Source organism: Homo sapiens, chromosome 20, assembly GCF_000001405.40.
Source record: "Homo sapiens chromosome 20, GRCh38.p14 Primary Assembly".
NCBI classification, from domain to species: Eukaryota; Metazoa; Chordata; class Mammalia; order Primates; family Hominidae; genus Homo; species Homo sapiens.
Window position 1 is genome coordinate 22713206 of NC_000020.11, and position 72089 is coordinate 22785294.

The following is a 72089-nucleotide window of genomic DNA, read 5'->3' on the forward strand; positions in this document are numbered from 1 at the left end:
ATTGACTGAGTATTTGGGTTGATTCCAGTCTATCATTGACTTTATTCAGTCTATAATTGACTGGGCATTTGGGTTGATTCCATGTTTTATTATTGTGAATAGTGCTGCAATGAACATACGTGTGCATGTATCTTTGTAACAGAATGATTTATATTCCTTTGGGTATATATTCGGAAATAGAATTCTTGGAGCAATTGGTGTTTCTGGTTCTAGATCTTTGAGGAATCACCAGACCGTTTTTTCACAATGGTTGAACTAATTTACATGCCCACCAACAGTGTAAAATTGTTCCTATTTCTACACAACTTTGCTGCCATCTGTTGTTTCTTGACTTTTTAATAATTGCCATTCTGACTGGCATGAGATGGTATCTTACTGTGGCTTTGATTTGCATTTCTTTAATGAGCAATGATATTGAGTTTTTTTTTTTTTAATACGTTTGTTGGTTGCATGAATGTCTTCTTTTGAGAAGTGTCTGTTCATAACCTTTGCCCACTTTTTGATGGACTGGTCTGTTTTTTTCTTGTAAACTTGTTTAAGCTCCTTGTAGATTCTGAATATTAGACCTTTGTCAGATGGATAGATTGCAAAACTTTCTCCCACTCTGTAGATTGCCTGTTCACTCTGATGATAGTTTCTTTTGCTTGCAGAGGCTCTTTAGCTTGATTAGTTCCCATTTGTCAATTTTTGCTTTTGTTGCAATTGTGTTTGGCAATTTTGTCATGAAATCTTTGCCCATGCCTATGTTCTTAATGGTATTGCCTAAGTTTTCTTCTAGGGTTTTTACAGTTTTGGGTTTTACATTTAGGTTGTTATTTCATCTTGAGTTAATTTTTGTATAAGGTGTAATGAAAAGGTCCAGGTTCAATTTTCTGCATATGTTTAGCCAGTTTTCCCAGCACCATTTATTAAATAGGGAATTCTTTCTCCATTGCCTATTTTTGTCAGGTCTGTCAAAGATCAGATTGTTGTAAATGTGTAGTTTTATTTATGAGTTTTCTATTCTGCTCCATTGGTTTATGTGTCAGTTTTTGTACCAGTACAATGTTGTTTTGGTTACTGTAGCTTTGTAGTATAGTTTGAAATCTGGTAGTGTGATGCCTCCAGCTTTGTTCTTTTTGCTTAGGATTGTCTTGTCTATACAAGCTCTTCTTTGTTTCCACAGGAATTTTAAAATAGTTTCTTCTAATTCTGTGAAGAATGTTAATGGTAGTTTGATGGGAATAGCATTGAATTTATACATTTCCTTGGGGAGTATGGCCATTTTTATGATATTGATTCTTCCTATCCATGAGCATGGAATGTTTTTCTATTCTTTTATATTTTCTCTGATTTCTGTGAGCAATGGTTTGGTTCTCCTTGAAGAAGTCTTTCACTTCCCTTGTTAGCTGTATTCCTAGGCATTTTATTCTCTTGGTAGCAATTGTGAATGGGAGTTCATTCATGATTTGGCTGTCTGCTTGCGTGTTGTTGGTGTATAGGCATGCTTGTGACTTTTGCACATTGATTTTGTATCCTTAGAGTTTGCTGACATTGCTTATCAACTTAAGAAGCTTTTGGGCTGAGACAATGGGGTTTTCTAGATATTGGATCACGTCATTTGCAAACAAACACAATTTGGCTTCATCTCTTCCTATTTGAATACCCTTTATTTCTTTCTGTTGCCTGATTGGCCTACCCAGAACTTCCAATACTATGTTGAATAGGAGTGTTGAGAGAGGGCATCCTTGTCTTGTGCCAGTTTTCAAGAGGAATGAAAGCCACAGTCTTTTTACAACCTACACTAGAAAGTGATGCCCTATCACTTCTGCCATATTCTGTTCATTAGAAGGAAGTGACTAGATCCAACACCCACTCACGGGAAGGAAATTACCTAGGGATGAGAATATCAGGAGGCAGGCATCAGCAAGTGCCATTTTAGAGGCTACCTGCCACAATGACCATTTGTTTATTTTCCCAACACAGTCTCAATCTATGCCTTTAAATATTTGTCCCGGTTAGGTTTCTTCTTTCCCTGTTTCTCTTTTCTTCCTTTCCCTCTAATTTCTATACAAATAAAACTATAAGCTATAAGGTGGGGCCAAACACGCTTGAAAAAATAAAGAATATTTACATAGTCAAAAAATACTCCCCTTAGTATACATATTTATTACAAAGGGGAAAAAGGTAGCTTTACAGTGGAGAAGTATGGCAGACATCACCTGAATTTGACGACAAAACCTAACTCATCAGCCACAGGACAAGTCGAAAGCATGTACAACTTGATAGGATGGAATAAGAAGAACACAGCATCGTGTATGTGATATTCCTGCTGGAGATGCATATCCTGCATTTAATCATGAGAGAACATTAGACTAATAAAATTAAGGGACATGCTATAGTCTGTACTCTTCAAAATGTTGGAGTCATGAAAGTCAAGGGGAGACCAAGGGACTCTTCCAGATTGTAGGCAATTAAAAACACATGTTGAATAAATGCAACCTGTGATTCTGAGCTGCATCATTCTTCTACAAAAAAATTACTGAAGTAATTGATAAAACCTGAATGAAATCTCAGGACTAGATGGGGTAATGCATCAGTGTTAATTTCCTGATTATGATGGTTCTATTTTGGTTATGTAGGAGAATGACCTTGTTTGTAGGAAATATATATTATCATAATCAGAAGTGATGGGACATTGCCTTAGCAACTTACTCTTAAATGGCTTCAAGGAAAAAAAAAGTTCTGTACTTGTAAATTTTTATAACTTGTAGAAGTACTTACAGCTTTTCTGTAAGTTTAAAGTTGCTTCAAAATATAATTTTAAAATGCCACAATTAGAGTAATAAGTTATATGATTACCTCACTTGTGGATATAGATGCTCCCCTAAAAATTCTCTCTCCATACTTATTGCTGCCCAAAATACTAATTCATTCTCATAGTTATGTCCTTTTCTCTAGAGAAAAATCTTGTGCAAAGCAATGTGGAGGACAAAGCAAAGTTCTGTGGCAGAACTTTGGAATGTCAAATCTTATTAAACTCTCCTATGCAAAGGAATTAGAAGAACAAAAATAAATCCCAGGTTTGGAAGCTAAATTTATATGAAGGAGAAGTTGAAAGATATTTCATTACCCAGCAAATTCTTAAAATGTCATTTCAGTCCAAAAGTGAAACTCTTGATCCACTATGAGGCCTTTACAAATTAAATTAGCCTCACTTATTTCCATATTTAGTCTATAAAATAGAAACAAAAAGGCATTTGTACATTCTACCAAACTATATGCCAATGATCGTAGCCCAAACTCTTTCTTTACATAGGTTGTCAAGGTTGTTACCACAAAAGCAGGTATCGTACACTCCCCAAGGTTCACAGGACCTGGGTAAGAGAAGAGGAAAGGCAATGAAAGTGTGAAGATCCTTGAAATAAAGATGATCTCCAATGGTAGTAACACCAGAATCCAGATACACAGAAACAGACTGAAGAAATGAGAGGAATAAAAGGGAATAAGTAGAAGTTGGAGTTTATAAGAAACTCCTGTAGAAACTATTCAATACCTGAATAACTGCAAATACTTTAGGCAAATGATTATGAGGAACTTAGAAGATATAAGTAGCTTTTGTAGTTTTTGCTTTGCGGAAGGAAGGAAGGCTGTGACTACTCCACTTGCCTTGGCTGGAGGCCATGTGCAGGTGGGTCCTTCAGCGGGCACTGTGTGGTTCCTGGCTTCCACCCCACCACATCATCACTGTGGCCTCTGACTGCTTGCTTCTCTTCCTCGTTCTGCACTCTCCTCCAGCTGAGTTTCACTTAGCAAAACAGACGATGTTCAGTCTTCACAGGTGGGAGTCATGAAGGTCAAACATTACATTCCCCAATTTGATCTAATCGAAGACATACCCTCCCCAAATCTAAAATATGTAACACACTCAACGGCCTCTGCTTTGTTGATTCTGGGAACTACACCAAACACAGTTTTGAGACACTTGCTATTTCCTTTCCATCTAGAGCCACTCCTCACTCTCCTCATATTTTCCCCTGAAGCTGTTGGATTTATTTCTAAGCTCTGGAACCTTGAGTGGGATGATTCATATTCCAAGTATTTTTTCCTTTTTTATACATTTCTTAAGTTATATTTTTCAAGGAATTTGTCCATATCATCTAAGCTGTGCAATTTATTGACATCAAGCTGACCATAATGTACTCTGACCATTCTTTTGATGTCTCCAAAATCTACACTGTTGCTTCCTTTTCCATTCCTGATATTAGAAATTAGAGTTGTCTCCTTTTTCCTTGATCAGTTCAGCTAAAGTTTCATTATCTACATTTGAAATCCAGACTCTGTCCCTTTTCCTTGTCCTCAAATGCAATTTGGTCAGAAGCTGGAGGATTTACAGGACTGGGTGAAGTCAGCGTTGGTTGAGGAGGGGAGGGTGCAGATGGGGTCAGGAGCAGAACTCTGAAGGTCAGGAGGCTGATAAGGAGGGAATTCAGTGACTCAGAACTGGGTGGATGCAGCGCTGAAGTGTAGAATAGCCATGGTTACACACCCTTCCGCAGTTGTTATAGGGATATTTCCTGGTAATGTATTGTAAAAGGACAATTTCCCAGTATATTTTGCTCAAGTCTGGAGAACTGAACATTTACGCTCTACAGCTATGTATTAAACTCACAGGCACTTCAGACAAGTTGAGATGTATAGTGTAGATCTCTCTCTAATATGGGGAAGAAGCGACACAGGACTTGAGACTCCAGAAAGGGCAGAAGAGCTGCTTCTTCAAAGCTCTGTCTGTGTAAACCATAGTTACCTCTGAGATGTCGGAATGATGGTGATTCTTAGTTTCCAGTGTTTTACCATGGCATGCGTTATTATTTAATAAGAAAACCAAATATTTTATTATTATGCATGCTACAATTTTGTGTACTAGGAAGTGTGCTAAACAGAAAGAAAAATACCAATAAAATGAGTTGTAAATGAGCTGTAAATAATATAAATGAATAAAATCAAATATATAAAATAAAATAATACAAATGTGAGGCCACGATGAAAAACAATGTATGTATATAAAGCCTAAGCTTCTTTTTATAAGATACCAAGGCCTTCCCTTTGGTCTCAGATCAGACCAGAATAGAGCCCTCAGTCTGAACCTCGGGGCATTAATTTTTAAGACTTGGTTCTTCGTTTCAATGATGACATGCTTGCTTGGGTTACGCAGTAGACACTGCACCCGTGTAATCTGGAGTTGCTAGCTGACCTTCCCCTGAGATGCACAGTGGAACAAGGACAGTTCATTCAACCTTCTGCAGAATCCTGAGTAGATGAGAGAGCCAAGTGGAAAGATCTGCTGAATGTGAATCTTTAAAATTGCAAGCTCCTCCAGGTTGGCCACATGCGCGTGAAGGGTAGACCACCCTCTCTCTCTCTATGTGTTCTTGATTTAGCCACTTGCTTTTCAAGATTCCTTTGTGCCTGGATTTAAAATGGGAATTTGGTCTGTCTTATAATTTGTGAGGTAAGATCTTTAAAGTGAGAGACAACACTGAAAGATAAATGTATGAAGAGATGATGTTATGCATTCAAATTTAACACTCATCAAGAACACATTAGACTGTCCCTTAGAAAAACCCACCAAGTGCAGTTGTTTTGGCTTCTTTCAGGGTCTGGGATCCCTTTGTGAGCCTCATGACGCAAGGACCTTTGCTTCATAAAGAAGGCACGAAATGTGACTTTAGAAAGCTCATGATTTCCAGAACCCAGAGTGGATCCTGGTTCAGAACGACTGCTCCAAGGGCCACACTTCTGCGCAGGTTTCCCCAAGAGTGCATTTGGAGGAGGACTTGAGGGATGCTCCCTGGTGCTCCTCTGTCAATGCTTTCTTTGTTTTATTCTGCTTTACTCTAGGTCTTCTCAGAGCTCTCAATATGGTTACATGCATGGGGAATCTTGTTTCTCAAACTTGCTCTTGGAGCAGAGTTGCAGTGGGGGAAGTGTGGTCTATGGGCACAGCTCCCACTAGGGCCTGCAGCTTCCTGGTTCAAGCAGAAGCCTTGCAAACATATTCATCTGGAAAAAGCATAGCACAGAGGCCCCAGTTGCAGAGATGCTCCGGAAGCCTGAGGTATGCACAGGGCTAGTGAGCTAAGAATATTCCTCTGTCGCCTTTTCAAGGACAAGGGAAGCCAGGGTGGAGACTGTGCTGAGCTAAGGTAAATATAAAACAATCCCAGGGCGGTCCCTCAGAGGAAGGCTTAGCTCCCCGGAGCCTTGGGTAGAGACGCTTCCTGCCTGCCTCGGGGAGTCCTCCTGCCAGGAAGAGGCCTCAGACTCTGCTATGTCTGGCCCTGTGGGGTGATCCCACGTGCTGGGAAGGAGGGAAAAGCAGGGTGGGGTGGGGCACCCTGACATTGTTTCAGATCTCCTGCAGTACGCCTCACTACATGATAAAGCAAAACCAGACTTTGTTTTAAAATAAAATTTTTATTTTAGATTTTTTTTTCTCTTATGGCCTTCCCCAAAGACAGATTTAAAAGAAATTATTTTATTATGGAAAATTTCCTGCAAATGCATGCATCAACTTCCATGCACTCGTCGCTAAGGTACTCCTGACCCGTGTCCTCTGTAACATCCAGCCCTCCTGCAAGGCCCCACTGGACTATTTTGAGGCAAAGCCAAGTATCATATAATTGCATCCTTCAGCATGTATTCTAACAGATCAGGGAATATAAATCCATACTGTGATACCATGAGCATACAAAAATATCATCACTTCATGTTATGTAGTAAGTTTCAATTGAGACTTGCCATTTCCTCATTGTTTCATGAATGCTTTTTAACAGGATTTTGTACAAACAGAATCCAAACAAGTTCTGCATGTTATATTTAACTGATATGCCCTAAGTTTCTCTCTCTTTTTTTTTTTAAAAAAAAAAAAAACAACAACTGAGGCTTAAAATGCCTGGCATACTGTCCAATGATTTAATTGTGTAGCTTCGTGAATGTTTAATAACGCCTATCTAGAGTCACATTGCACTGCTCAGATCAAGATGTGGACATTCCCAACTCCCCACACCTCTGGCTCCTTCCGGTCATCACCCACCCACCAGAGGGAATCTGTGTTCTGGCTTCCCTCAACACAAGCCCTTTAGCCTGTTCTTTCTGAAAAAAAAAAAAAAAAAAAAAAAAAAACCACCAAAAAAAAACTTTAATGTTAGTTTCAGGGGTACATGTGCAGGTTTGTCGTATAGGTAAATTACATGTCTATGTCTTGGGGTTTTGGTGTACAGCTTATGTTGTCACCTGGCAGATAAGCATGGTACTCAGCAGGTAGTTTTTCAATCCTCACTCTCCTCCCACCCTCCACCCTCAAGGGGTCCCAGGTGTCTATTGTTTCCTTCTTTGTGTCCATGTGTACTCAATGTTTAGCTCCCACTTATAAGTGAGAACATGTGGTATTTGGTTTTCTCTTCCTGTGTTAGTTCACTTAGGATAATGACCTCCAGCTCCATTCTTGTTGCTGCAAAGATCATGATCTCGTTCTTTTTTTCTGGCTGTGAAGTAGTCCACCTCTAGCCTGTTCTTAAAATTCATAGAATCTTACATACAGTGTGTGCTCTTTCCTGTCTGATTTCTTTTGCTCAGATTCCTGCCTGTAGACTCTGCCATGATTTTGCAAATGTTGCAGTTGTCATTTTTTTTTGTAGTACTTCATTGGTGAATGTGGTTTTATTTTGCTGTCTGTATTGATATGGATTGCTTCTATGCTTTGGCTAGTACTAATAATGCTGTTATGAACATTTCTGCCCACGTTTTCTGGTAACATAGCACTCCCCTATGAAATGTTTCGACCTCAGGGTAGGTACACTTTAGCTTTCGGAAATGTCCCCAAGTAATTTTCCAAAGTGTATGAATTCCACTTGTCACACATCCTTATGAACACTATGTTATCTTTTTGTTAAAGCCCATTTTGATATAGAGTAAAAAGATTATCCCCTTGATTAAATTTAAGGTAGGCTCCTCTGAGTTCTCCTTTCTTTAAATTTTTTAATTATACTTTAAGTTCTAGGGTACATGTGCACAACGTGCAGGTTTGTTACATATGTATACATGTGCCATGCTGGTGTGCTGCACACATTAACTTGTCATTTACATTAGGTATATCTCCCAATGCTATTGGGAAAACTGGCTAGCCATATGTAGAAAGCTGAAACTGGATCCCTTCCTTATGCCTTATACAAAAGTTAATTCAAAGGATTAAAGACTTAAATGTTAAACCTAAAACCATAAAAACCCTAGAAGAAAACCTAGGCAATACAATTCAGGACATAGGCATGGGCAAGGACTTCATGTCTAAAACACCAAAAGCAATGGCAACAAAAGCCAAAATTGACAAATGGGATCTAATTAAACTAAAGAGCTTCTGCACAGCAAAAGAAACTACCATCAGAGTGAACAGGCAACCTACAGAATGGGAGTTCTCCTTTTAATAGACCTCAATTTTGGTCAATAAATCCTTGAACAAGCACAAACAGTTTCTAACAGCACAAGACCACATCCCCAAGAGGATGCTAGCCCTCATTTAAATTGCCTTCCTGGGAAAACTTAAGGCTGTTAAAATAATTTACAGTTTGTTTCAGCCAATACCTGAGGATAGGGCTTCTGTCTTCCAGCCCCAGTCTCAGGAGGATGAGACCCTAACACTGAGGATTGTCAGCCTGGTCTCGTTTACACGGGCTGATATTTCATGAATTTTAACTTTTCTGTATGGCCTGCCCACTTCCTACTTCTTCATTCTCCTTTTAAAATGCCAGTTTACCTGCGTACAAATGGAAGTTGAGTTCCCTTCATGGAGGACTCTTTTCCCTATTTCACTAGTTATTACTAAAATCGGTCCTTACCCCTTTACCTAGTGTCGGGCTGTTTATCTTTGACAGTAACAATAGCTCATCATGGCTTTACTTTCCATTTTCCTGATGGCTGATGAGGTGGAACATCTTTTCACATGTATTTGGGTTTCTTCTTCTCTGAGGTATCTATTCAGGTTCCTTTGCTCATTTTTTTTAAGCTGTCTGTTTCTTAAGTGTTTTTATATAAGTTTTTTTTTCCCTCCTAAAATGGCATGTGAAGAACAAATTATCCACAGAGGTTTAGAATAGAATAGATTAGACATGGACAGTTTAAAGGTGAAAGAATAGAGCCTAAGAACAATGAAAATGATAAAAGTGTTGGTCTCTTTCGAGGATTTAGAAAGAATGGGATTATGCAATGGATCTTTTGTTATCTTCCAAAAGAAATCCATTTCTTGGGAACAAGATGAGCATAAAAGTAATGAAACACAAATGACTTCGTGACTTATATGAATGATGGAAAAAGATGATTATTGGAAAGACATTATACTAATGTATAATAATAGAAAGCAAATAAAAAGAGTAAAAGTTTGGAGAAGGTTATGAGTTCTATGTAAAACTCTTCATAAAATATTCTACTCTTTCTACACTATGATAAGGCTCACAAAAATACATAACATAAAAATAGTCATATTTTATCCAGTGGGTTTTAAATATTTATGGAAGTCCTCATGATTCTCTTTAATAATGACATTTTTGTATATAAAATGTCAAGTGATCACTTCCTTAAGCTTATGTTTTCTTGGGCTGACATGGCCCATTACCACATGTTCCTGCTGCAATCCATCCCTGTCTCCTTTTGAGGCTGACAGCAGGGTCAAGGGCTCCCTGAAGGGCTTGTTCCATTGGGTGTGGGACTTCCTGCCCAAGGGCCTTGCCTTTCCTGAAGGAAAAGTGAGGCTGTCCCAAGGGGAAGGAAGAGGAGCTCAGAGCTAGTAGAGAGGCCCACTCCCAGGGACATCCATGCAGGGGGTGAGGCACTGCTGGGATGCTTCTGATGGGGACAGTCCAGCCAGCATGCCATTGCAGCCACAGCCATCCCAGGGCAGTGCCAGTTGCAACTCAGTCCCCCCAGCAGCTGAGTACAGACGTCACCAATTGGTGGCCCACCAGCAGAGAAGGGCTGCCAGGGGCTTGGCCGTGGAGCCTACAGGGCACCTGCTCAGCCAGCCTGCTCCAGTCCCCCATGCTGGGGTGGGTGCTTCAGAGCTTTCAGAGCAGATTGAAGGGTGTGGAAAGAACAGAAGTGAGATAAGAAAGGAGAAAGTGTTAAGGACCCGAAAGAAAAGTCATGTGAACACAAAGAGAGTCCACAGCAATGTGTCCCATCCAACAATCCTTTGACCATGGGGAAGCAGCCTTTCCTTTGGGGTCATGGCTGGTGTGCTGGGTCCAGGGCTGCCTTGCTGAGATCTGCTGAAGCAGAACACAGGTGCCAGCAGAGCACGGGGTTTGGGATCAGATAGGCTCTTTACTGGGCCATGGGACCCTAGGCAAGATTTTTTTGTTTAAATCTTTCTTTATTTCAATAGCTTTGGGGGTACAAGTGGTTTTTGCTTACATGGATGAATTGTATAGTGAGGAAGTCTGAGGGTGATGAGGCACCCATCACCTGAGTAGTATATATTGTACCCAATATATAGTATTTATCCCTCACTCCCTCCCACCTTTTCTCTTCTGAGTCTTCAAAGTCCGTTACACCACTGTATACTTCTGTGTACTCAAAGCTTAGCTCCCACTTGTGGTGAGAACATGTGGTATTTGATTTTCCATTCCAGAGTTACTTCACTTAGAGTAATGAAGGCAAGATGTTTAATGTGTCTGCAGATCAGCTTCTGTTTGTGCTGTGCTCATGAGCTGAATCACTGCAGGCTGAATCCCAGCTGCCCAGCTATAAATGTTTGCCTCAAAGAAGGTGCTCAGACCAGGTGCGGTGGCTCAAGCCTGTAATCCCAGCACTTTGGGAGGCTGAGGTGGGTGGATCATGAGGTCAGGAGATTGAGACCATCCTGGCCAACATGGTGAAACACCGTCTCTACTAAAAATACAAAAATTAGCTGGGGGTGGTGGTGAATGCCTGTAATCCCAGCTACTTGGGAGGCTGAGGCAGGAAAATCACTTGAACCTGGGAGGCGGAGGTTGCAATAAGGCAAGATCATGCCACTGCACTCCAGCCTGGGCAACAGAGAGACTCTGTCTCAAAAAAAAAATGAAATAAAATAAAAAAAGATGCTCGGTGAATAGGAGACTCCTTTGAGCGCTCAGTATGTAGGTTGGGCAGCAGCTAAAGAATGATGCAGATGCCTTCTTTATGGAGGATTTTGTTTTGGAGAAGCCCCTCTCACCTGCCTGACTTCCCTGTGGCAGAGGTCAAGTCCAGTTCTCAGAGCTCACACCTCTGTCCAGTCAGCCTGGCAGCCCCTCCCAGAGGCACATCAGGGCAGGAGGTGAGGGTCAGTCCTGGTAGATCTGGAACCAGTACTGGCCTCTCGAAAGCACCAGTAGACAGTGATACCTGCCTGGGGCTTCACATCAACAAAGATAAGTGGGTAAACAATACTGGATAAAATGGATGAGCCACTATCTTTTTTAAAATATGATTTTTTTTTTTGAGATAGAGTTTCACTGTTTGTTGCCCAAGCTGGAGTGCAGTGGCTCGATCTCTGCTAACTGCAAACTCTGCCTCCTGGGTTCAAGCAATTCTCCTGTCTCAGCCTCCATAGTAGCTGGGATTACAGGTGCCAACCACCACACCCAGCTAATTTTTGTATTTTTAGTAGAGATGGGGTTTCACCATGTTGGCCAGGCTGGTCTTGAATTCCTGACCTCAGGTGATCCGCCCGCCTCAGACTTCCAAAATGCTGGGATTACAGGCATGAGTCATTGCACCGGGTCATTTTAAATTTGATTTTTAAAACATCTGTGTCATCACTAAATTCATTTGGCAATCCAGCTGGTGGGGCTATTTGGTAATTTTTCCTCCATGATGTGTTAGAGCTATACTCATAAGTTTACCATCTTTTCTTGTATCTTTTATCTTACTCTTTTTCCTGTTCCAGGGACTATGTAAATAAGAAAACAGCATTCACACCTTTTTATTGCTTACCTGAATTAGTTTAATGACCATTCCTTTATTTCATTGCTCATCATTGTTTTATCCCACAATCCTTACTGAATACTCCCATGGCCCATGTGCTGGGCTTAGAACTGTGGACTCACAACATGCAGGTCCCTAAAATCAAGGAGCTTGTGTTCATGTGAAGGAGATCATCAAACCAAGCATCATATTAGGATTGGGGTGTGCTCTAGGGCATTCCCTGCAGCAGTTACAGTGAAGCTAGGAACACTCAATGCTCAGCAATAGAAGAGCTGAATCAGTTGTGGGCTAGTTATACTCTACCCTACTAAGAAGCAGTTAAAATGAGTGGAGAGGATTTAGATATAGTGACAGAGGAAGACTGAGACACACAGCATAATATACTCTTCAGTAAGAATATATCCTGTTCATGTGTGTGTATGTGCATTTCACATGTATGTCTTAGTCTGTTTGTGCTGCTATAACAGAATACCACCAACTAGGTAACTTATACCCAGAAATTTATTGGCTCACAGTTCTGGAGGCTGGGCAGTCCAACATAAAGGTGCTGGTTGGTTTGGCCATTTGGATTCCAAGATGGCACCTTGAACGCTGAGTTCTGCAGTGGGGAGGAAGTCTTTGTCTTCACTTGGCAAATGGCAAAAGGAGCCAAAACTTGCCCTTTAATAATAGCATTAATCCCATCGATAAGGGCAGTGCCTTCATGACCTAATCATCTCTTAAAGGTCACATCTCTAATATTATGATAACAGCAATTTACTTTCAACATATGAGTTTTGGAGAAGGCAAACATTCAAACATAGCAATGTATATAAGCATCTTGCAAAAATGTTTATTTTTAATGCTGTATATATTGTTTGGAAACACTTTTTATGTAAAAATAGATACAGATGCAGGTATAGGTGTAGGTAAGCACAGATAAAAGTTCTGGAAGGGAAGGCTTGTTTGGGTTAAAGGAAGAGGATTGGGATTAGGTTTGTTTTCAGTGGGGAATTTAGCTGTGGCAAATGTTTAAATATTTGCAGGGAGAATGCATGCTTGTATTATTATTATTATTATTATTATTATTATTATTATTATTATTATTTTGGGATGGTATTTCGCTCTTGTCCCCCAGACTGGAGTGCATTGGCACAATCTCGGCTCACTGCAACCTCCGTCTCTTGGGTTCAAGCAGTTCTCCTGCCTCAGACTCCTGAGTAGCCAGGATTACAGCCATGTGCCACCACGGCCGACTAATTTTTGTTTTTTTAGTAGAGATGGGGTTTCACCATATTGGCCAGGCTGGTCACAACGTTTTGACCTTAGGTGATCCACCCGCCTCGGCCTCCCAAAGCACTGGGATTATAGGCGTGAGCCACTGTGCCCGGCCTCATGCTTGTATTATTTATGTAACTAAAAATAAATTTTAATTATATATTTCCATTTTGGGAAAACAAAAAAGAATTAAAGAGACAGACTATTTTAAGAACATCAGCGTCACTAACTGAATAAGGAAATTGTACAGATTTTGAAGATTTTATGTGATTTCTTGGTTGTTGTGTAACTTCCCATTCACATACTCATTCATTCATTCATTCATTCAGTTTTATCAATCTCCCTTCTGCAAAATATTTGAAGTTGCTTACAAAATCATATACATATAGAACTTCATAATGTACCATCAAAATAAAACTATATTAAAATTATATCTATGTTATACCTGTATGTGTGTGTGTATGTGTGTGTGTGTATATGTATATACGTTATACACATACATAGAAGGCAGATGTCATTGGGCGCTGACTGAATCCTGAGTCTGGGTTTCCTGATAGTTAGAAGACAACCTTCTTACTGATACTACCAGAATGAACACATACACAATATGGTGTGCTTTTTCCAAAACACTGAAAACCTGTTGTTCATTCCCTGAAAGGAAACAATACCTTCTCCTCTCACTGCACAAAACTGGATATCCTAGAAAATTCAGTGCCAATCAAAACCATGACAAACACTTTGTTTTTCTTAGGGAGTCAGATTTAGATTCTTAGGTGAAATAATTATCATTAATTTTTTACCTACAAAAACATGCAGTGGGCACCTCAAAAGTGTGTGGAGCAGGCGGGCATGTTTGTTGACATGGGAGCACCTTGTGCATTGAAGTGCATGTGACATTCCATGTGATTCACTCTCTAAAGCCAGTATCACCCCAATCACTTTACAACCAAAAACACATCTAGAAATTTCCAAAACACCCCCTGGAGAGGAGTTTTCACCCCCTGATTTCACCAAGAACCATTGATTAGGGCATGCAGTAGCATTAACTCAGTGCCTTAGATTGAAGTTTCCCAGAAGCTGATGGGAGCATGGAGCTGTGTGCAGAGGTTTATATAGAGCGTGATTCCAGGAAGCAGGGGTGGAGGGAGAATGTCTTTTCATGGTCACCACTGTGAGCCACTGGGGCTTGATTTCACTGGGATCTCCCAAGAGTAATGCAGAAAGTCGCCAGAATCTGATGGGAGGCAGGAGCATTTACCTACTAACTCCTGGCCCCAAGCGATTGAGAGTTACCTTAGGATAAGTTTGTCACAATTTTGAGCTCACCTGTGCACAGAGCCTGGCTCATTGAGACACTGTCAGCATGAAGTGAGTCCAAGTCCAAACATAATTGTGCACTCTGGCAGCAGGGGGCGGAGAGTATGTGGCTCCAGGAACAAGGCTCAGTGGCACCACTTCTAGGGAGAGGCATGATGATTATCTAAGAAGGCCTCAGATGTACTGGCCAACCAGCTTAAAACCAGCTCAGGGAGTCTTTGGAGAGGCCATGTAGTTGGGCAAATGTGAAAACCCAGAACATTTTAGATCTGAATCAATACAAGGCCAAGACTGTAGCCACTGGGGTAAATCCTAGCCATGCCAGTCCATTTAATGAATCACCTTTCTACTCTCCACCTTCACGGTAAGCAGGCCTTTGTTTCCTGTCCCCTTGTCCATCCTTTGTTCCTGGAGAGAAATTCATTCCCCAAAATATTCCCAGGGCAACATCAACACTTGTACCAGAATACTACTTCTAACCTCCCAGTTCTGGGAGGATTCAGCTGGTCTGTGGTTGTAAAGGTCAAGGTGTGGCTTGATCTTTTCTCTCAACTCAACTGAAGTCTGAGATGCAGAAGCCAGGCTGTTCACATTTACAGTAGAAACTGTTCTTGTACCCACAGCACAGCCTCAAGCCCTGGCCGTCACAGCAAGTTCCTGATTCTCCTGCTGTGAAGCTGCTGTGAGAGTGAAAAGGCTGTGGGGCATCTCCAGGCTGAGTGTGAGACGATGCTCCCACAGACTTACTTCCTGCCAGCCACACCTTGGGGAGAAACAAAAGGATGCAATGCCAAGGCAAGGGAGGCTTTGTGGGTGGCGATCTCTTAGTTTGCTCAGGGTTTGTGCTCAGTGCTCAGCAGATGAGGAAGTTGATGGCTGTCTCCAGGCCCCATCTGTCCAAATTGTGCGCATCCTCAGAGTAGGGAGCTGGCACTCACTTACCTCCAGACTCCCAAATCTCCCAGTTAAACTCAGTACACTTCTCATGGGCACCATCTTAGCTCCAGTCCCCTTGAAGCAGACCCTGGGAGTATTCTGGAAAGTGATGCTAGGGCTCTGGAGAGATGGAGGACTGGAAAGAGGAGGGGAAGAGGCCAGGAGCCCATGTAAGGAAGCCTTATGATCTCACACACTGTAGGAAGCTGGGCTCAGATCCCCAGGGACCCACCAAAAACTGGAGAGAACCTCCCACTGGAGACATGCAGGAGGAGACTATTCATCCACTGGTCCCTTGGCCATGGGCCAAGGGTTGCCTGGTGGTGGTGAGGTGGGTATTAGTTCCCTCACAGGGCAGCCACCGGGATGGCAGGTGGCTCCACAGTCATGCAGTTGGTTCTTAGCAGAGCCGATGTGCACCGGAATTCTCCTGCATGGCCACAAAGTTGTAGCTGTGCATTTGCTCTTTAATGAGTGCATGGCTCATGCTAGGTTTATAGGACATGTGATTCTCATCACATCAATTTCTACAGAAAAGAAGATGCAGGTGGCCTGCCTTTTCAGCTGTATCCTCTGTAATGCAACAAGGAGGGTGACAGGGAGGTGCTGGAGACACTCTGAAGTTCCCTATAGTCTCCTGCTGCCAGAAGCCACAGCAGCCTTAGTCACAGGAAGAGTCAAAGGTCAGGGTGTGTGGTCCATGGGCACTTCCTGCTGCTCAGTCCTCTGCTCCTCTCAGGGCTGTCCCATGCCTGGGAAGTCCCCTCACATTAACCCTGAGGCAAGCAGGAACTTCCTTGATTCTCAGCATCCTTTCAACCAGAAAAGGGGCTCAGGTTCTTCTTCCACCCCCATCTCCCATATGCCAAAATTTAACTTGTCCTGAGACCCATTCCACCTTTTCTTTGCGAGAAACACAGCCAGAGTAGATCATAATTAAAGAGCGTGGCCTGGTGTGGCAGTATTAGCCATAATTTCTGGCCTAGAAACAGACACTACAGGGAAGCAAGTCATGAAGGAGGGTTTAATGAAGGGGTATGGAGAGCTGTGGGTGGGGTGTGGGGAGTCATGGAGAAGTGTGTAATGAAGAGGTATAGAGAGCTGTGGGCAGGGTGTAGGAAGTCATAGAGAAGAGTGTAATGAGGAGGTGTAGAGAGCTGTGGGCGGGGTGTGGGGATTCATGGAGGAGAGTGTAATTAAGAGGCATAGAGAGCTGTGCGCAGGGTGTGGAAAGTCATGGAGGAGGGTCTACTGAAGAGATATAGAGAGTTGTGGGCGGGGTGTGGGGAGTCATGGAGGAGACTCTAATGAAGAGGTATTGAGATGGGCGGGGTGTGGGGAAGTCACTGAGGTGCAGTACCCTAGCGGCCAGCAGCAGTGGGGAGCTGCTACTGCCCCCAGCAGAACAGGGGGACTCCCAATCTCTGAGAGAGAAACCAGTATTAGGAAGAGGGACTTTCTGATGGGAGCTGCAGCCTTCAGTGGAGGAACAGATACATGGGCAAAGGGACGGAGCCTGGGGAATCCCTCCAGTCGTATAACTTTTATTTCTGTTTGTCTGCCCCTTCCTGGGCTTCCTTAAGGTCTGCCTTACCCTTTACCGAACCCCCATCTGTTTTCAGTAGCTAGAGTGGATTTTTGTTGTCTGCTTCTGGAAATTCTGATGGAGATACTGTGTTTACATGTTTACATACATTATTCAATTTATTTCATGCAACAAACCCAGTGAAGTGAAAACCCCCTAAACGCTCACATGCACTCTGCCAATGAAGATGTGGGAGCTCAGAAAGGGTAAGTGCAGCAGACACTGTCAGTGGCCGGGCTAAATCCCCTCCATTATCAGTTCCACAGGCTAATCAATAGCTGCCTAGGGAGAACACCTCTGCCTGAGGGCATTACTGTTCTGGCTGCAGGATGATGGTGGACCTGAGTTCAGGGCAGGCCAGAGGTGCTGGAAACGCAGTGTCCAGGAAGCAGCCTTCAACCAATGGCAGCTGGGAGTTGGTAGATAAATGTCCTAGTTTCCTAGCTGCTGTGAAGAGAATCTCTCTGGGGTGTAGTCTGCAGTTGTTTCCAGAATTTCCCTGTGAGCTGAGTCCTGATTGCTCCCAGTGGTAAAGAGCTCAATGATACCTCCCATCTTAACTTTCTACCCTTTCGCGTCTCTCCTCAACTCCCCACTCCACTGAGTTTTCTTAGGATCACTTCTCAAAGAACGACTTGTACTTAATCCTTACCTAGGGGAGGTGGGAAACCAAATCTGAGACATCAAGTTTCTTACCCAAGATTGCCTATCAAGTGTTGGGGAGTTTCAAGCTCTCCAACACTTGATAAAATACAACTAAATGATACTGAGTACATGTGTGTAATGCATGGTACAAGGGCAGAAATTCATAGTTCTAGAGTGTTGGATTTCACGTGGAAATATGGTTTGTGGAATTTTGTATCTCAGAGTGCCAGTGGGAGACTTGTGCTTGTGGATTCCCTAAGCAGGCAAAGGCAGAGAGGAATTAACGAGAGAGATGATGGATGAGAGGGGAGTGATCATGAGGGCAAGCCTCATGGTGGAAGAGGAAGATGGCATCACACTGGGAAAACTGTGGTAGAGTAGGGTATCTAGACAACAAATGGCCAGTCCTCTGGGCACTGGGTTAAGCGTTTGAAAAAAGAAAAAGAAACAGGGAAACACACAAAAAAGCCTATACACCTTCTGTTAATATTATGCGTGACTATTTATACACATGTTATGGGTTCCTCTGAAAGTAGGAAAACATCACGTATGGGTGGCAACTTCACAACAGCAGTTACCCAACAGGAAGAAAGAAAGGAAAAGAGAACAGATAGTTTGGAGCGACTCTGCATGGATGGGATCTGGGTTAATCGTCAATTTGTGTTGCTGCTGTTTTGTATCATTAAACTTTATATCTTTTAGTAGCTGAATCTTTATTAGAAACCATTGGGATTTTTGAGTGAATGCTGAACATGTTGAGAACAGGTGAATTCTATAGGGAAAAAACAAACAAACACAAAATACCAGCAACACAATCCTGCAATCTTGTTTTGTCTGTAGGGTGGAGCAAGGGCTTTAAATCCTGCCAGCAACAAAATCAATTACCAATCTTTTTTTAAAAATTATTGCAAAATAGAAATAATGTAAAATTTGCCATTTAACTATTTTTAAGTGTACAGTTCAGTGACATTAGGTACATTTACAATGTTGTGTAACCATCACCACGATCCATCTCCAGAACTTTCTCATCTTCTAAGACAGAGTACAGAGTACTCTGTACCTATTAAACAACTCCCCATTCTCCCTTCCTTCAGTTCCTGGAATCCACCGTTCTACTTTCTGTCTCTATGAAGTTGACTACCCTCAGTATCATATATATGGAATCATACAATATTTGTCTTCACCTATTATTTTTGACTTATGTAAAATTTCAGTATTTTACAGACTTTTTTGGTTTTATTTGTGAACTACAAATAATCCTTTATTAGGATGTATTCATAACACGTTGGTGTTGTAATAAACCTTAAAAAATAGCAGTTTGGAAATAAAAGGTATATAGATTAGGATGGAAGAAATAAAACTGTCTTTTTCTGCAGATGATATGATTGCCTATATAGAAAATCTGAAAGAATCAACAGAATAACTGAAACTTTATAATAATTTTATAGCAAGCATGCAGGATACAAGGTTAGTATACAAAAGTCAATCACTTTCATATATGCCAGCAACCTATGAATGAGTGGAATTTAAAACGAAAACACATTACCATTTGCATTAGCAGCCCCAAATTGAAATATTTAGATACAGATCTAACAAAGTATGTAGAAGGTTTATATGAGGAAAATGACAAAACTTTGATAAAAAGGAATCAAAAGACTAGACAAATAAAAAGTTATTCGATGTTTATAGACAGGACAACTCAATATTTTCAAAATGTCAGTTCTTTACCACTTGACTGGTAGATTCAGTGCAATCCCAATCAAAATCCCAGCAAGTTATTTTTGTTACATAAACTGATTCTAAGTTAGTTTTTTTTTGACCTCTGAACTTTTTATTGGCCTCCTTCTCCCCAAAAGTCCCCTGCTTCTGCTGGCTTTATGTCTCAGAACTTTGGTGTCATTGGTCTCAGACACCACTTTGCCATCCACTATTTGGTGGGTGGTGGTCTTTTGGATGGTTTACATGGAGCTGCTGCTGTCCAGGGCATCACCAATATTGAAGTCCTCGCCATCTTCCAGCAGGCGGCAGTAGGTGGAGATCTCAGCCTCCAGCTTGACCTTGATGTTCAGCAGGGCCTCCTACTCCTGGGCCTGGCGCTGTCCCTCTGCCCGGGTCTGTACCAGCTCTGACTTCAGGTGCAGCAGGATCCCATTGAGCTGCTCCATCTAAAGGGTGTAGGGGGCCTCCACCTCCCTCAGGCTGTTCTCCAAGCTAGCCTTCAGATTTCTTATGGAATCCAGGTTGATCTCCAATGACTGGACTGTATGTCTCAGCTCTGTGAGCATCATCTCAGCAGCTCCAACCTCGGTGGACTGTGTGGTGACCACTGTGGTGCTCTCCTTAATCTGCTGAGACCAGTACTTGTCCAGCTCATCTCAGTTCTTCTGAGCCAGCTCGTCATATTGGGCCTGGATGTCTGCCATGATCTAGTTGAGGTCCTGAGATTTGGGGGCATCTACCTCCATGGTCAACCCAGAGTTGGTAATCTGGGCTTGTAGGCCTTTTATTTCCTCTTTGTGGTTCTTCTTCATGAAGAGCAGCTCCTCCTTGAGAGCCTTGATCTGTCTCCAGCTGCAGCCGAGTGACATTCGTGTCATCAATGACCTTGCAGAGCCCATGGAGGTAGCTCTCTACAGATTGGAGCATGGCCAGCTCTGTCTCATACTTGACTCTAAAGTCATCAGCAGCAAGATGGGCATTGTCAATCTGCAGAACGATGTGGGCATTGTCCACAGTATTTGCAAAGATCTGAGCCCTCAGGTCCTCTATGGTCTTGAAGTAATGCCCCCAGTCTCTGACCTGGGGTCCCTTCTTCTCCAATTGCTCACAGATTTTGCTCTCCAGCCTCTGGTTCTTGGTCTCCAGGCTCCTCACTCTGTCCAGGTAGGAGATCAGGTGGTCATTCAGGCTTTGCCTGGTCTCCTTCTTGTTCTGGATGCCTTCCATTCCTGCCAGACTCTCAGCCATCCCCACAGCCAGAGCTCTGGACACCATGCCGCCCCCGAAGCTGGTGGAGTGGGACATGGAGATCAGGGAACCAGAGGCCCCAGCACCTTCATAGACGCTGGCCTTGCTGCTGACCAGCCGGGCACCATAGCTTGGCATCTGGACAGAGCCCAGGGACCAGTAGTTGGTGGAGAAGGTGGAGCGAGTGGTGAAGCTCATGCTGTCCGAGGAGGAGAGCGAGAGGACAGGACTCAGGCTTTGCTGACCATCTTGATTTTACGTTTATATGGAAAAGCAAAAGACCGAGAATAGCCAACTCAACATTGAAAGAGAAGAAAGTCAGAATACTTACACTAACCAACTTCAGGGCTTACTGAAAGCTACAGTAATCAAGATGGTGAGGTATTGATGAAAGAATAAACAAATAGTTCAAAGTAATAGAACAGAGAGCTAAGGTATAGACCCACATTAATATAGTCAATTACTCTTTGATATAGGATCAAAGGGGATGCAATGGAGAAATGTTGTCTTTTCCATAAATGGTGCTGAAACAACTGGACATTTCTGTGTAAAAAAAATGAATCTAGATCAAATCTTACATCCTTCACAAAAATTAATCCAATAGAGCATAGACCTAAATATAAAATGCAGAACTATTAACCTCCCAGCAAATAACAGGAGAAAATCAATGACTTGGATATGGCAATATAACGCCAGAGGCAAAACCCATAAAAAATAATAAGCTTGATTAATTAAAATTAAAAGTTTCTGCTTGGTAAAACACACAGTTAAGAAAATCGGGGGGCAGTTCCAAGATGGCCGAATAGGAACAGCTCCAGTCTACATCTCCCAGCATGAGTGATGCAGAAGATGGGTGATTTCTGCATTTTCAACTGAGGTACTGGGTTCATCTCACTGGGGTTCGTCGGACAGTGGGGGCAGGAGAGTGGGTGCAGCCCACTGAATGTGAGCTGAAGCAGGATGAGGCATCACCTCACCCCGGAAGCACAAGGGGTCAGGGAATTCCTTTTCCTAACAAAGGGAAGGGGTGACAGATGGCACCTGGAAAATAGGGTCACTCCCACCCTAATACTGTGCTTTTCCAATGGTCTTAGCAAATGGCACACCAGGAAATTATATCCCATGCCTGGCTCAGAGGGTCCCATGCCCACAGAGCCTCGCTTATTGCTAGTACAGCAGTCTGAGATTGAACTGCAAGGTGGCAGCGAGGCTGGGGGAGGGGCACCTGCCATTGCTGAGGCTTGAGTAGGTAAACAAAGCTCGAACTGGGTGGAGCCTACCACTGCTCAAGGAGGCCTGCCTGCCTCTGTAGACTCACCACTAGGGGCAGGGCAGAGCCAAACAAAAGGCAACAGAAACCTCTGCAGACTTAAACGTCCCTGTCTGACAGCTTTGAAGAGAGTAGTGGTTCTCCCAGCACAGAGTTTGAGATCTGAGAATGAACAGACTGCCGCAAGTGGGTCCCTGACCTCCGAGTAGCCTAACTGGGAGGGACCCCCCAGTAGGGGCAGACTGATACCTCACATGGCTGGGTACCCCTCTGAGACGAAGCTTCCAGAGGAACAATCAGGCAGGAACATTTGCTGCTCAGCAATATTCGCTGTTGTGCAACCTCCGCTGCTGATACCCAGGCAAACAAGGTCTGGAGTGGACCTCCAGCAAACTCCAACAGACCTGCAGCTGAGGATTCTGACTGTTAGAAGGAAAACTAACAAACAGAAAGGACATCCACACCAAAACCCCATCTGTATGTCACCATCATCAAAGACCAAAGGTAGATAAAACCACAAAGATGGGGAAAAAACAGAGCAGAAAAGCTGAAAATTCTAAAAATCAGAGCATCTCTCCCCTTCAAAAGGAATACAGCTCCTCGCCAGCAATGGGACAAAGCTGGATGGAGAATGACTTTGACGACTTGAGAGAAGAAGGCTTCAGACGATCAAACTCCTCTGAGCTAAAGGAGGAAGTTTGAACCCAATGCAAAGAAGCTAAAAACCTTGAAAAAAGATTAGGCGAATGGCTAACTAGAATAACTAGTGTAGAGAAGTCCTTAAATGACCTGATGGAGCTGAAAACCATGGCATGAGACTACATGAAGAATGCACAAGCTTCAGTAGCCAATTCCATCAACTGGAAGAAAGGGTATCAGAGATGGAAGAACAAATGAATGAAATGAAGTGAGAAGAGAAGTTTAGAGAAAAAGGGTAAAAAGAAATGAACAAAGCCTCCAAGAAATATGGGACTATGTGAAAAGACCAAATCTATGTCTGATTGGTGTACCTGAAAGTGATGGGGAGAATGGAACCAAGTTGGAAAACACTCTGCAGGATATTATCCAGGAGAACTTCTCCAACCTAGCAAGGCAGGCCAACATTCAAATTCCAGAAATACAGAGAACACCACAAAGATACTCCTCGAGAAGAGCACCTCCAAGACACATAATTCTCAGATTCACCAAAGTTGAAATGAAGGAAAAAATGTTAAGGGCAGCCAGAGAGAAAGGTCGGGTTACTCACAAAGGGAAACCCATCAGACTAACAGCGAATCTCTCTGCAGAAACTCTGCAAGCCAGAAGGAAGTGGGGGACAATATTCAACATTCTTAAAGAAAAGAATTTTCAACCCAGAATTTCATGTCCAGCCAAACTAAGCTTCATAAGTGAAGGAGAAATAAAATCCTTTACAGACAAGCAAATGCTGAGAGATTTTGTCATCACCAGGCCTGCCCTAAAAGAGCCCCCGAAGGAAGCACTAAACATGGAAAGGAACAACCAGTACCAGTCACTGCAAAAACATGCCAAATTGTAAAGAACATCGATGCTCAGAAGAAACTGCATCAACTATCGAGCAAAATAAACAGCTAACATCATAAAAACAAGCTCAAATTCACACATAACAATATTAACCTTAAATGTAAATGGGATAAATGCTCCAATTGAAAGACACAGACTGGCAAATTGGGTAAAGAGTCAAGACCCATCAGTGTGATGTATTCAGGAGACCCATCTCATGTGCAGAGACACACATAGACTCAAAATAAAGCGATGGAGGAATATCTACCAAGCAAATAAAAAAAAAGCAGGGGTTTCAATCCTAGTCTCTGATAAAACTGACTTTAAACCAACAAAGATCAAAAGAGACAAAGAAGGCCATTACATAATGGTAAAGGGATCAATTCAACAAGAAGAGCTAACTGTCTTAAATATATATGCACCCAATACAGGTGCACTCAGATTCATAAAGCAAGTCCTTAGAGATCTACAAAGAGACTTAGACTCCCACACAATAATAATGGGAGACTTTAACACCCCACTGTCAACATTAGACAGATCAATGAGACAGAAAGTTAACAAGGATATCCAGGAATTGAACTCAGCTCTGCACCCAGTGGACGTAACAGACATCTATAGAACTCTCCACCCCAAATCAACAGCATATACATTCTTCTCAGCACCACATCACACTTATTCCAAAATTGACCACATAGTTGGAAGTAAAGCACTCCTCAGCAAAAGTAAAAGAATACAAATTACAACAAACTGTCTCTCAGACCACAATGCAATTAAACTAGAACTCAGGATTAAGAAACTCACTCAAAACTGCTCAACTACATGGCAACTGAACAACCTGCTCCTGAATGACTACTGGGTACATAACGAAATGAAGGCAGAAATAAAGATGTTCTTTGAAACCCATGAGAACAAAGACACCACATACCAGAATCTCTGGGACACATTTAAGGCAGTGTGTAGAGGGAAACTTATAGCACTAAATGCCCACACGAGAAAGCAGGAAAGATCTAAAATTGACACCCTAACATCAAAATTAAAAGAACTACAGAAGCAAGAGCAAACAAATTCAAAAGCTAGCAGAAGGCAAGAAATAACTAAGATCAGAGCAGAAATGAAGGAGATAGAGACACAAAAAACCCTTCAAAAAATAAATGAATTCAGGAGCTGGTTTTTTGAAAAGATCAACAAAACTGATAGACCACTAGCAAGACTAATAAAGAATAAAAGAGAGAAGAATCAAATAGACACAATAAAAAATGATAAAGGGGATATCATCACCAATCCCACAGAAATACAAACTACCATCAGAGAATACTATAAACACCTCCACGCAAATAAACTAGAAAATCTAGAAGAAATGGATAAATTCCTGGACACATACACTCTCCCAAGACTAAATCAGGAAGAAGTTGAGTCTCTGAATAGACCAGTAACAGGCTCTGAAATTGAGACAATAATTAATAGCTTACCAACCAAAAAAAGTCCAGGACCAGATGGATTCACAGCCGAATTCTACCAGAGGTACAAGGAGGAGCTGGTACCATTCCTTCTGAAACTATTCCAATCAATAGAAAAAGAGGGAATCCTCCTAACTCATTTTATGAGGCCAGCATCATCCTGATACCAAAGCCTGGCAGAGACACAACCAAAAAAGAGAATTTTAGACCAATATCCTTGATGAACATTGATGCAAAAATCCTCAATAAAATACTGGCAAACAGAATCCAGCAGCACATCAAAAAGCTTATCCACCATGATCAAGTGGGCTTCATCCCTGGGATGCAAGGTTGGCTCAACATATGCAAATCAATAATCGTAATTCAGCATATAAACAGAACCACAGACAAAAATCACATGATTATCTCAATAGACACAGAAAAGGCCTTTGACAAAATTCAACAGCCCTTCATGTTAAAAACTCTCAATAAATTAGGTATTGATGGGACATATCTCAAAATAATAAGAGCTATTTATGCTAAACCCACAGCCAATATCTTACTGAATGGGCAAAAACTAGAAGCATTCCCTTTGAAAACTGGCACAAGACTCACCACTCCTATTCAACATAGTGTTGGAAATTCTCTCCAGGGCAATCAGGCAGGAGAAGGAAATAAAGCGTATTCCACTAGGAAAAGAGGAAGTCAAATTGTCCCTGTTTGCAGATGACATGATTGTATATTTAGAAAACCCCATCATCTCAGCCCCAAATCTCCTTAAGCTGATAAGCTACTTCAGCAAAGTCTCAGGATACACAATCAATGTGCAAAAATCACAAGCATTCTTATACACAAATAACAGACAAACAGAGAGCCAAATCATGAGTGAACTCCCATTCACAATTGCTTCAAAGAGAATAAAATACCTAGGAATCCAACTTCCAAGGGATGTGAAGGTCCTCTTCAAGGAGAACTACAAACCACTGCTCAACGAAATAAAAGAGGACACAAACAAATGGAAGAACATTCCATGCTCATGGATAGGAAGAATCAGTGTTGTGAAAATGGCCATACTGCCCAAGGTAATTTATAGATTCAATGCCATCACTATCAAGCTATCAATGACTTTCTTCACAGAATTGGAAAAAACTACTTTAAAGTTCATATGGAACCAAAAAAGAGCCCACATAGCCAAGACAATCCTAAGCAAAAAGAACAAAGCTGGAGGCATCACGCTACCTGACTTCAAACTATACTACAAGGCTACAGTAACCGAAACAGCATGGTACTGGTACCAAAATAGAGATATAGACCAATGGAACAGAACAGAGCCCTCAGAAATAATACCGCACATCTACAACCATCTGATCTTTGACAAACCTGACAAAAACAAGAAATGGGGAAAGGATTCCCTATTTAAAAAATGGTGCTGGGAAAACTGGCTAGCCATACGTAGAAAGCTGAAACTAGATTCCTTCCTTACACCTTATACAAAAATTAATTCAAGGTGGATTAAAGACTTAAATGTTAGACCTAAAACCATAAAAACCCTAGAAGAAAACCTAGGCATTACCATTCAGGACATAGGCATGGGCAAAGACTTCATGACTAAAACACCAAAAGCAATGGCAACAAAAGCCAAAATTGACAAATGGGATCTAATTAAACTAAAGAGCTTCTGCACAGCAGAAGAAACTACCATCAGAGTGAACAAGCAACCTATAGAATGGGAGAAAATTTTTGCAATCTACTCATCTGACAAAGGGGTAATATCCAGCATCTACAATGAACTCAAGCAAATTTACAAGAAAAGAACAAACAACCCCATCACAAAGTGGGCCAAGGATATGAACAGACACTTCTCAAAAGAAGACATTTATGTAGCCAAGAGACCCGTGAAAAAATGCTCATCATCACTGGCCATCAGAGATATGCAATTCAAAACCACAATGAGATACCATCTCACACCAGTTAGAATGGCAATCATTAAAAGTCAGGAAACAACAGGTGCTGGAGAGGATGTGGAGAAATAGGAACAGTTTTACACTGTTGTTGGGACTGTAAACTAGTTCAACCATTGTGGAAGACAGTGTGGCGATTCCTCAAGGATCTAGAACTAGAAATACCACTTGACCCAGCCATCCCATTACTGGGTATATACCCAAAGGATTATAAATCATGCTGCTATAAAGGCACATGCCCACGTATGTTTATTGCGGCACTATTCACAATAGCAAAGACTTGGAACCAACCCAAATGACCATCAATGATAGACTAGATTAAGAAAATGTGGCACATATACACCACGGAATACTATGAAGCCATAACAAAAGGATGAGTTCATGTGCTTTGTAGGGACATGGATGAAGCTGGAAACCAACATTCTCAGCAATCTATCACAAGAACAAAAAACCAAACACCGCATGTTCTCACTCATAGGTGGGAATTGAACAATGAGAACACTTGGACACAGGAAGGGGAACATCATACACCAGGGCCTGCCATGGGGTGGGGGGAGGGGGGAGGGAAAGCATTAGAAGATATACCCAATGTAAATGAAGAGTTAATGGGTGCAGCACACCAATGTGGCACATGTATACATATGTAACAAACCTGTACGTCGTGCACATGTACCCCAGAACTTAAGGTATAATAATAAAAAAAAAAAAAGAAAATGAAGACAAGCTGCAGATTGAGAGAGAATATATGCAAAGGATACATGTGATAAAGGATTGTTATCCAAAACATACAAAGAACTCTTAAACTTAACACTAAGGAAACAAACAACTCATTTAAAAAATATGCCAAAGACTGAAACAGACACTTTGACAAAGATATGCAGATGACAAACAAGGATATGAAAAGATACTGCACATCATACGTCATTAGGGAACTGTAAATAAGACAATAATGAGACATCACTATTCATTAGAATAAAAATCCAAAACACTGACACCACCAAATATGGCGAGGATGTTGAGCAACAGAAACTCTCATTCATTGCTGCTGAGAATGCAGAATGGTACAACTACTTTGCAAGATGGTTTGGTGATTACTTACAAAACTAAACATACTCAACATGGAATTCAGCAGTTGTGATCCTAGGTATTTGCCCAAATGAGTTGAAAACTTATGTCTACACTAAAACCTTCACACAGATGTTTATGGAAGCTTTATTCATAATGGCCAAAACTTTGAAGGAACCAAGATGTCCTTCAGCAAGTGAATGGATAAATAGATTGTGAAACATTCAGACAATGGAATAATATTTAGCACTTAAAAAATGAGCTATTGAGCTGTGAAAAGACATGAAGGAACCTTAAGTGTATATAGCTAAGTGAAAGAAGCCAATCTGAAAGGGCTACATAGTGAATGATTCCAACTACATGACATTCTGAAAAAGGTAAAACTATGTGGATAATGAAAAGATCAATGATTGCCAGGGGTTGAGGAGAGGGAGGGATGAATAGATGGAGCACAGATAATTTTTAGGGCAGTGAAAACTGATCTGTAGAATACTACAGTGTTGGATATATGTCTATTGAATACAAATCTATTGAATATACAGCACCAAGAGTGAACCCCAATGTAAACTATGGACTTTGGGTGATAATGATGTATCAGTGTAGGTTCCTGGATTGTAACAAATGTACTGCTTTGGTGGGGGATGTTGATAGTGGAAGAGACTGCGCAGATGTGGGAGTGAGGGGTGTATAGGAACTCTGTACTTGTCTATTCATTTTTCAGTGAATCTTAAACTTCTCTAAAAATAAAGTTTGTTAAAAAAATAATGTCTCAGCCCTCTCATTTTAAGTATAGGGCAACTGCTGGCTAATAACTCAGCCTCATACTGTACTGAGAAACTGAAAGCAACTCCTCAGTTGGTAATAGCCTCAAGGTACCACCCATATATCGGCTGGCATCTGGGCCAAGCCTTTTTTTCTTCTTCCGCTCCTGGGATAGTTTCATGGAAGCCAGCCCCTTCTGACATGGCCTGAACCACATCTATTCTCATAGCCTCAGGACCTCCCTCCTTTAGTTGTTCCCTTTCTCCTGAAACAATGCCCTCTTTTCTTTACTAGACCATTCCCATCAGCAGGTAAACATATTCTAGTATCTTCCATGCAGAAAAGATTTTTCCTGGTCTCATATTTCTCCCGAGCCAGCGCTGGTTCTTCACTCCCTATGTTATAGCTTCTCAAGGGTTCCATCTGTTCATACTCACCTCTCATTCTCTTGTCAGCTCACTCCATCACTCCATTAAGACTCTACATGGAGGCCGGGTGCAGTGGCTCACACCTGTAATCCTGGCACTTTGGGAGGCTGAGGCAGTTGGACCACCTAAGGCCAGGAGTTCAAGACCAGCCTGATCAACATGGTGAAACCATGTCTCTACTAAAAAAATACAAATAAAATAAAAAAAAAATTAGTCGGACAAAGCAGTGGCACTTGCCTGTAATCCCAGCTACTCAGGAGGCTGAGGCAGGAGAATTGGTTGAACCCGGGAGGCAGAGGTTGTGGTGAGCCAAGATCGCACCACTGCACTACAGCATGGGCAACAGAGCCAGATTCCATCTCGAAAAAAAAAAAAAAGACTCTTCATAGACACCAAGATCTTTGTGTTTCTAAATTCAACAGCCACTTTCTATTATTCCACATAATCTTAGCAACAGTTGAGCAACCACTCAGCAACTACTGCCCTCTTCCTGTAATACTTTCTTTCCTTGGTAGATCCCCTACCTCCTTGAGTACTTTTTCCTTATACTCTCCTCTACTCATCCTCCAAATGCTGAAGTGCTCTTTCCTGGGCACCCTTTCCTTCTTTATCTGCAAACTCTCTGAGTGACAATATTTAGGCCTCAGACTTCAAATCCTCTACATGAAAAGACTCCAAAATTTCCACCCGCTCCTCTCACCTAAACCCATAAACCCAAATCTTCATGGATGTCTATAGGGAACATGTCTGTAATGGCCCAAACAGAACTCCAGGTGTATTCCCCCAATCTACCTAGAATATTTATCATTTCATTTCTGCAAACAATATCCAAAATTGATTCATTTTTTGCTAAAGCCAAAAGTCTATGCAACCTCTCTGAATTCTCTTCTTCTTTCACACCAGTAAGTCTTCCTTTCCTTACATATATAGATATCCTGAATCCTTCACTTCTGTGAATTCTCACTACCTTAGTCCAAGCTTCTAGAACACTGGAAGAGTCTGTAGTCTCCTAAGGCATATACTGATTCAGTCATTGCTCTGTATGTTTTAATCCCACAGAGACACAAGGAGATTTTTTAAAAGCATGGATCACATTGCTTTCCTACTTCAGACTTTCCAACAACCATGTCCCATTGCTTAGAATGCAGTCCAAGCACTTATCTGGGTTCACTTACTCTACTTGGTCTCACCCTTGTCCTCCCTTCTGATCTTGTCTCCAAGTTGCAGCTTCAGCAGCCTACACCACCACAAGCCCGTGCTTGTTTCTAGGCTTAGCACTAGTTATTTCCTCACCAAGGAATGCCATTGAACTTGATCTTTGCAGAGTAGGCTTCTTCTTGTTGCTCAGATCTTAGATTAAATGTAAAGTCACCCAAGAGGAAATCTGTTCAGAGTGGCTGCCCAAGCATGGCCATTTTGCTCCATCTAAAGTTTCTGGATAGTCTTTTTCATCCCCTCATTCTCTCTCTCTCTCTCTCACACACACACACACACACACACACACACACACACACTTTTTCCATTACTGTTGGCCTTCTTCACTGCTGTATTTTTGATGCTGAGAAACCTGTCTGGCACACAGTGTGTGCTCAATAAATGTTTCTGACTGAATAGATAGAAGATACAGTGGAATGACTTGCCCCAAATTGCTCAGCGAGTGGCAGGAAAAATGAAAGAGTCTACAACCCTTGACTCTTTGCACATTATGCCATCCCCAAAACAGGAAGATTGTTAGTACTATTGCTTTTTCTGAAATATTATTTGGCCTTTAAAAAGAGGGAAATTCAGTCATTTGTGACAATGTAGATGAAGCTGGAGGACATTGTGCTAAGTGAAATAAGCCAGGCACAGAAAGACAAAGTCTACGTGATCTCACTTACATGCAGAATCTAAAAATGTCGAACTCAAAGCAATAGAGAGTAGAATGGTGGCTACCAGAGGTTGGGGGAAGGAATGAGGAGATATTGATCAAAGGGTGCAAAGTTTCCATTAGAAGGAAAATATGATTTTGGAGTCTATTGCACAGCATGGTAACAATAGTTAATAATAAAGTATATTTTTAAATAATGAAAAGAATACATTTCCAGTGCCATAACTCTTAAAACTCACTGACAAACTCAATTTCAAGTGGTAACTTAGATTTTGATGTTAAAAGAAGTGCAAGACCATATCACAAACCTAGCAAGTCTAGACTTGCATTTGCAGGTGACTAAGATTTCAGATGATTCCCCCACGTTAGAGATCAAATAAATCTTGATAACATGCCTGTTTGTCCATAAAAACTTAGTTTTACATACTAACACTGCCTTTTGTGTATATTTAAACAGAACAAATGGTAATTTATTATGTTCTCCAGAAACTGATTTTGCAACATTGCTAAACTAGCAGACTGGAGAGATGCTCACAATTCTCAGATGATATGAGTGTTTCTCTGCATGGGCATCAGAGCTGCCACTGCTTGACATTCCAAGAACTTCCCAGCTACAGGTTCATCACCTTCTCCTCCCAGGAAAGACATGTGAGATTCTGCACAGAGACAGGAATGTCGTAAGTATAACTTGCTCTGTGCTTTTCCTTTATTTGAGGCAGGAATTCATTCCCTGGCTGAATGCCATGGGTTACTTATTCTGGGTATTACATTGCACTTTATTAGATACAAATAAAACTTTTATGAAAGTGTTTATAGGAGTGAATGCTGGAAGACCCACTTATATCTCACAGGTGCCAAAGAGCCTGAAGTCATGCCAGTGGTGGAGTGCTGATTGGAACAGACTGGGTTTGGATGACATCTCTACTCATCTGTAATGGAAGCTGTGTCAAAGTAAACCTTCCTCAGGCACCTGTAGTCTGCCTTGGTTGCTTAGATTTGTTTGTAATTGTTTTTATCCTTTCACAAATTGTGCAATACTGCTTATCAAGCAATGATTAGTAAATGAACCTGTCATTATTTTATCTCACTGAGTAATATCAGGAGTTATAAAAAGAAAATATTTCCCAAGCCTTACCCCCACGACTCTAGTATCTACAATTCACTGGCCTTAACACCAGCCTACAGTCCTAAAATGGTATCTGATACTTGTTCATCAGCTTCTTCTTTTATTTTTTTTTTCAGATAGGAAAAATTTTGAAAAACTCTGGTGGCCTTTGGGTGATGAAGTTAATGATAATTGCCACCTTTTTTCATGAAGTTTCTTGAACTTTGACAACTTTAGGAACAATAATACTGATATTGATAATATGTCATCTTGTTCTCATGTTCTGTGATTCTGAAGGTGAATATATATATTATTTTCATTTGACCAGTGAGGAAAATAAGGATGAGGACATAATTTAAACCTGGTCAATTCACAGGCAGGGACAAGGTGGGACTCACAGTCAATTCTCTGACTTCCAGTCAGAAATCTTGACCCTAAGCGTTTTTCGTACATGAATAGGTTAGATCTATTAATGAGTAGGTAAGGTGAGATGTGGGGTCTATCCTGGCCTTTTAGGTGCAGGTTGAGTTATCAAATCTATGAGAAAAACCACATCCACTAGAAGTCAGAGAATCTGAATGTGAGTTCCACCCCTGTCCATCTTATTTACCAGGTATAAATCATGTTCTCATTCTTATTTTCCCTCAGAAGCAAGAACTGACCACCATGTACATCAGCTGGAACCTTTCTGGAATCCACACAGTGTAATAATCCTTAGGAAAAGCTACCTGGGATTCAGCTGTTACAATCAGAAGGCCACGAACACTCAACTGGAACCTTTCATAATCCCAGTAAAAGGAAAGATTCAGCTCTTGTCCTGATTGCAGACTTTGTGTTGGTATTTTAAAATCTGTATCGGTGAATAATTTCAAATTTTAAATCTACCTACATAGTTGACAAAGACTTTGGACTGTGATGATTTTAATGTGTATCTATGAATTATTTAATACTCTTTCCTTCGAAGGGTAGAATACATTTTCACTTTTCTTAAGTGTGGGGTAAACTTAATGACTCATTTGTAAAAAATAAATTGAAGTATGCATAGAGGTGTCACTTCTAATGCTAGGTCATAAAAGACGTTTTGTTTTCTGCCCTGTTCTGTCTTTCTCTTTGATCATTCAGGCTGGGGGATGCCAGCTGCCATATTGTGAAGACCCTCAAGCATCCCTGTGGAGAGGTCCCCATGGCACAGAAATGGACTCTCAGCCCAAAAGCCAACAAAGAACCAAGGCCTCAAGCCAGCAGCCATGGGAATGGGAATGTGCCATCTTGGAAGCCAATCCTGCAGCCCCAGTCAAGCCTTCAGATGACAGTAGCCCCAGCCAATATCTTCACTGGATCTTACTGAGAGACTATGTGCCAGCATGACCCTACTAAACAACTCTCAAATTTCTGACCCTCAGAAATTGTGTGAGATAATAATTGTTTTTTGTTTTAATATGCTAAGCTTTAGGTTTGTTTGTTACTCCAAATTAGACAACTAATTCAGAATGCAATATATACACTCAGCCAGGTCAACTCCTCTGCTTCTTGATGCCTGGGGAGAGTGGAGAGAGTGATGGATCCCCATTATTATTGCACCCAGGGTACACTGGTCTGGGTTTAGAATGTCTTGTGCTTTTTCAACCTTCTGTTCCCACATTTCTCAGTAGTATGTATATTAAACTCTCTTCAGTAACCCACTTTGAGTCTGCCATTTTTTCCTGTTAGGTTCCCACCTGAAGTGGCTGCCATGTAACATCTACACAAACTCCAGCAAGTGGTGGTGGTATCACCTGTGCTGTGAATACCTCCCAGTGCAACCATGCCTATCACATTGGATGATGCCATTCAGAGCTGCTAGTGTCAGCAAAGCCAGGCTCCAGTGTCACCAGGGTGGTTTGCCTGCATCACAGGTTCTTCGCCGACATCACCAATGGCTGTGCTGCCCAGGCTTTGCTCTCTCCAGTGCTCCTTTGATATTTGCGCGCCCCCCACCTCCTCCTAGGACTCAGAAGTAAGTCATGTGAGATGTGCGGGAAAGGAGCCAAGAGAAGGGCAATTAGAATCACCCTGAAGCAAATTTGTCTTTCCAGGATGTCCTGCCCAGGGCTTTACTGGGGTCTCACATGAATAGCTCTTGGCAGTGCCCCAGTGCACTAGAAATGCTTATAAATTCCTGAATCCCAATGTGAACAGAGTTTGGGTCAGTCTGGACCCTTGCTTCATACACTTAGAAGTCAACTGAAGTGAAAGATTTAATTTGACTATATTTTGTGATTCATAAGTCATTGCTTCTGTAAAGATTTTGAATCTGATACTCAGAGGCTAAAATACAAAGAATTTGACACCATCCTGGGATCTTGAGTAGGATGTACATAGAAGACATGATAACAGGCTGGGCACTGTGGCTCACGCCTGTAATCCCAGCACTTTGGGAGGCCGAGGCAGGTGGATCAGGAGGTCAGGAGATCCAGACCATCCTGGCTAACACGGTGAAACCCTGTTTCTACTAAAAATACAAAAAGTTAGCCGGGCGTGGTGGTGGGCACCTGTAGTCCCAGTTACTGAGACTACAGTCTCAGGCTGAGGCAGGAGAATGGTATGAACCCGGGAGGCGGAGTTTGCAGTGAGCCGAGATTGTGCCACTGCACTCCAGCCTGGGGGACAGAGCAAGACTACGTCTCAAAAAAATAAAAAATAGACATGATAACCAGAAATGTCATTTGATTCTGGAATCCAAGACCCCACCAGGAGCTGTGATGCGGCCCGGGAGGCTGCTGAGAGTGCCCCTTCTGAAGTCAGGTGCCACCATAGCCTGTCTCGCCCTGAGCGTCCCTCAACTCCACTTGTCTCCTCCAGCCCTCCACCTCTTGAAGCAAGTGGAAAACCCTTTTCTATTTTTGGAAATGCTTACACAAATGTGTGAAAGAGTAAAGGATTTTGTCTCAATCCTGGCAAGTCTTCGTCTTTCCGATGCCTATGAGGATGATAAAAAAGTTTCGGGAATAGATGAATTTGTTTACAGAGAAAGCCCTAAAGACCGGGGTGGTTTTAGATAACATTTCCTAGGGCTATTCAAAGACCCCAGGAGCTTCTCTCCCTTTATTTTTCTTGGTTTCATTTCTGAAAAATGAAGGCTGTCTTTAAATCCCCCAATACTGTCAGAGACACTAAATCCAAAGAACATTGCTGCATTCTTTGCTTTGCTGTAAGGCTGAGAGATTTTTTGTCTCAAGATCTTTTGTTGCTTCTTTATTAAACTGGTTAAAGTATAAAACGAGAGAGAGGGGAGAGATTCCTTGAACTTCAGTAGCTGTGGCTTCAATTGTAGCTCATGTTGCTTGTTTTTAGTTATTGACAGAAAGCCTTAGTTAGAATATACCAAATCTATTCTTTGAATGTATTATGCTGATGTAGGTCACTGATTATCTCCATGCCAGGCACCATGAGAATTTTTCCTTCTCATCTGGCTCCTCGACCTTCCTGAGCCTTCAGCTGGTTGCCCGCCTGCACCTCCAGACCTGAGCTTCACCACCTTGTCCCCTCTCCTTTTTTGGGGGTTGAGGTGTCTGCTGAGCATTCCTTCTTGGTTCTATTGACTGAATCTCACGCATCTTGCATGTCAGGGCCTTTCAAGCTCTATGGATGCTGTACTTCCTATTGCATTGCCTTTCTCTTCTTGACCATAGCCCACATCATCATTGCTACACCTGCATTCCTAATGGGTAACCCACAAAACAGCTTCCCAATGCACTATGGGATACTCTAGGCCCATGGGATAGCTCCTAGAGCCCCCTGGTTGGTCAGAGCTGACCTCATTATCCTGCTCAATAAACTGATTGTGTGGAGGTGAGTTTTAGGACTCAAGGGCCTCAGCTACACCTTCCATCCTAGTCCTTGACCACTTGCTCAGTGGAGACCACTCCTTTACCCCAACCAACCACACCTGCTATTGTCTTATCTCCTAAAGCTGACTGCTCTCTTGGGCTCCCCTGGACTGGGTTTTTGTATAGATTCTGTTGCATGCACCATGAAGAATTACAGTTCCCCTGTCACCCAAGCTCAATCCACTCAGATACCCTGCAGTTCTACTCCAACCCCGGGACTCAGATGGAGCCCAGGGGCTCAGACTGCACCACGTGATGCAGTGTTTGACTTCCCAGTGGCTTCCTGAAGGAACCAGGTAGCATAACTTGGAGGAGTGAGACAGTTAATACCCGTGGAAAGGAACTAGAACAGTGAGAGAAAGGTGGAAGGAAGGAGTCATGAAATGAACTTCTCCCACTTTCTGCCCTCAAAGGCCATCTTGAGATGCCCCATACAATAGCTGGAATATAATGAATACCAGAAATGATTTATTGTGTATCTGACATTTAAATTTAACTGGGCACTCTGTATTTTTATTTGCTAAATCTGGCAGCTCTGACTAGGGATCAATATCTGCGAAGGGTAGAGGGAGGAAGCAGAATTTGGCCAAGGAAGAACCTGGTCATAATGCAGGGCTGGCAAAGTCCTGGCCACCCCATAGGGAGCTCTGGATCCACAGTCCCCCATCAGGGTTGTCAGAATTAGGTCAAAAAAGTCTGCCCTTATGCCCCTGCCTTGCTCCATCACCCTGGGTATGGTGTGCAAAGCACACCAGGGATGGTGTACAAACCACACTAGGAATGGCCTGACTGGGCCAGGCAGCTCTCAGCAGCTCATGCCAACTTAGAAGAGCCAGTGGCATCCGATGGCCACACTCTGCAGCTGGGAGCAAGTCCTAACTTGAAGGGGGGTCTTGGCAGCAGATCTATGCACCCACCATGGCTAGTCTCTACTTTGTTTTCTCCTCAAATTTCTTTCCTATTCAGTCATTTAAATAAAGGAGAGCCCTTGCTCTGATTCTGTGCCTTGCACACCATGAGTCCCCCGCTTCTGTGCTCCCTATGGACATGCTTCGAGTGCTCCCCTTCTTTCTCCAAGTTATTCGTTTGCCTGTGATGTCTTCCCTGCCAGAGGCTTAAGCTCTTCCACAGGCTGTACTGTGTCTTTTTCATTTAGAAAAAAAATATGTTGAACACTAATCATGAATCAGGCACTGGGGCACTACTGTGAACAACAGCAACTCATTCAGGCCCACCTTGAGCTTAGAATTAGCGGCAAGGTGCACTCAGTTTAGACAGGTAGATGTGGTATTATGATGGGTGTCTTAGCCTGGTTTCCTCCAGAAGCAGACCCTGAAACAAGAATTTGTTGCATTAAGTTTGTTTAGAAGATGATTAAGGAAACCCTGGTAAGTGAATGAGGAGGTGAAAGGAAAGGGAAGGCAGCCAGCACAGGTGTGTTATCCAGCAGTGACCACTGAGGGAGGGCACCTGGAGCCCCAGATACCATAAGTCATGAGAGTAATCACACCAAGGAACAACGGAGCTGAGAAACTTGTCCACCATGCCTGCCAGCTATTGAGGAGATCTGCTGTGTGTGTGTATGCGGGGCAGTTACTAATTTTCTAGCACTTCCAGTTTGGAGTACATGGGCTCTGGCCACAAGAAAGTCTTCAGATTTATTAGCCATCAGGCTGCTGTGAACGGCACTCAGAAGCCCTGGAGAACTATGAGTGGACCATTAACCACTAACGCTACAACTGAGAAGACCAGGACAGGGTGGAGGAGTGCCCAGGCATAACCCAACCTAACGCAGATTAACAGGAGGAGTAGAAGGAAAGGGAGTAGGTTCCAAGAGAAGATGCAACATGTGAGAAGGCTCAGAGGCAAGACATTGCTGGCCTGTCTAAGGGAAGGGAAGGAGTTCAAGCAACGGCAACATCGATTGCTGGGCAGCACTGTGGGTGGGGCCAGGGAGTTGAGGGAAACAGATTCTGGGAGGCTTTGAGAGCCGCTTCATGTGTCTCTGAGGCCAGGCTCTCACAGCCATCTGGAGTCCTTGGCCGACTCAGCTTAAGAGAAGTCTGTTTGCTAAAGGGCCTCAGACAGTGTTGCTGTGTCATGGGATCTATAGCACTACTACCTCAAATTGAACATTCTAAATAGGGCTTACAAAAATAAAGCATTTCTCCCTTAATATGAGCAACACCACTGTCATTATCACAGAGAAGCCCACTTTGCCCCAAACCCCTGCACTTAATTCGAAGGTAAAATTCAGGCCCAGGAGCACCCCTCCAAACTCCTCTGGGCATGTTGAAATGCGCCCTCCAGCATGCAGTTTCTCCCCTACAACGAGGCTCATGAGGTCAAATGAGTATCAGCACTGCATTGATCCTACACACCAAAGGCAAATATTTTAACATAAAGAAAAGGACATACGGAGTGAGAAAAACAGTCTGCAACAGTGCTGGGTTCTGGAGGGCAATGGGAACTGGGCCAGCTCTGACCCCAAAATCCTTACCACCCTAACTAGAATTCCAAAATCATTCCCAAGTAGCAATCAAAGTCACCGTCAACCTTAAAGAATTTAGACTGTAGCTCGGGGTCAATGGTAAAGAATCTACAGTGCTGAGAAAAATGTTCTGCTTGTTTATACTCAAGAAGTTTATTGAAGTCATTGGGCATGGTGATGATGATTTTTTAACGAAAACTACAGAAATTTCTCTCTGTCATATGCAGCTATGTAAGGAGGGACTTGGATTCTTTTTTTGCTCAAGGGTCCATCTTGAAGTCCATGGATTGTCCTGCCTCTGCATTGTGTAGGTTTGTCTCAGCTCCCTGGTTTGTAAGCTTGCATGTTCTCTCCACCAAGGGAGCCTCTGTCCAGGCAGTTTGGTGTGGGTAGAAATACCTGCCCCAGAGCGAAAGTCAGAGGACCTGGGTTCGGGGTCTTCCTTGGTTGGTTTCTTAGGCCTCAGACATTTATTTCACCCTGGGAAAGTCACTTGGCCTTTCTAAGGCCCAGTTTTCACATCTTTAAAAAAGGGCATGAAATAAGTCTTCTTTTGCTTTGCTGTTACATATTTGCTCTTGTATAGGTATGTATGTGGTATAGTGCTTGTAACAAGGCAGTGTGGGATGGGAAATAGCATGGACTTTGAAACCTGAGAGATTTCCTTCAAATCCTACTGCTGAGCTGTGGGTAAGTCACTGAGACTCTTTCAGGTTCAGTTTGTCCCCCTGTCATGGAGAACTGTTGTGAAGATCAAATAAGATAATAGATGCAAAGTCATCAGGTCAAGTGCTCATAAACAGCCACATGAATCTATTTTGGGGTAAATGGTGATGCATGCTGTGGTTGCTCAGCAAGTGTGCATGCATTTATTTGCCTAGACACTCATGGATGAACACCAGACACCTTCTCAGTCAGATTCTTAGTTGCAGACAGCAGTGTACCCTCTAGTAAATCTGAGTGGAAAGGGATTCAGTAAAAGGTATTGGGATGCTCAAAGACCTCTGGAAAGTCATGTATTTAGGTGCGGATGCAACTCAGCTGTGAACAGAGCAGCCAGAGATGCAAGGAAACCTCCGAACAACCTCAGCAGAAATGCCATCTCCTGCCACTCAGCACACATGATGTTAGGGCCTGGACAACTGAAGCTCCAGCACAGCTACCCCATCCCAGTGTACAGGGCCTCCACCTTCTGTTGCTGTAGGCTGTAGCAGGTCACACAGGGAGACTTAGTGTCAGGGAATGCTGAGAAGTGAGGTGTTCATATTTTGAGCCTCCATGGCACTGGAAGGTGCTAGAATGGGGTTGGAATGGGAGCCGCATGAGCTCATCTGCAGTGTAAGCCAGCAGTTCTGTCATCCTTCCACCCTGAATGAGTCCTGGAGAAGGGCAAACATCTAGGTTCACACACTTATGGTAGAATGTTCTACTTAGAATTGCCTGCAACATGGATCTTTATTAGTTTTTAAAAATAATGATACGCCTATAATCCCAGCACTTTGGGAGGCTGAGGCAGGCAGATCACTTGAGTTCAGGAGTTCAAAACCAGCCTGGCCAACATGGTGAAAACCCCTCTCTACTAAAAATGCAAAAATTAACCAGGCATGGTGGTGTACGCCGGTAGTACCAGCTACTCAGAAGGCTGAGGCAGGAGAATCACTTGAACCCGGAAAATGGAGGTTGCAGTGAGCACTCCAGCCTGGGCAACAGAGCAGGATTCCATCTCAACAACAACAACAACAAATAACATAAATAGTGATAATGATTTCAGGTCTGAATGTGGACATAGAATAATTTTGCTTGAAATTACTTTTCCTCCTAGATACTCCTCCTAGATTCCTCTATTTATTTTCAAAATAGTAGGGAATTTTGTTTTGAGTATTAACCTAATTCTCTTGGGGAAAGTTGTGTACCTAGAGAAAGGAAAGGATTTCCAAATCACTGCCAGTTTGGGGAAATACCTAAAAAGGACAAGTGCCTTTGGTTCAGGCCAGTACTTTGGCCACAGAGCCAGCGGTCATTTTGAGAAAGATATTCTCCCCTCTCTGCCCCAGAAGGTCCCTCAGAAGCAGAGCTTCAGGAGGATTTCTGGAAATGTGTTTGGCTAGATGGCGTTGCCAGGAAAAGTCAGCAGGACAAAAGCAAGTGGGACTGCAGAGGGAAGGAGGATAAGCAGGGGAAAATCCCTGCAGGGAAGCAGCAGCTCCAACAGCAGGGAGCTTGCAAGTCGCACCTTAGAACTGCTCTCCAGCAGCCTGAGGATGGCCTCTGACCGGGATACACAAGTGCTGGCCACTGCATGTGCGAACACCCGAGAGCCGATGTGTATGAAGGTGACTAGGTATCCATGAGCATCTGACAGCATCAAAATAACCTGCATCCACATGTAATGGGTGTGTCTGTGTGCATGGAGGAAAGGAGTAACCTTGGGAATAACTTCCACTCTAAAGGACCCACCATGTGCCAGGCACCATGGAAACAAGACAAATACACATGCTTCCTCTAATGGTTTCAATAGCCCCATGAACCAAGGGCCAGTTTTACACATGGGGAAACTGAGGATGGGGAGGCAAAACAATTTGTCCACCACCAGCAGGAAACACTCCAACACTAGTAAGTGCTGGAGTTTGGATTTGAACAGGAGTCTATCTGAAAATATATATTCTCTCTTAACTATTAAAATCTCCTAATAGATGATAGACAGGTAGACAGACAGACAGACACATATAATACTTCCTTTGTATATGTGTTGATATCTATATCTACATGTGCATAAACAGATGAACATTGATTTTGAGCCTTAGCACCTGTGTTGACATTGATTAAGTAAAAACCATAGGGAAATAAACACCATCCCTTCTTGCCTTCAAGTTTATTTTATTTTATTTTTATATTTATTTATTTATTTATTTATTTATTTTTGAGATGGAGTCCTGCTCTGTGGCCCAGGCTGGAGTGCAGTGGCATGATCTCGGCTCACTGCAAGCTGCGCCTCCCAGGTTCACGCCATTCTCCTGCCTCAGCCTCCCGAGTAGCTGGGACTACAGGCACCCGCCACGATGCCTGGCTAATTTTGTGTATTTTTAGTAGAGATGGGGTTTCACCATGTTAGCCAGGATGGTCTCGATCTCCTGACCTCGTGATCCGCCTGCCTCGGCCTCCCAAAGTGCTGGGATTACAGGCGTGAGCCACCACGCCCGGCCGCCTTCAAATTTATTGAGATCCTTTTCTCCTCGTTCCACATTAGCAAGCGTTGCAAAGGCTTTTAGTCACACAAAGGCAGATAAAGCAAGCCCCAGAATCCTGCTCCACACTCTGAGCCCCACGGTGGTGGGAAATCCTGCAGGCTCCTGGAATGTGCCTGGAGGAGTGGGCTGAGGTCCAATCAGGCAGCGCTCAGCCTCCACACCCATGACAGAGTAGAGGTCCTGCGGTCACGGGCCAAGGCCATCAGGGTGCTGGGGTGGTGGTCCACTCTGACTGCCCATCTGAGCGCCTCACCCTTCATGGTGCCACATAGGGGAGTCACAGCACAGCAAGGCTTGGAGCACAATGAAAAAGCTTTGCACCTGTGGGCCCCCTTGGGAAGACCATCTCAAAAGTCAGTGGTGGATTCCCTCTGCAGCCCCTTGCCCAGCCACAGAACAGAAGCAAGGTGGCTCTCGACAAGTGGGAAAATTGAGTAATGCCCCTTTCCCTGGCTTCAGGGGTTTGCTTGTGTACATGCGTGTGCATGTACATGTATATTAGGGCGTCTGTGTGTGCCTGTGTGCATATGTTGTGTGGTGGATTGACATGTACTTAGCTGCAGGTGTTCAGGCATGCCCTCACATATAAATAGGATGCCTAAGCAAGTGCCACAGCCCAGCCTGGTATTTCCCTGTACCTGGTGCACTGGCACTTAGAATATTTCTTGACTGATAGATTGAGCTTGCCAATAATCCACTTGGGGTGATTTATGCTGGCATTTCCCTGTGATCTCAAGGTGAGTAGACATAAAATCTGAGTGGCTTATACAAGTAAACATGGCCTTCAGAGGAGATGGGCTGACAGGTAGCTGGAGGGCCTGAAAAATCACACCAGCTCAGGCCAGATGAAGGAGAGGTCCAATTTCCCCAGGTCCTTTATGTTTTTGTCAAATGGGGATCCATCTTCAAGTGATGTTGGGGCAGGGTTCTCCAAAGAAGGGCAGCGAGGGAAGGAAGAGGGACAGGAAGGAGCTGAACAGGAGCAGGTTCGAGCTGCAGTCTGGCTTTACCCTGATCCCTGGGGGAGCTTTGGAACAAACTGCACCACAGTCTCACCTTGCGAGGGGCTGGCCTTTGTACCCTGAGCCAGTCACTGTTTATTGGGGGTGGGTGGATGGGCTGTAATCTCCTAAGATGCTTCCATGATCCAATGACAATTTTCCAAAATGGGGGTAGCTCGAAGCTGAGACAGCTGACTTCCCTGGCAGCTGAAGGCTGTGCACACTGGCCAATAAGGGATCTGAGTGGGGTCTGACCAGTATCAGAGTGATTTGCAGGTAAGGATTAAGCCAAGGGTAGTCATTAAAACTAATGACAATTGTTTTGGTGTAACTAACTTTATGTCATCTCCAAATAACCTAGTAATTTTTATTAATTGCAAAAGCTAAGAACTTCCTGAGTAAATTATCTCCTGCTCCATCCACTGTCACCAACAATATAGAAGTAGTTTTGACAGTATTTGTCTATCAACTTCCAATTTACTGACAGGAGAAGCATGATTAATTAAGACATCTGAATTCCATCATTAAAAAAATGAGGTTTCTTATTTTAAGAAGGCATTCAGGGCAAGAGGTGAGTTAAGACTATGTGTAGCATTAGCATTCTAAATTCTCCTTTTACATTATAAGTTTTGCACTTCTTTTGTGAAATTTATTCCAAAATATTTTATTCATTTTTATACTAGTATAAATGCAATTATTTTTTAAATTTGATTTTTGGATTGTCTATTGCAAGTTTCTAGAAATACAACTGAGTTTTATGTATTGATGGTGAAGCCTGTGCCCTTGCTGAATAGAATTGAATCTTGAAGCTAGTCATCTGAGTTCTTCTGGGCCTCTCTATCTGATGCCATAATGAGAGGCATAGGGAAAAGGTGTTGGAAGGCAGGGCAGTGGGAGGGGCAGGGGCTGCCTAATGACAATGTCCAAATGCTAAAAGAAAGTACGTACTCAGCTAGACATCACACTGGAGGTTACTTTTCTCATTGAAAGACCATCAGCATTAACTATGCCGCAAGGCATGCAGACAATGAGAAAAAACTCAGAGCCTGCTGGCCAGGGAAAGCAATGCTTTCAGAAAACAGAAAGCCAGATGATGGATACCAAAGTGCCCTGGAAGTGGAGATACCAGTGTCAGGGGTGGGGGTGGTGGAGAAATCCTCTCTGAGCTTATGGGAGGAAAGGAAAATCTCCCTAGAAATCACTAGTTGAGGACTCTGTCATTCGAGTAACTAACAGACAGAAAACTCACAGATAGTAACAAAAAGTGTTCAGAACTAGGGAAGTTAGTATTCAATTCACATCATTCTGGGCCACAAAAGTTTATGCCCATAGAGTAGAATAAGACTGGGTTTGAATGGAGGCAGTTCCACGGCTGCACTCGGATGGTGTTGGTTCCTTACTTGTTCCCCAGGAGTCCAGACATGATGAGAAGGACCCACAGTATTGTACTTGGTATTTTGTTGTTGTTTCAGGGAAGACAAGTGAGGCCATGCTGTGAAGACCACCTCAAGATTTCAGGGCTTCAAACAACAAAGGCTGTTTCTTGCTCACAATGTATGTCCACCACAGGTCAGCATGAGGTGGGGGGTTTCTGCCCATCATAAGGTACTCAAGGACCTAAGCTGATAGAGGTTTCATCTCTTAGAAGGACAGAGGCTTCATCTCAACAGATGTTTCTGCGGAGATAGGGAAGAGGCACAGTTAGTCATGTGCTAGTCCTTAAAGCTGCCAACCAGGAGAGACATGTGATGTTCTGCTCACATTTCAATCAGTAAAGGAAGCACGTGGTCTTCTCTAATGCAAAAAGGGCGTTCAAATTCTACCTCCCTATGTGCCCAGAAGGAAATCCAGAGTATTTGTGACTAGCTCCAATGACTATCAGTATCCACTCTCCTGCTCACTAAATATTTGATTCCATTTCTTTCTATATTTGTTTTCCAAACGAAACAACTTAGACATTCCATGGATATATTGAAGGTGACACAAGAGAACCAAGAATTCCAAAGGGGAGCAGTGGCCAGGGCAGACCTATTTTTTCTATGTCCTGGTTTTCACTTTGCTGCCATTCACAGGGACGATCAGGAACTCGGGTACCATTCACAGCCAGAGGAGCCACAGCCCGCAGCTGTCAATCACTTGTGGTTAAGGCCCTGCAGGGGTTTGGTCTCTAGAAATTCCCTGTAGTCGAGTTTTCAGTTTGAAAAATTGTGCAGAACATCTTCCAACTCTTCTTAAAGCCGCTAAACAAAATTAGCCCGGTCTCACGGTGCAAAGAGAGATGGGAAGCCCTGGAAGAAGAGCAATCCCGCCCATCTGTAAACCTCTGGAGTATATGGGTTTAAAGGGTTGAGCCCAGGGATCTGGGACCCACCCAGGCAACAGAGCCAGGTTGGCTCTGGGTGTGAACTGAGCTTCGCAGAGGGGGCTGGCTGCTCCTGCTTCTCGGTTCCCTCCACCTCTCTCTCTGCCCCTTGGGGGTCAGGATGGGTGGAGAAGGCCATGCCAAAGATTGAGAGCTCTGCCTTTCCCATCTCAAGTGGTCCTGGGCTCACTGCTCACATGCCAACGGACACCCGCCTCAGGCGAGAAGCTCTGATGACTCTGATATTGTTTTCCAGCTTTTCCAACTCACCTTTCTGCTGAAGGACACAAGGCTGCTCCTCCAAAGCCCTCTGGCAGAACAGTCTTCTGGGTTAGGTCTCAGGTTTGCTGGATGGCTTTGGTTGGTATAACCAGATTCATGAATGGACAGGCCCAGATGCCTGCCCTGTGTGACCAGGTTATGATCCACAAGCAGAAAAAACAAAGATCCTTTTAGCCTCCTGAAATCCCTTGAATGTGAAAACACAGTCATCACTCTGGGCAATCAGAGAGGCCAGAGCCCTGTTTTTTGTGTGGCTGCTACATGGGATTTCAGAGGGGTGCGAAGCCTTTATTTCCAGGCTCAATTTGATCTGCTGCTTGAAGAGCTCAACAAAATGAGTCCAAGTGTTAGAAAAATTCAAACCCAGTTGAAGGATGAGGGTGGTTTCTCATAAAGCAGTGAGTTGTCCTGGCTCCTTAAATTGGCTGAGAACAAGGAAGGGCTGTTCAGCCAAATTTTTCTTTCGCAGTTCATAAAAACTTGACCATGCATAATAAAAGCTTACATTTACATAGCACGCTTGAGTTTCCACAGTGCTCATGGGTTTATTCTTTAAATGTTGTGGTTCCTAAAGACAGTTTTACAAATGAGGAAACTCAAGGTTAAGAAGGGTAAGTGATTTTCCCAAAGTTACAAAGCCAATGAGGGTCAGGCTGGGGTCCAGAGCCTCTGAGAATCCTCTCGTCACACCACCATGGGGCTGGGTCATTTCCCTGGGGAAGGATTTAAAATATATATATATATACACATATTTTAACTTTAAGTTCTGAGATACATGTGCAGAATGTACAGGTTTGTTACATAGGTATACATGTGCCATGGTAGTTTGCTGAACCTATCAACCTGTCTTCTAGGCTTTAAGCCCTGCATGCATTAGGTATTTGTCCTAATGCTCTCCCTCCCCTTGCCCCCCACCCCCCAACAGGCCCCCGTGTATGATGTTCCCCTCCCTGTGTTCATGTGTTGTAATTGCTCAACTCCCACTTATGAGTAAGAATATGTGGTGTTTGGTTTTTTGTTCCTGTGTTAATTTGATAAGAATGATGGCTTCCAGCTTCATCTATGTCCCTGCAAAGGACATGAGCTCATTTTTTTTTTTTTTTTAATTCGAAGATGCTTGAAGCTTGTTTTCATCCATACCTGCTTGGCATTTTGAGTTTACAGAGCTTTTCTGCAGACACTTGAGGGTTTCTGTTTTTGTTTTTAGATTCAGGGGGTGCATGTGCAGGTGTGTTACATGGGTGTATTGTATAATGCTGGAATTTGGGCTTCCATTGAACCCATCACCCAAATAGTGAACATGGTGCCCAATAGGCAGTTGTGGTAGGATATTAGGTGGAGACCCATGAGCGTCCAAATATGGGAAGAGCTGACCCCCATCCTCCATGCTATAAGGAAAGTGGTAAACTTTCCATGAAGGACAAGTTAGGAAGGTCCACACACTTTCTCTGCAACTGACGGCTACCTTCAACCTTTACATATAGGAAACATGGTGAGAGGGGATGGGACAAGGGGATTCAGCTCATCAGTGTCAGCTCCACTACATGGTTCCGTTGTAAGGATTAAATGAGGTGATGCTATGTAAAAGCTGAAGAAATACTGGTATCTTCCACATACCTCTTGGGGTCAAAGAGGAGAGATGGACACCAAGCGACCACCAGGGCTGTTGGCTCCATTCATAGGACTGATTTTGCTTTAGCCACTCCTCTTAAATCCCTACCAATGGCTTTCCTATGTACCCCTGTCACTGCTAGGCCTGCAGCTCTGCAGTGAACTTCTGCTGCAAGAATGAGGTCTCGGATGGGTCTTTCCTGAGAAACCCTTTCCTGAGAAATATTTTCTCTGGGAATAGGACTCCCAGAGGGACTGGGTTGGCTGGAATCAAAGCAAGCGAAAGTAGTTCATTCTCCCCCTTGGTGCCACACCACACTCTCCTCCTTCTGCCCTGGCAAGCCGTTCTTTCCCATCTGGGAAGCCCTGGCTTGGTGGGAAGCAGGAGCATTAATAAGCCTCAGTCAATAACCAGTCCCATGGTTTCAGCTGGTTGTGCAGAGCTCCCAGGCCTGTCAGTGACAGAGCAGCTGAAAGAGAGGCCCACACAGGCCACAGTCAGCAGTGGGGATCCAGGGGCAGCCCACTGCCAAAGGCTGGTGGCCTCCTTCATGGTTTCCACCCATAGGGGTGAGCTGAAGGGAGGCTGTACTCTAGAACCTTCTAGAAAGCCAAGGTCACAGTTGCCCTGGCCAGCCAGCCTCAACTTCAAAGAATTCACAAGCAGGGGGCATTCGCTCTGGGACGCAGCATCATCCAAAGAAAATGCAGCTTTCCTCTCATGCAGTGTCTGTGAAGATGTCGTGTTGTCAGAGCATTGTTCACCAGGTCCTCTGACCCTAACACACGCTGGAATGCCAGCCTCTCTCCCCTCCCCAGATGCTTAGCCAAAGAAGCCACTTTGCATGGAGGCAGGAAAGAAAGAAGGCAAAGGACATAGCTGGTTTCACTCTGTGGTCTCAAGTTCAAAACAGTTACCCTAGCGCAGGGCCACCTGGTAAAAATATGACCCCAGCCACATGTACCATTTTAAAATATCTAATAGCCACATTTAACAAAGGGAAAATGGTAAAATTTACTTCATTGATAGATTTTACTTAACCTGTTGTATCAAAAGTATTATCATTTCAGCTCTTAATTATAAAACAAATGTTAGTGAAATATTTTGCATTCTTTTCTCATATTGTGTCTTGAAGCTGCCTTGGAGCACTGTTTCCTTTTACCTCAAAGGTGATCGCCAACCCCCTGTAATAATCAGGACTGAATATTAAAACATAATATAGGAAAATATATATTATGTTTGTATAAGGTTTACTATGCCTCAAAGAACCTTCACATTCTTTTTTTTTTTTTTTTTTTTTTTTTTTAAGATGGAGTTTTGGAGTGCAATGGTGCGATCTCGGCTCACCCTAACCTCTGCCTGCCAGGTTGGTTCAAGTGATTCTCCTGCCTCAGCCTCCTGAGTAGCTAGGATTATAAGCAGGCACCACCATGCCTGGCTAATTTTGTATTTTTAGTAGAGACGAGGTTTCTCCATTTTGTCTAGGCTGGTCTCGAACTCTCGACCTCAGGTGATCCGCCCGCCTCTGCCTCCCAAAGTGCTGGGATTACAGGCATGAGCCACTGTGCCTGGCCAGAATCTTCACATTCTTTAACCCATTTGATTTCATCTGAGCCAGTTTGACTCTTTTACACATTTGACAGTGCAAACTGCAGCACAAGAGAACTCAAGTGTCACCAGGCAGTTGGTAGTGGAGTTTGGTCTCCTGATTCCTGGTGTAGCAGATTTCCCACCGGAACCACAGGGCAAGACACAGTGCCAGGCCCCGAGTTCACCTGGATGGGGAAAGGGAAAGTGAGAAGTCAGGGTGGTCAGGAAAGCTGCAAGAGATGGGGCTGACCTATCTGCAAACATAAACAACCACAGGACTGTACACGTTGAGAGGGTGAATGGTATCTCAATAAAGTGGTTAAAGAGAGAGAGACAGAGACAAAGAAACAGAGACAGAGAGTCCGAGAGAAAGAGAGAGAGACATAGAGACAGAGAGAGACACAGAGAGAGGGAGACATAGGGAGAAACAGAGAGAGAGATATAGAGACAGAGAGACACACAGAGACAGAAAGAGAGAGACACAGAGACAGAGAGAAACATAGAGACAGAGACAGAGAGACATAGAGACAGAGAGAGACAGAGAGAGAGAGAGACAGAGACAGAGAGAGACAGAGAGAGAGACATAGAGACAGAGACAGAGAGAGACATAGAGACAGAGAGAGACACAGAGACAGAGACAGAGAGAGACATAGAGACAGAGGCAGAGAGAGACACAGAGACAGAGAGAGAGAGAGACGTAGAGGCAGAGAGAGACAGAGCACTGGGGCAAGATGAGCTCCCACCGCCACCCCAGGAAGGGGCAGTCTGTGTCAGCTTCATTTCCTGGGAAGTAGAAATGTTAACCAAGGGAAATGGATGTTTTCTGCAGGCAAAGAGAAGGTCCCAAAATCCTCAAATTAATCATGCCCAAAGTTTGCATTATATAAAAGCAACACCTAACATGTCAGTGGATGTACAAAGGCACCTGGAAGGCATAGACAGGCCCAGGCCTGTAGAGTGTGCCCCACAGGCTGAGAGAGGCCACATGGCCAGGGAAGGGTGGGGCAAGACAAGGCCTCATGAGGGCCTGGGCAGGTCTGCCTGGCTCACAGCTGTGTCCTGGGGTCACCCCCGGCTGGGCACTTATGACACACTCAGAATGTGGAGTGTGTATCAAGGGGACAGCGTTCCATGTGGAAAGGGTTTGATCCCACAGGGGCAGGGAGCAGAAATATCTTCAAGTTGGACCACCATACTTTAATGTTAACAGACATCAGTGCCAGAGAGTCCTGTTCTAATTCTCTGACTTTCCCTGTCCTCCCTAATCAGGGGAAGTGGAGAGATGGCAGACTCCAGATTCTGGGAGCCCTGCATTCCTCTGTGCTCAGGACCCAGCACTCAGGCTGGCACCACTGTCTATTTGTGTCTGTCTCTCTGTCTGTCTGTCTTTTGTTGTAGCGGTTCTTTCGTTTTAAGTGAACTGGTTTCCCCAATGTGAGCAAGAAGAAATCCTACATGAAAAACATAAACGTCTTAGCGTGGCCAGATGAGACCCCTACACATCCCAAGGAGAGGCCGGGTGTGTCAGCTCAACTCACCAGGAAGTGCCTGGAGTGATCTCTGTGCCTTTATTCAAATGCCAGAGAGTTCACCGGCAAAGCATAACTTTGAGAGAATTTCTGAATCATTCCCAACAAGTGAGAAAGTGCAATTTAATAGAAAAAATTCCACAAATGGAGAGAATGCTGCTGAGCCTGTAACCTCAGACAGTGTCATGCCCAGGCCCCCATCTCTGGCCCCACGCCCGTGTGCCCACAGCCTGCCTGCCATGGGAACCCCCCAAATACCTTTTTATCCTGTTACACCCTGGGTTGGGGAAGGGAGTGGTGGTGGACTCTCCTGGATAGACTCAGTACCAAACCCTCTTGACCCAATTCAAAGGGTGGGACGGGATCGGAAGCAGGAAAAGAGCCATGGGTCAGGCAGCCCCTGGATAGATAGGTAGGGAGGGCCTGAGTGCCTACTGCCCCGTGCTGGGCGGTTCCAGGAAATTCCAGGCTGGCCAACCTAACTGGCTGCTATTTTAAGAGCTGTGCTGAGGCAAACCTAGAGAGAAACTCAGCTCAGTAAAAGCAAGACAATTGTATCAGAGAAGGCAAATCAGGCCACTCGAACTGTCCCACACCTTCTGGGATGAAGCCAGGGGCACAGGACTAGGCTGTGACTGTGATGCCCCTTTGACAACTGACCAATAGTTCATGGTCCCCCTAGAGCCTGGGCCAAGCCCTCAGCTCCCTGAAGTACCCACTTAACAGAAGGAGGAGGCTGTATGTCCCTTGGGATGGACTGTAGACACCAGTGCCCCCTTTAGATGGTCAGCAGTGCCTCCCAACCCAACCCATCATATATATATATATATATATATATATTTTTTTTTTTTTTTTTTTTAGATGGAATCTCACTCTGTTACCCGGGCTGGAGTGCAATGACGCCATCTCAGCTCACTGCAACCTCCGCCTCCCAGGTTCAAGCGATTCTCCTGCCTCAAGCGATTCTCCTGCCTCACCATCCCAAGTACCTGGGACTACAGGCACACACTACCACTCCCAGCTAATTTTTGTATTTTTAGTTGAGACAGGGTTTCACCATGTTGGCCAGGATGGTCTCGATCTCCTGACCTCATGATCCGCCCACCTCAGCCTCTCAAAGTGTTGGGATTAAAAGCGTGAGCCACCGTGCCCAGCCCCAACCCATCATCTTAATACCATGACTCTGTAGAGCAGAAGTTCCCAAATGAGGTGGCCCCACTCGGGTTCACTTTCCTGACAAGTCCAGGATGATTGCTCTGATCTCAGGGCCATGGTCACCTGCTGTCCACTTGCAGACCTGGACGGCGTGAGGCCTGGGTCTTCATCTGGTGATCCGGTGTCACTCAGCATCACTCATGCCTCCTGGTGGCTCCTCCCTTAACCATCAGATGAGGTGTGGGGGTGAGCAATGTCCTGTGACCTTGCAGTCTCTGGGTGCCCAGCTTGCCTGTGTGCCTGTGAAAGGCTGCAGGAAGCAGGGGCTGGAGGCTCAGAGGTACACGTTCTGGGCTCAGTTCCCCTTTGATTCAGAGGTTTCAGGCCCTCCGCAGGACCAGGGATACCCAGATCCCTTTAGTACATGAGAGCTCGGTGTGTTGTGGAAGCTGAAGGAAGCTGCCCTGGGCTCTGTTTAGGGGCTGGATCAGGCACTGTGTATGTTAGAACAAGAGGGCAACTTAACATGTGACTCAGGAAGCACAGCCGCTCCCTGTCCACCCCCACCATCACAGGGCTGGTTAGGAGGAGGTGCTGAGATGCTGTCTTGGAGTTGGTATAGGACATGGGTGAAGATCTGGCTACGGCCACTTCCAGCCACTGTCCCTGGCGAAGCCATGCAGCCTTCCTGGGCTTTTGGGTTAGCATCTTTGAAATGGACGTGACTATATCAGGCGGGCGTGAGCGGGCTGCCTCCTGTTTGACTGGTGCTCTCCTGACGCACAAGAGGGAAGCTCTCAGTGGGGCTCCCAGTCGTTGGCACTCCATGGGGTGGGCTTTGCCAGAGCATGAGAGGAAGACACCACAGTTCAAAGTGGATTCTCGGTCCCAGTCCCAGGCTCCCACGATGTGGTCAGAGATAGGGATGAGGTCAGCAGAGAGGTCATGATTTTCAGAGTTGGTGAGGCAAGCACTGAGAAACTAAGTTCAACGAGAACAGTGATGGATTTTAAAAATAAAAGGAAAAAAAAAGAAAGAACAGCAAAAGAAAGGCCGGCTAATATCCTGAGAAGATTTGCCATGATTAAGGAAAGGATTTAGGCTGTAGAAAAGTTGTTGACAGATGTTCTGCCCTCAGGACTATATTTGGAAAAAGATACAAGTGAAACAAAAGAACTGTTGGGTTCAATAATGTTGTAAGTTGCAGATCATTTTAAAAAGGAAAATGGATTTCGCATGTGCCTGGGGTGGGAGGAGGGGCGGCAGAAATGCAAGTAGTTATTGTGTTTCAGTAACGTTCATGTACTTTTCCTCTGACTTTCTTGGGGTGCTGGCTGTCCAGGGCCTCTGCCTTGATGGTGGACTTAATGATGTCTCAAAAAGGAGGCCTGGCCCCAGGCTGCCTAAATATGACATGTTTGTTTGGTCTCAGACAACTCACTGTTCTCAAACTTCAGTTACACTGAACATGAGACCCTTTAAGGGACATGGATGTGGCATGATGTGGTGGGAACAAGACTGATTGGAAAAGTTGGGGAGAGTTTGTTTCAAGTCCTGGTGAGGTGGGATAAATGAAGCCCTCTGTCTTCAATCTGGGAGAGAGCTGAGAAAATATAATATTTCTCTGGAACTGGGACACCCATGTTGGGTGGTTAAGAAATACATCCAGGTAATCTGGGGACCAAATTTCTAAGACAATAATGTCACGGTTCCTCTTCAAAAGAAGCAGAAAGAGCTGTTGCACCCAGAGAAAAAAATACTAGCATTGGAGGGGTGGCTTTCGTCTTGGGGAGCAATGGAAAACAGGCTGTGGCTCCAAAAGTCAGGAACTAAGTGAAGATTAGAGCACCCAGCCTCTTCTCTTCCTAAGGCCAGACACCACCCGTATCCCATGTGGACGGCAAAGCCTGAGCCAGGCATGTGCTATTGACCAGACGCCACCTGAAATCCAAGTAGATGGCAAAGCACCAGCGAGGGTGTGCTATTGGCCAGACACCACCCAAAACCCATATGAACAGCAAAGCCCCAGCCAAGCATGTGCTATTGACCAGACACCACCTGAAACCCATGTGAATGGCAACATCCAAGCAAGGTGTGTGCTAGTGACCAGATACCACCTGAAACCTATGGAGATGGCAAAGCCCCAGAGAGGGTGTGCTATTGACCAGGCACCTCCTGAAACCCATGTGGACAGCAAAACCCCAGAGACAGTGTGCTAACCAGATACCAACTGAAACCCGGGTGGGTGGCAAAGCCCTAGCTAGGCATGTGCTCTTGGCCCTGGCCAAATTTGAGGAGCCTGCTTTGGAAGCCACAGGAAAAGACTGAGGAAGGAGTGACCCGGAGCTTCCCAATGGAAGCAGGTGGAATCCCAAATGAGCCAGCTTGAAATGGAAGGAGTAGGCACATTCAGGACAGGGAAAGAATGAAAGAGAATGACAGAAACTGAGGGGGAACGGGACAGGCAAAGAGGAAGAGAGCTCTGCCTTGTCCTGTCTCCTCTGCTTGTGACTTGGACAAGGCAGAGCGCTTTTCAGGAGGTTGCATGGTCCCACCCCAGGTCCTGTTCGATGATAGCTCCTAACTTGTCAGGATGATGTGACTGACATAGGACTATGTGCCAGGTACTGGTCTGTAGGAAGCTTTATTTTATACAACATCTTATTTAACTCCATTTAATTTTCACAACAGACTGCAAGAATGGCATTATCCCTATTTTTACAGATGAGGAGACTGGGGGTCAGAGCAGTTAAAACACTCATTTGAGGCCACACAGAGAGTTAGTGGAAGAACTGCATGTTGAGCTTTCATCTTTGTGATCCAAACCTCCTCATTCCACCACGCCAAGCCCTTTTCTCCAGGAGGGCAGGGATACCTCCTCTCCCTGCTCTTGGAGGGGTCTTTCCCAGTACCTTGAATGGCCAACTCAGATTGGCTTCCACAGTGCAAACAGGTTGGTGTAAGGCACTGGTCATGCCATGGATGAGATGGTGCATATCTATGACATTCCTCCATGGAGAAGGGGGATCTCTGTCCCCTCCCCTCAAATCTGGTGGGCCTCATTGAGTCACTTGTGGTGTAAATGATGGTTAGCAGCTTACAAGGACAGGGGATACACTCTGAAGCTTCAGCCTTGGTTTCTGAGACCACTGACTATTTGGACATGCCTCTGGGACACTTCCGTGTGGAAGCCACCTCCACGCTGCGAGGAGCCCAGCCCTTTGGAGAGGCACCTGCGGGTGTGCAGCACTCTGGTCAGCAACCACAGATGAGCTCCAGCCAACAACCAGCATCACCTGCCAGCCAGGTGAACCACCTCGGACATCCAGCCTCGAGGAGCCTCCAGGGGACTGAAGCCTGAGTACTTGAGAGATTCTAAGCGAGAACTTCCCAGTCAAACCCTTCCCAAATCCCTGACCTGCAAATTACAAGCAAAAGAAAATAGCTGTTTTAAGTTGCTAAGTTTGAGGATATTCCTTGCATAGCAATAAGTAACCATAATGGTGCTTCTGTGAATATGGGAAGCTCTCCTAGGGTCCCGATGAGCTGCATGTAGGTCGCTGGGGGGTGATGTGCTGAAGGAACAGCAGAGGTATCCAGACTTGCCTGCTCTGGATAGACTAAGGAATCTATGACAGACCAGGAATCCCAGATAGACTAAGGAATTTATGACAATGGGACCCCGTGTGCAGTCTCCAACTATATTAATCAGTAAACTTCAAATAAGAGAATCTGTGAGCAAACTTTTCATTTGTGAGTGGCAAAGCTATCTCAGACAGAACAAAAAAGGGCAGTGGGAGCAGGAGCAGAGATGAGCTATGAAGCTGTCCAGATGGATTTCCAAAGCACAGGAAGACCCCAGACGGCAGGGGGAATGGAGGACAGAAAAGCAAATACTGTTCGTGCCGGCATGAATGGCACCATGACATTTTGCTGCTATTGCCGACTCTGCTTCTCATTTTCTTGGCCATCTTGCTTCAGGATTTGAGCTCCCCTGGGACAGGGTTATGTTAGTCATTGTCCGCGAGGTGGACAAATGAGTCTCTACCTTCTGAAAATAAGCTTACAATTTATGGAGCTGCCTTGGAGCTAGAGTTCTTGCTTCCAGCCACTGTAAGTATGCAGAGATTGGGGTGTGCAAATCAATATGCTATGTCTGGTACCCAAACACGGTTTAGCATAAATCTCATTTAAAACTCAACATAAGCTGTGTTTTGAAGATCACATTCCTAAAAGCTCGTAATTCATAACTTCAGATTAAAGGCTTAAAATACAACTTGCCTGTCCTCCAGCTGCTGGAAAAAAAAAAAAAAAAACAGTGATGTCCTTCTGTGCAGGTACAACCTCAGTAGAATTTTTTTTGGCTCCAAGTTGTGTAAGAATCCAAACTGTGAAAACAAACTCAGGCCCCCAGGCCTCAGCTAGAGAAGAGAGGAATCCCAGGTATGCAAAAGTCTGTATGGGATGCCCCTCTTAGTAGGTCAGGGAAAGCTGTTCGTTCCCAGAAAGAAGCTTGGGGAAGGAAGACAAGAGACAAGGGGAAGAGGGAAAGAGGTTTTTGCTTTTCAGCTTGTAGATTCCATCAGGCCCCCATCCAGCTCGGGACAGAGCCCAGTAATGCTGAGTAAACAGCCTGACTCAGGGCCCACTTTTTAGTCAGTTCCGTGTTTATTTGCTTGTTTTTTATTTGTACAGAGAAGAGAATGGTTTGATAAAAGGGAGGAGAGCAAAGATAAAGACTTGTGACATTTGTAGATAAACAACCAATAAAGGAAAGGTGAAAAATGATGATTCCATAGGTTAAGGGAAAGAGAGAAATTGATTATATTTGAAATAATATTTGAAGATAAAGTCCATCTGTGTGTGAAGAAGCATGGGAAATACAAATATGAACTTGCATTTTGCCAGATTATGCTATTTTAGGATGCTAGTGGGACCTGAATGGGACTTTCTTTTCAAGAACTAGAGCTTAGGTGTTCAGATCCTGAAGGTGGTTTCTTTTAGGGGAAAACTTTGATGGAGAAGGGCTGGGTTTGGGAGGTGATTAAGAACAGAATGAATGCATAGATCATACTCTAGACCATGGTCAGCAAATCCATGAGCAGTCACAGGCAACGTACAAACCCACAGGCTGCTTTCCCACTGCAACAGCAGAGGAGAGAGGTTACCACAAGGACTACATGGCATGTAAAGCCTAAAATATTTACTATCTGGCCTTTTAGAGGAAAAATTTGACAACTCTTCATCTAGAAAGTCATGAACACACTCACCTGGGTGCCACTTACCCTGTGATTGTCCAATAATTTTGCTTGGTTGAGTTTTACAAGATTACTATGGTGTTAGTCCTTTTTGCATTGCTATAAAGGAATACCTAAGTCTGGGTAATTTATAAAGAAAAGAGGTTTATTTGGCTCACAGTTCTGCCTGCTGTACACAAAGCATAGAAACTGCATCTGCCTCTGGTCAGGACTTCAAGAAGCCTTTACTCATGGTGGGAGGTGAATGAGGAGCAGGCATGTCCCATGGCAAGAGACGGAGAAAGGGAGAAGGGAGGAAGGTGCCAGGCTCTTTAAACAACTAACTCCCACATGAACTAATAGGGAACTTGCTCATTACTGCAGGGAGGGCACCAAGCCATTCATGAAGGATCCACCCCCATGACCTAAACACCTCCCACTAGGCCCCACCTCCAACAATGGGGATCATATTTTAGCATGAGATTTGAAGGGGCCAATCATCCAAACCATATCAACTAGCGTGGCAACAAATGTAAATATATATATACACACATTCAGACAGACACACACATACAGACAGACACCAACAGACACAGATTCACACACTTACATAAATACAGACACACACACATACACAAACATATACACATGTACACCTGCATACTTACCTACATACAACATAATAAAGAACAAGAAAAAATAAAAATGGCTACATCAGGGAGTATAGAGAGTAGGAATGAGTCAGGGTTCCTCAAGCCTATGCTGACACACCCTCCTGTGTCCCCTGAGCACTCACTGCCCCATGCACTCTACAGACATTTTTACTGCATGTGAGTGAAATCCCCCATTCAAGGGTTGCCTCTGGGCACAGGAATGTGCTTGGTTCTCATGTGGGGCAGCAAAGACATCCCTAGAATGTGCACTTAATCAAGGGTAATGGGAGTTAGTGGACCTCTGGCCCAGCTTCCTCACTCCTGGGGTGGGGCAGCACTGTGGACAGGGAAGTCCCAGAGGGACTAAGCTTCAGTAGCCCACAGATGCCTGAACATGTGTCATTTATGGCCTTCCTCCTCTGTCTCACCCCATTCCCCATTGTTACTCTCTGGGGTCACCCCCAAAATAAGCTGCTGCACTCACAGTCTTGCTCCACACTGCACTCGCAGCCTGTCACAGCTCCAGCATACTCTGACCTTGGCAGTGGGATATTTTGCTCCCTGTCTCCCTTTGCTTGATAAAATGTCCTGTATTTTTTCATATGAGAATAGTAATAGGATGAATTTAATAAAGAGTTGTTGATAATATCTGATTTTCTTACTTGTTACCCAAAACCAAGGAACACATACAAAAAAAAAAAAAAGTAAATCAAGAGTGAGGACTGAGCCTAATCTCCTATGCCATACAAAAAGATTCTAAGTCAAGTCAGGCTTTGGGCATTAGAGGCTCTTTGTTTAAGTGAGCAAAGGAAGAGGAACTGACATTCTGCATTTTCATCTCCTCAACTGGGAGCCATTGGTATATGTCCTACAGCTAGGGAGTCATTTGCTCTACCAGCTGCAAACTTCACACTTGCCTATACCAAGCATTTTTTTAAGGAGTGTACATAGGGCTAGACACAGCTTGGGATGAGGAGGGAGCATGAGTGGCTCTGAGGGAGGAGTCTCTGGGAGGAGGTCACTAAACACACTGATGAACAGTGGTTTTTTCCCCAGCCCTTAAGTTACCAAGAAGAAGGGTAACATTTGCAAAAGAGAGGAGCTGGAGGAATAAAGTGAGAACAACCTTCAGAAAAGAAGGTGCTCAGGGGAAGCAGGTGCTTTGAATAGAGTATGAAAGAATGAAGACATTGAGGATTTCCCCTCATCCATAAGATGGGGGAGGCTTGTTGCATGAGATACCCAGGGGTGGGGGAGGTGGAGAAAGATGCCTTGAAGACGTGGCATCAGGTTTCCTCATTGGACATTTCTTCATGCCTTTTTTGGAGATAGAATACTGGCTTGAATGAACTGAATGGACCCGTTATTTCACTTAATATGCTATTTTGTATGTTTGTAATAAGGATCTCTGTTGCAGAAAATTGAGTCTATTGTGCAAAGTAGGTCATCCTCTCCCTGTTGTAGTTTTGGATCTGCTAGTGGCATCTGTGGTCACCTGTGAGTCTCATGTTTCACTAAATAAAGAGTTGTGAATCACAGCAACTCGGGAGGCTGAGCGCTGCCGGAGCTAGGCTGTAAGACCAGAACCTTCAGTCAGCTCTCTGAGGATGGGGGTAGACTCACGTATGTTCCACTTGGATGCCAGGGATCTGGAAAGACTGGAGAGGAAGCAGTTCACCCAGGCAGAGCAAACAATCATGCTGGCATTCTCTACTTGGAGGGAGAGTTAATAGAGGCCACCAGTGCGGCATACAGACATGGGTGTCTTGCCAGTTCATTTCCAGGTCTAGCTTCTGGGTCTAGCCCAGGGTCCAGCTGCTCCACAAGAAGCTATCACCCAAACGGGTTGTGACTGCAATGGGTGATGTAACTTGGTGTGGTGGGGGTAGAGGAGAATGAGATGAACAATGTCCAAAGATAAAGGATTTCAAAGAGTAAGATTTCTTCCCAGGAAGCAGGTCCAAGGAGAAAAATCTGAATCCATGGTGTCCAATGCCAAAGGCCCTAAGTCCCCCTGTCCCCAAAAGGACAAGAAGATGTTAGACACAGTACGGAAGGGAAGACTTTGCTCCGAGTTAGATGTTGAGAGAACCTCATCATTAATCTGAAAAAGGAACACCACCAACAACAAAACAATTAACACCAAATTAGAGTTGGGGGAGAAAACAAACATACCAAATTAAAAAAAACAGTGGGAAGTGCAAATGATTCCTGATCTCTGCAGAGGCATTTCTTATGGATTGAGAAATGGCCAGCTTCCTGGAAAATTAAGTATATCTCCTGCAGATGCTGTCAGGGATGCGAGGAGCAAGAAGACTGCACTCAACAATAGTCAGTGGACACACAGCAATGGAGGGCGGCTGGCAAGAGCTGGCAGACTTGTGAGAAATCCGACCTTCTGGCTAGGCCCCTAAAGAGTTCTAGAATGCTGCTCTTTCAGATATCTATGGAGACAAAACGTATAGTTTGTTAATATCAGAAAGAATGCAATTCACTGATATTTACTGAACACGTACATGAAAAGCACAGTGACCACCTCTTTGTAAGTAGCAGGGACTTAAACACGCAGAGTTCAGTCACACCAGCTCCTGGCCCGCTGCTCACTGTGTGCTGAGCTCTCCTGGGCTCATAAACCTGTGCTGAAGGTTGTTCTGTGCTGCATTTTCCTCATCAGGATCTCAGCCTTAGAGGGTTTGTGTGTTAAGTTCAAGGTCCCACGTTACTGAGCTTGTTTTTGTGATTCCCTTAGTCTTCCTTTCTTGGTGATGCCACACAACCTCCCAGAAACTAGGGAAGCCATGTCTGATTGCAGACCTGAGGGAGAGCTACAGGTTGTTATTTTAGCATTAGATTTTCTAGCATAAAATATTAAATCCTATCTTAATAAAATGTAGCTTGAGATAAGCTTCCACAATTAACATGGAAGACAAAAAAATGTTTCCTGATAATCATCCGTGAGGCTAGAACTTCTCTCTAAGAATAGAGATATGAATGTCTGCACTAGGAAAGGATGAAGGCTCTTCATTAAGAGGTGGCAAAGTCAACGTTTGAATGGTTTTAGCCTAGTCTTCTCCTTATGAGGATCAGAAAACTCAAAGCCAGCACTGAGGGAATGGTTTGATCTCCTTTCTTGAAGGAAGATTGCAGAAGGGCTTGGAAAAGTGAATGATTAACTTGACCACATTTCTCCTAGGGCCGGGAAGTGAGTGCACTCAAAGCAGGATTTCCTGGCAACTGCTCCAGTAATGTCTTACTGAGAATGGAGAAATCTGGAGGATAAGAGGAAAGAGGAAAAATGGTAAATTACAGACTGTTTCAACAGCAAAACAAAGGACTCTAGAGAAAATCGGGAAACTCCAGTCCTTTGGGGAGGGTAGAAACAATGCACTATTGTTTTCTAGAAGTCTTCATGGAAGATATTTTATCCATGGAACTGCACACTGTGGAAGCCTTGCAGAACCCGTGTCACATCTTAGGGACACACGTCCCAGCCTGCTGGAAATCTGAAGAACCCAGTATGGGGGAGAGGAAGCAGTGTGCAGACCATCTAGTGACATCCATTAATTCATGGAGGAGGGAATTGAGGTCCACAGTCTGCTTCTACACCCCAAAGGAAAAGGGGAGTGTTTTACAACTTATTTGAAATGTGAAGGACTGGCCTGGCACTTAGTGTACTCTTGGTTAATGACATGTGGATTGTTTTAATGATGCCCAAACACTCTTGTAAAGTGGAAAATATAGGCAGCCTGGGGTGCACATCAGGGTCAGCATCAGGGAATATAAGCTCATTAGTAGGTTAACACATACCTCCTTTTCCTGCTGAAAACCATGGCTGGCCTCCAACCAGAAACGCCCCTTCATACTTTTGAAGCAGGTCTTTAGTCTCCCTACACATCTTGCCTTATGTGATCACATTCCTTCCCTCCTGCAGCTGCCCTGGATTGAGAGAAATATAGGAGGCCAGGGAAGAGATTGGGTCTCTTCCCTCTGATCCTGCAGGCTGATGTCCTTCTCCTCCGAGCCACTGCCTTCCTGGGGGCTGCCTCTTGTGTCATCTAAACAGGCAGACATTTCCAGGTTTTGAACCCATCATTCATTCCAGGCCCACTGAGCACAGACTGCATACAGAACAGTGGGGCCTTGCACCTGAGGAGAAAGTGCACCTGCAATTCTGGAAACACGCTGTGGAGGCACAAAACCTCTCTGGGGGCACAAGACTAAGTGGAGGCCTCTGAGAATGGGGCATGGGAGTGAACCATAAGAAGAGAGGGAGGAGTGTGTGAACCAGAGTTCCAGGACTGAAGTCCCCAGGAAGAGCAGGTGGGAAAATCTGGAAGGGAATTTTCATTCCCTTGCGAACTAAAGAGATGGAGTAAAGAGGCCAGTAATAGATTTGGGACTGGACCACAGGGGGCCTCTGGGACCATGGTGAGGACTGGAGCTTTCATGGAGCAGAGGGAGGCCGGTGAGGGTTTATGCAGAGGGGAGGCTTAACTTAGCTTACACCCAGTCTGAAAAGTTCATTTCGGTTGTTGTATATAGAACAATGGAGAGGGGAGTGGGCACAGGGAGGCTAATTAGGGAGCAGCTTCAGTAGCAGGAGGTGGTGCTGGGTTGCTCTAGGATGGAGACATCAGCAGAAGGGACCCGGGCCTGTGTGAGACACCTGTTGAAGGAAGGATCCACCGGGCTTGCTGCTGGACTTATGTGGGGCTGAGGGAGAAGGGGGACCTGCCAGCCCAGCTTGGGGTGGGAGCAACTGGGTAAATATGGTAAACAGGAAACATCAAGAAATAAGATACTGGGTTGGGGAAAGTTACGGTGAGCTCAGCTTTGTACTTGAATTTTAAGTGTCCAGAAGACAAGCAGTAGGGTTTGCTACTTGACTTCAGTGCACTGAAACTTGTTTGCTTTGCACACAAAAGTGGAGGCATTGATACCTCTCCCACAGGGCCATTTTGGATTGAGGAGCTAATCTGCACCAAGTTTTCAGAAGTGGTAAGCAGTATGGCAGTGTGAGATAGAATATCCATTGGAAGAGGAATGTATCAGTTAGCAGGCAGAAATGCTGCTTCCCAAAGAGCAGGGTCAGTGGGGTCATTGTGGAAAGCGGCTGCTAGCTTGAGCAAGCAGCCCACACTCCCCAACAACACATGCATTCCACACTCAATTCTGCATGTGTGTCTATGTGTGTCTGCATTACTGTGAGAGTGTCACATGTGTGTGTGTGTGTGCCTGTGTGTTTGTGTATTTGTGTGCATGCTTATGTGTTCAATTCATAGGAGCTATGAAGAAATAAGAAACAAATGGGAGGGAAGTTTCTAAAATGAAAGCTAAAGAGATAATCCCAGGCTTTGGTGAACATGTTTGAAATTCTTTGCTCTTCTGACCCACGTCAGCAGGGTGACTGGGCAGGAGAAGGTAATACTTCAAAGAGGAAGAGTTTCCTTGTGGACATCCAAGAAACACTGACCAAAGCACTATGGGAATAAAGGAAAATGATAAATGGATAGAAAGTCCTGAAAGGCACACAGAGATGTAGAGATGTGCACTTTTCCAAGTGGAGAGGAATGCCGATTGCATAAATACCTGATAAGATAGTTCCTGGACAGTCTCATCCTGTTCCAGAACATAGGGCAACTCATGAATTCCAAAGAAGCCACTCACCCATGAGTCAGGGGCACAGACACCTGACAATAGATGTCTGCTTTTCTTGCCAAGCTTCTCTCCACCCTGGCTTATTCTTCTCTGGAGAGCTTACTCTCTGACCTCAGGGACAGGAATATAAAACCAGGGGAGTCAAACGCAGCATCCTGTTGCCCTGGCCTAGAAAATAGACCTTGATGTACTTGTCGCCCTAGCATGAGTGATCAGAAGTCTTCCCCAGGATTTTTCTACCAGTATACAGACAAGAGTGTCCAAGGCTGACAAGAAGATCTGCCAGCCACCATGCCTCCAGACTCCCAGTAAGCCCACCTGGAAGGAACAAAGCTAATACTCAGTCAGCTATTGCTGTGTAACAAGTCACCCCAACATCTAGTGTCTTACAACAACGGCATGCTCATCTTTCCTTATTCTTCATTCTGTGGTGGAGGGGCAGCTCTTCTGCTGGTCTTCCTTTGGCTCCTCATGAGGCTACTAAGCACCCAGGCCCTAAGCACATGAGCTTATTGAGCCTCTGCTTGCATCATGTCACTGATGTGTGATTGGCCAGAGCAAGTCATATGGCCAAGCCCAGAGCCAGACTAAAAGTGGACACCACGAGTCATGATGAATCAGGATCCATCATTGTGACCATTGACCGCAGCAAAGTTCAGATGCTCCTGGTGGCATCAAAGTTCATGGTTCTGGGGTCTCTTTCTTGTGTCACCACCATGTGAAGATCCTTGATTGATGAAGACCAGCAGACATCAGAGATTACTCTCATTCCATAATGCAGGGAAATATTTCTAGCCAGGAAGATAGGGAAGAGAGAATACCTTGTTTATTCAATCTGCAGGAAGTGTTTACTGAGAAGATATCAAAACCTTATCTAGAATAAAAAGAAGGATTACACACCTTACCAGTATTCAAGTAGCTCACCATCTGAGAAAATAAGCCATTCACATACAGAAAATTAAAGTACAACACATCGATGGAGACGCCATGAGGCGTCTTACTGAGCATGTACTAGGTGCTTCAACATCCTTTCACAGCAGTTGTGATTTTATCCCACACTCAGAGACAGAACAAGAAAGCTTGGAGAACTCATGCAACTTGCCTGAGGCAGAGCTGGCAAGAGAAGCCATCATAGAGGAGGCAGAACTTTCTACTATGGAAAGTCCCCAGCAGCAAACACTACCCCAGTGCTGTGGGAGGTTCAGTTGTGACGGGTAGGGTGGTGTGAAGCTGCGAAGGAACAGACTGCAGTGCTGCAGGGTCAATATGGTGAAGCAGGGGCTGGGGTTCCTGAGGCCGTGTAAGAAGGGCAGTATTATATTAACTCTGATGGCTCCTACTGTAATCCATGCCCCTAGACTTCCCATTTTACCCATAGTACAGCTCTTCATAATTATATTGTATTATTGATAAATAAAATTATAAAGAGCCACTTTTTAGAAAATGCAGCCAGTGATTTTCCTGGTCCTCCTTCCAATCCTCCTTGGAAAAGTGCCATAAGCAGCCAATGTCAATGGAACATCTTCAACTTACATATTCGAACAACTCATTGGGCAGGCTGAACCTGTGTATTTCATGGATAACAACGAGTTGCCTTTTGATGGCTGGCCTTCTCCAATGCCTCTGAGATGGCAGCTGGCCTGGGCATGGCTATGGTCCAGACATATATCAGATCAGAGGAAAGGATATGTTTTACCAGTGACCCATAGGTAGATGCTCTCTCCTTTAGAAGATCACTGTTTTAGTCCATTCCTACTGCTCTAACAAAATACCTTAGACTGGGTAATTTATAAATAATGTAAATTTATTTCTCATAGTTCTAGAGACTGGGAAGTCCAAGATTAAAGGCACCAGCAGATTTAGTGTCTGGTGAGGGCTGCTATCTACTTCCAAGATGGCATCTTCTCCCATTCAAGTACTAACCAGGCCTGATCCTGCTTAGCTTCCAAGATCAGATGATATTGGGAGCATTCAGGGTGGTACAGCCATAGGCCAAGATGGCATCTTCTTGCTGTGTCCTTGCATGGTGGAAGAGCAAAAGGGTAAAACAGACTCCCCCAAGCCATTTTATAAGGGGACTGATCCCACCACCTCCTAATCATGTTGTAACGGCCCCATCATTTAATACAATTGCATTGGTGTTTCAACATGAATTTTGGAGGGACACAAATAATCAATCATAGCAACCACAATATACCAGTGCCAGCATGATTTTAATATGTCGTTAGTACCCATTCCTGTAGAAGAACATGTGAGGGTCTCAGATGTTCATGGTAGATGCTTGCTTCCCTGTGACTCTGAGGCAGATCTAAGATGTACACTGCTGACACAAACTGAATAATCCCAGAGAACCCTCCAACAATTCTTCTCCCCAGCAGTCTTTGGGCCACTATAATCAGAGCCAAGATTTTAACCTTGGCTGCGTAGACAGACTCTTTGGGAGAAGACACAGCTAATTTTCAAAATGTTTCATTAGAAAGCCTCATTATATCGTCAATTTAAACCTATCCTGACCATGATCCTGTAAAGATTTCCTTCCTCCATCAATCTAGTTCATAGCCTTAGAATTACCTCTACCAAACAAATTGGAAAGAAAAGACCTTCAGATGGGGCAGTAGCAAAGACTGATCAAATCCAGTGAGTTGCTTTGTATTTTCCTGAACCTTGGTTCCCAGGTATGAGAATGATGTGCATGATTAGGAATTAAGAAGAGTCTGGGATCCTGTCACCCATCAAGGCAAAGATTTATCTTAAACTGTCATGCAAAACAAATGTGGCATAGAATAACCAGAGTGTCATGGAAATATTAGTGTGGTTGAAAGTACGTGTGTTTAAAATTTTGTTAATACTGCCAAATTGTCCTAATGAGGGCCACACCAACTTCCTCTGTCTAGAGCATCTCTTTCTTCATCGTCACACAGTATTATCAGACTTCTGTCAAGCTGAACAACAAAAAATGGTGTTTCACTACTGCTATCATTTGCTTTCCTTCAGCCATGAGATGGAGCATCTTTTAATTTTTTATAATCCATAAGTACTTCTTTTCTTGTAGCTATTTTTTATATCCACTCTCCATTTTTCTTTAGGGGTTATATGATTTTTCTTATTGAGTTGTATGAGCTTTCCATAAATTCAGAAAATAACATTTTTATGCATTATGATTGTTTTCAATTTTTTGTCTTCTGCATTTGTTAGTGATTTTATTTTTAAGTTGTCATATTCACCAATTGTGTCTTCAAAGCCTTCATAGATTTTCAAAATTTTCTTAGAAAGGCCTATTTCACTCCAAGGTGATACACATTCATCCATAATTTTATACTGTATTTTTATTATGGTAAAACCTTTGATTATGTGGAATCTGTATCAGAGGAAGGAGTGAGTTGGGGATCTGGGGATATACACATATCTTCTTCTCAAACTTTTACCAATTGTTTTTCTTGGCTCTTTCCTATGGTGCTTTATATTAAGAGGTTTTTCTGACATTGGGCTACTTATTACAACACTTGTCCAAAGTGCATTATTTCCTTAAATAGCCAGTGATTCAAATGTCCTATTATTTAATGTATGTTTTCTGCATCTACATTTGTAATCACACTTGGTCTTTTCAGTTTCTATTTCTGTGCGACAGTGTTTGCTTCCTGCTTTTTGCTCTTTAGATTGCTTATTTTTCATGTGATACATTTTAATATTTTGTTTCTTGATTTATCAACTTTAGATAGTATCTATTGACTCCATCTCATAAAAGAAAACACAGGCATCACACTGGTTTCCACAGCCCTGTACTTCCTTCTAGTTTTGGTCACTTGCACATCTATTTTAGGCCTTTGTAACTTTAAGCAATGTATCTAAATTTGCTTAAAACAATTTGCTCTATTATCTTTTGCTACATAATAAATTACCCTAAAACTAATGGCTTAAAACACCAATACTTATTTATGATTTCTGCTGGTTTCTGCATTGCAGGAATTCAGACAGGGCACAGTGGGGACAGTTTGTCTCTGCTCCATGAGACTGGAGGCCTCTACTGGAAGACTCGAAGGCTGGAGCCTAAAGCCATCTGCAGGCTCATTCACTCATATCTGGTGGTTGATGCTTGTGTTGGCTGAAAACCTAACCGGGACTCTTAGCTAAGATGCCTGCATGGAGTGTCTCCCTGCAGCCCAGGCTTCCTCACAACATAGTGGCCAGCTTCCAAGGGTGAGTACAGAGAGGAACAGAGAGAGAGAGAGACAGAGAGAGGAGATCAGCCAGGTAAAGGTGGTATCCTTTCATGACCTAGCCTGGGAAGTCACACAGCATCATTTCTGCCACTTGTATTCATTAGAAATGAGTCACTAAGTCCAATCCAAATTAAAGGGGAGGGGATCTAGTCTGCTCCATGATGGGAGGATTGCAAAGAATCAGCAGATGTTTCTTAAAGTCACCACAGTGGATGATATCCTTAGAATAAGGATCACGATGTATGATATATGCTGTGTCCTGCAAGGCTTTGCATCCAAAGAATTTTTAGGAGTGCCCATCTTCCAGCACATCCTTGACCATGCTGCTTCTCTCTCCCCACAGTGGATCTTACCAGCCTTTTAGTTCTCAGAGCTACCACTGCCCTTGCATATCACGATACGCGCTTCTGCCTAGAACCCTCTTCCCCACACTTTACAGAGTAATTCACAGAGAATTACTCTGCAAATAATTCACAGATATCAGCTTGGTTGTCACTTCCTCAAGGAAACATTCCCTGACCTCCCTAGCAGGGTTGATCCCCCCGGCTATTCACTGTCACACTGTGGTGTCTCTCTCCTTCATGGCACTTGGTGACAATCTGCATCTCTTTCTAGACAGTAAGGTCCTCGGAGCAGAGACTGCTGCTGTCCACCAGCATCACTTAGCACCTAGCTCACACTCAAAAGTTAGTACACACTTAATAATTACTTGTTGAGTTAATCTGTCTCTTGATTTATTAGACATAAGGAATATCTATCACAAGGAAAAATGTGAAAATTGATACACTCATACTTCCTCTCATTCCTCATCTTCTACCTCTAATTATTTGTTGGTAAAATGCATTAATTTTTCATTGCCACATTCATCATATTTTTCTGGCTATTGCCATACTTTATTTAAAATAGGATTCTTTACTTAAAATAGAAATGTGTTTGAGTTTATCACTTGTGCTTTTGTGATAATGCTTCATTTCATCTTCTAGTTGTTTTTATTTTATTTTCAAGAAGTTTATTTAAAATGTGCCATGGATTCCATAATCATGTCTTCCTTTATGTTTGATAATATCTGTCTGTTGCTTCTATACCTAAAAGAGAACTTGCTGCGTAGGATATTTTTGGGTTACACTTTCTTTGCCTATGCATTCTGTATTGTGAGGCAGTTTTCTTGGCTCAGAGCTCAAACTCTGTGTGTGACTACTTGGTTTGACAGCTTTCTCCTATACTAACTGTATAATCTTTCTTTTATTTTGCTGAGACAGGGTCTTTCTCTGTTACCCAAACTGGAGTGCAGAGGTACCATCTTGGCTTACTGCAACCTCTACCTCCTGGGCTCAAATGAACATCCTATCTCAGCTGCCTGCCCCACCCCCACCCCAACCACCATACAAGTCTAATTTTTCTTTTTTTTTTTTTTTTTGTAGAGATGGGGTTTCACCATATTGGTCAGGCTGGTCTCGAACTCATGGGCTCAAGCAATCTACCCACCTTCGTCTCCCAAAGTGCCGGGATTACAGGCATGAGCTACTAAGCCCAGCCTAACTGTACAATCCTTAGCAAGCTAATTAATCTCTTCATTCCTCAGTTTTCTCATCTGTAAAATGAAACAATAATGATGTTCTAGACAGGATCATAGCAAGGAAGAAAAGGCATAGTTAAACTGGTAATTTGAAGACAGTTTAATAAGGGAATATTTGCAAAGTGTCAGCTACTGACAGCAGAGTGACTTTCTCTACACCTCTCTCACCCCAGGCCTGAGTGAAAAACAGGAAGGAGCAGTTTCTAAACCCAGGGACAAGGAGGGACATATGAATAGGGCCTCTTGACAGGAGCTAAAATATATTGTCAAAGGATAAAACCAGAAGCGGGGGAGCTGGAGAAACACATAACTCATCTTTCCTCCTTATCTTTGGGTCATGGTCTCGAATGGACAAACCCAAATGGAACCTTGAGAACAGGAAAACTAAAAGACTATTTAGCACCACCCTGGTAGCTTGAAACTGGGCATAATGGAAGTCTGTCTACCACAGGCATCAAAGGCATCAACAAATACTGCAAACATGGGCCTCTTTGTTGGAGAGCCTGTTGTTTAACATTTACTAGCACACCACTTTTTCTGAGACAGAAATGAGGGTGGAGGTGGGTGGAGAGGGTCTCTGGAAGGACAAAAGTAAAAATGTTCTGCCACCAATTCCCGTGAGTATTAAGTGAGAGAACAAAGACATACCTTGTTTTCTTGTGCTTCCCTTCGTTGCATGTCTTTGATAATGCAGTTTTTACAAATTGGAGTGTGTGACAGCCTTGAATCCACACCATTTTTCCAACAGCATGTGCTCACTTCTTTCTCTGTGTCAAATTTTGTTAGCTCTCATAATACTTCAAATTTTTCTTTATTATTATATTTGTTGTGATGATCTTTAATCAGTGATATTTGATTCTAATATTGTAATTGTTTTAGAGCACCATGAACCGTGCCCATATAAGATGGCAAATTTAATCTAGAAATAGTTTGTGTGGCTTTTGTTTTTCAAACAGTCTCGCTCTGTCACCCAGGCTGGCATGCAGTGGCATGATCTCGGCTCACTGCAACTTCTTCCTCCTGGGTTCAAGTGATCTCCTGCCTCAGCCTACCGCATAGCTGGGATTCCAAGGGCACACCATGACACCTGGCTAATTTTTGTATTTTTAGTAGAGATGGAGTTTTGCCAGGTTGGTCAGGCTGGACTTGAACTCCTGGCCTCAGGTGATCCACCCGCCTTGGCCTCTCAAAGTGTTGGGATTATAGGCATGACCTACCGCACCCAGCCGTTTATGTGTTTTGACTGCCCCACTGACCAGCGTTTTCCCTTCTCCTTCTCTCTACCTCTCCTAGGGCCTCCCTATTCTCTGAGACATAGTAACATGGAAATTAGGCTAATTAATAACTGTACAATGGATTCTAAGTGTTCAAGTGAAATGAAGAGTCACATGTCTCTCATTTTAAATCAAAAGCTAGAAATAATTGAGCTTAGTGAGGAAGGTATGTTGAAAGCCAAGATAGATGGAAAGCTAAGCCCCTTGCACCAAGTTAGGCAATCTGTGAATGCAAAGAAAAAGTTCTTGATGGAAATTAAAAGTCAGAGAACATATAAATGATAGGAAAGTAAAACATCATTATTGCTGATAGGAAGAAAATTTTAGTGGTCCAAATAGAAGATCAAACCAAAAGAAAATCAAACAAAAACCTAATTCAGAGTAAGCTCTGAACTCTCTTAAATTCTATGAAGGCTGAGAGGTGCAAGAAAGCTGCAGAGGAAAAGTTGGGAGTTAGCAGATGTTCATTCTTGAGGTTGGAGGAAAATAAAAAAGCCATCTTCATGACATACAAGTGCAAAGTGAAGCAGCAAGTGCTGATGTAGAAGTTGCAGCAAGTCATCCAGAAGATCTAGCTAAGCTATTGTTGAAGTTGACTACCCTAGACAACAGATTTTCAGTGCAGATGAAACAGCCTTATCTTGGAAGAAGATGCCATCTGGGACTTTCATAGCTAAGCAGAAGTCAAAGACTGGCTTCAGAGTTTCAAAGGACAGACTGACATTTTAGGGGCCAATGATGCTAAATCTACTCTGCCTGTGCAGAGTAGATAAATATGGAACAGCTAAGCTTGGATGACAGAACATCTGTTTCCAGCAGGGTTTACTGAACATTTGAAGCCCACTGTTGAGACCTAATGCTCAGAAAGAAAGATTCCTTTCAAATTATTACTGCTCATTGACAATGCACTTTGTCACCCAAGAACTCTGATGGACATGTATGAGGACAGTGTTTCTTCATGCCTGCTAACAAAACATCCATTCTTCAATTCATGGATCAAGGACTAATTTCAACGTTCAAATCTTATTATTTAAGAAATACATTTTGTAAGGCTGTAGCTGCCATAATTAAATAAATTACTATCTAATTTATCTGATGGATAAATTAAGTTGGGCAAAGTAAGTTGAAAACCTCTGGAAATAAATTGAAAACCTCTGTAAAGGCTTCATCATTCTAGATGTCATTAAACTATTTGTGATTAATGGGGTAAGGTCAAAATATCAACATTCACAGAAGTTTGGAAGAAGTTTATTCCAACCCATTGATGCCTTTAAGAGGTTAAAGATTTCAATGGAGGAAGTCACTGCAAATGTGGTTAAAAAAAAAATAAGAGAACTAGAATTAGAAGTGGAGCCTGAAGATGTGACTAAATTGCTGGAATTTCATTACAAAAAAGCCTCAAACTCGGGATCATGCAATATACCCTTGTAACAAACCTGCATGTGTAGTCCCTGGATCTAAAATTAAAATTAAAATTAAAAAATTCCTGAACAGATGAGGAGTTGCTTCTTATGAGTAAACAAACTTAATGGTTTCTTGAGATAGCATCAACTCCTGGTGAAGATGCTGTGAACATTGTTGAAATGACAGCAAAGGATTTAGAATATTCCATAAACTTCATAAAACAGCTGCAGCATTCGAGAAGGTTGACTCTAATTTTGAAAGAAGTTCTACTGTGGATAAAACACTGTCAAACAGCATCGCATGCTACAGAGAACTCTTTCCTGAAAGGAAGAGTCAATCAATTGTGGCAAACATCATTGTTGTCATCTTTTAAGGAATTGCCATACCACCTCAACCTTCAGCAATCACCACTCTGACCAGTCAGTGGCCATCAACATTGAGGCAAAACCCTCCACCAGCAAGAGATTACAAATCACTAAATAAAGACTCACATGATCAATAGCATTTTTCGGCTGTATTTTTAAATTAAAGGATGTAGGTTGTTTTTTCTTATATAATGCTATTTTACACTTAATAGACTACAATATAGTATAAACAGCTTTATATGCACTGGGAAACCAAAAACCTTGTTTCACTACTTTATTGCAATATTAGCTGATTTGCTGTATTGTGCTGGACTGGAGCCAAACCTGCAATATCTCCCAGATGTGCCTGTACATGCTCAGTATTCAGACAAGATTGGGGGCGCTCAGGGTGGTATGGCTGTAGACGATATCCAGTGTTCAACACAGTGCCCCACACTCTGTAAGCAGGCAATGGAGTGT

General features: G+C 43.6%; 1 protein-coding gene, 1 long non-coding RNA gene and 1 pseudogene across 2 annotated transcripts, besides 2 other annotated features; 2 read left to right on the top strand and 1 right to left on the bottom strand.

Annotated features, from left to right (window-relative positions):
- Positions 16779-16838: a silencer, noted in NCBI's record as "silent region_12719". NCBI's record gives its function as "represses an Ori minimal core promoter by ATAC-STARR-seq in GM12878 lymphoblastoid cells {active_cell/tissue: GM12878}" and the evidence as "EXISTENCE:reporter gene assay evidence [ECO:0000049][PMID:35858748]".
- On the bottom strand, positions 19536-20931 carry KRT18P3 (keratin 18 pseudogene 3; annotated as a pseudogene).
- Positions 21914-22013: a silencer, noted in NCBI's record as "silent region_12720". NCBI's record gives its function as "represses an Ori minimal core promoter by ATAC-STARR-seq in GM12878 lymphoblastoid cells {active_cell/tissue: GM12878}" and the evidence as "EXISTENCE:reporter gene assay evidence [ECO:0000049][PMID:35858748]".
- LOC124904962 (uncharacterized) lies at positions 31465-33786 on the top strand. Its single transcript, XM_047440637.1, has 2 exons — positions 31465-31676; positions 33227-33786. Exons 1-2 carry the CDS (start codon positions 31549-31551, stop codon positions 33450-33452), a joined length of 354 nt encoding a protein of 117 aa, XP_047296593.1. The 5' UTR covers positions 31465-31548; the 3' UTR covers positions 33453-33786.
- A 25818-nt stretch (positions 33787-59604) lies between these two features.
- Positions 59605-61011, top strand: LOC105372567 (uncharacterized). Its single transcript, XR_937350.3, has 3 exons — positions 59605-59675; positions 60327-60431; positions 60535-61011. It is a non-coding gene; the product is annotated as an uncharacterized LOC105372567 (long non-coding RNA).
- Positions 61012-72089: the final 11078 nt, after the last annotated feature.

Coding starts and splice junctions, on each gene's coding strand:
- LOC124904962 (XM_047440637.1), top strand. CDS start 31,549: ATGAGTGTTTCTCTGCATGGGCATCAGAGCTGCCACTGCTTGACATTC. Junction 31,677..33,226: donor TGCACAGAGACAGGAATGTC/GTAAGTATAACT, acceptor TTGATCATTCAG/GCTGGGGGATGCCAGCTGCC.